General features: G+C 37.1%; 2 protein-coding genes across 3 annotated transcripts in view; one reads left to right on the forward strand and one right to left on the reverse strand.

Annotated features, from left to right (window-relative positions):
- The window catches only part of LOC121369222 (serine-aspartate repeat-containing protein I-like), a 6,548-nt gene extending 89 nt beyond the window's left edge, over positions 1-6,459 (forward strand). The window contains exon 1 of the mRNA XM_041494166.1: positions 1-6,459. This exon is cut by the window's left edge and continues 89 nt beyond it. Coding sequence (XP_041350100.1) covers positions 1-4,186 — 4,186 coding nt within the window. The 3' untranslated portion in view covers positions 4,187-6,459.
- Positions 6,460-9,920: 3,461 nt separating this feature from the next.
- Positions 9,921-60,741, reverse strand: LOC121369224. Of its 2 annotated transcripts, XM_041494168.1 has the most exons (33): positions 60,524-60,741; positions 59,543-59,712; positions 57,824-57,896; positions 57,111-57,178; positions 56,375-56,497; positions 54,573-54,726; positions 53,069-53,196; positions 49,232-49,402; positions 47,974-48,009; positions 45,461-45,723; positions 44,308-44,485; positions 43,440-43,645; positions 41,067-41,163; positions 40,480-40,606; positions 39,484-39,688; positions 36,911-36,974; positions 36,440-36,586; positions 32,646-32,779; positions 31,178-31,313; positions 29,982-30,136; positions 27,336-27,486; positions 26,823-26,957; positions 21,396-21,575; positions 20,121-20,228; positions 18,860-18,988; positions 17,465-17,653; positions 16,779-16,883; positions 15,298-15,405; positions 14,609-14,709; positions 14,096-14,162; positions 13,427-13,533; positions 12,683-13,053; positions 9,921-10,903 (listed from the first exon to the last, which is right to left on the reverse strand). In XM_041494168.1, the coding sequence occupies exons 1-33, from the start codon at positions 60,663-60,665 to the stop codon at positions 10,677-10,679; spliced, it is 4,755 nt and encodes a 1,584-aa protein (XP_041350102.1). In that variant the 5' UTR covers positions 60,666-60,741; the 3' UTR covers positions 9,921-10,676. The 2 variants fall into 2 exon arrangements, with proteins under 2 accessions (XP_041350102.1, XP_041350104.1); XM_041494170.1 differs by lacking the exon at positions 47,974-48,009.
- Between the last annotated feature and the right edge of the window lie 812 nt (positions 60,742-61,553).

Genomic DNA, 61,553 nt, shown 5'->3' on the forward strand with positions numbered 1-61,553 from the left:
TACACCTAAAACACAGCAAAAGGTTCAGCCAAAAATGCAACAGAAGACACAACCAAAGACACAACCAAAGACACAACCAAAGTCACAACCAAAGACACAACCAAAGGTTTTGTTAAAAGATCAGAAAATTAAACCAAAAATAGTTATAAAAACAGTGCCAAAACAACCCAAAATACAAAAGGTTCCCCCTCCACCAATAGACAAGACTAAAGATACCGACGGTGACGGCATTCCAGACTATCTTGACGATGACGACGATAATGATGGAATTCCTGACCACCTTGATGATGACAGTGATGGAGATGGAATTTCTGATGATAAGGAAAAAGATTCTGATGGTGACGGCATTCCTGATTATTTGGATGATGATGATGACAACAATGGTATTCCTGATCATCTAGAAAAGGATTCGGATGGCAACGGTATTCCAGACTATCAGGAGATTGACACGGATGGTGATGGGATACCAGACTATCTTGATGACGACGATGACAATGATGGAATACCTGATCATTTGGACAAAGACTCTGATGGTGATGGGATTCCAGATGATAAGGAGGTTGACACTGATGGAGATGGCATTCCTGACTACTTAGATGAAGATGCTGATGGAGATGGAATTCCTGATTACCAAGAGGTGGATTCAGATGGTGATGGGATACCCGACTACTTGGATGATGATGATGACAATGATGGAATCCCTGACCATTTAGACGAAGATGCAGATGGTGACGGGATTCCTGACTACCAGCAAATAGACACAGACGGTGATGGAATTCCAGACTATTTAGATGATGATGATGATAATGATGGAATTCCTGATCATTTAGATGACGACGATGATGGTGATGGTATTCCTGACAATCAGGAAAAAATATCAAATGTACACCCTAAAACCCCCAAACCAAAACCAGTGAAAAAGGTAAAAACTGTAGCAGTTGACAAAAAGAAAGATACCGATGGGGATGGTATTCCTGACTACTTAGATGATGATGCTGATGGTGATGGAATTCCAGACTATCAAGAAGTTGACACCGATGGAGATGGAATACCAGATTACTTGGATGATGATGATGATGGGGACGGCATACCTGATGACCTGGAGAAAATGTTAATGTTACGTGCAAAGTTTCATAAGATGGGTAGAGCAAAGATCGTGCCAATCGATAAGACAAAGGATACTGATGGAGATGGAATTCCTGACTATTTAGATGAAGATGATGATGGTGATGGCATTCCTGACAAGGAACAACTAGATACAGATGGTGACGGTATTCCAGACTATTTAGATGATGATGATGATGGTGATGGAATCCCAGATAATCTCGACAGTGACTCCATGGAAAAAGATTCTGATGGGGATGGAATTCCTGACTACCTTGAGATAGATACAGATGGTGATGGTATTCCGGACTATTTAGATGAAGACGCTGATGGAAATGGGATCCCTGATTTCCAAGAAATTGACACAGATGGTGATGGAATTCCTGACTACCTAGATGATGATGATGATAATGATGGGATACCGGATGATTTAGATGAAGACGCCGATGGTGATGGCATTCCTGATTACCTACAAATAGACACAGATGGTGATGGTATACCAGACAATTTAGATGACGATGATGATGGGGATGGGATCCCTGATCACCTCGATGATGATGATGATGGAGATGGAATTCCTGATGCTCAGCAAAAGAAAGGCAAAGCTAAAATAAAGAGGGGAATAAAAACTAAAATTGATAAGAAACTAGACACAGATGGAGATGGAATTCCTGACTATCTTGATGATGATGCTGATGGGGATGGAATTCCTGATGACAAAGAGAAAGACAGTGATGGGGATGGAATACCAGACTACCTTGATGATGACAATGATGAGGAGCAGGATGTTTCAGAAAAAATTAACAAAACTAAAGATTCTGATGGAGATGGAATTCCGGATTATTTAGATGATGATGATGACAATGATGGCATCCCTGACCACTTAGATGAAGATGCAAATGGTGATGGTGTTCCAGACTACCTCCAACTGGACACTGATGGTGATGGAATTCCCGATTATTTAGATGATGATGATGACAATGATGGAATCCCGGATTACTTGGATGACGATGATGATGGTGATGGTATTCCTGATTACCAACAAGTTGACACAGATGGTGATGGAATTCCAGATTACCTGGATGATGATGATGATAATGATGGTATTCCTGATAGTGAAGATGATGATGATGATGGTGATGGCATTCCAGACAGCCAAGAAGTTGACACCGATGGAGATGGGATTCCAGATTATTTAGATGATGATGATGACAATGATGGGATTCCAGATTACTTAGATGATGACGACAATGGTAATGGAATTCCTGACCACTTGGAATTAGACACAGATGGAGATGGAATTCCTGACTACTTAGATGATGATGACGATAATGACGGTATTCCTGACTACTTGGATGATGACGATGATGGAGATGGGATCCCAGATGATCAGGAACTTGACACCGATGGTGATGGAATCCCTGACTACCTTGATGATGATGATGATAATGATGGCATTCCTGACTTTTTGGATGATGATGCTAATGGTGATGGAATTCCAGACTATCAACAGATTGACACTGATGGAGATGGTATTCCGGATTACCTCGATGACGATGATGACAATGATGGAATACCAGACACAGAGGATGATGATAAGGATGGCGATGGGATCCCTGATGACATCGACATGCGAGACACAGACGGTGATGGAATTCCTGATTATTTAGATGATGACGATGACAATGATGGAATTCCAGACTACCTGGATAATGATGATGATGGTGATGGAATACCAGATGAAGAACAGATAGATACAGATGGTGATGGGATACCCGATTACCTTGATGATGATGATGACAATGATGGAATTCCAGATGATGAGGATGATGATGCTAATGGTAATGGTATCCCAGATGATCTTGAAGGTGACACAGATGGTGATGGAATACCAGATTACCTTGATGATGATGATGACAATGATGGAATTCCAGATCATCTTGACACTGATCGCGATGGAAATGGCATCCCAGACTTCATGGAGAAAGACACAGATGGAGACGGAATTCCTGACTATCTCGATGATGATGATGACAATGATGGAATCCCAGACTACCTGGATAATGATGATGATGGTGATGGTATTCCTGACGATAAGGAAGACATGGACGGCGATGGAATTCCTGACTATCTGGATGAAGATGCAGATGGTGATGGCATTCCTGATAAACTTCCTGACCGAGACGGAGATGGCATACCAGATCATCTGGACAATGATAACAACGGTGATGGAATACCCGATCATGAACAGGACACCGATGGTGACGGAATTCCAGATCATCTAGATGATGATGTTGACGGTGATGGCATCCCAGATAAACTTGTTGACACTGATGGTGATGGAATACCAGATTATCTTGATGACGACGATGACAATGATGGAATTCCAGACCACTTAGATGATGATGATGATGGTGATGGAATTCCTGATCACCTGCAAAGAAAACATTGTGAGAAAGATAAATGTAAAGGAAAGAAACTTCTTAAGATAAAAAAGACTGGAGGGAGAGGCAAAAAGGATGCAAGTATATTTAGTATGGTGAAAAATGCTTTGAAGAATGTTTGGTCAAGTAAAAAAGATCAAGGCCATGGAAAAGAGAAGTATCTGAAGCCAATCAAGCAGAAACCTCATGAAGAGTCAATAGACCTGTTTGACTTAATCGGCAGCAGACTGTTTGGAAACAAAAATGACGAGAAGAAGAAGAAGAAAACTGGCACAGATGAGAAAGGAGATGAAGAAATTCAGCAGAAAGCGAAAAGCAAAGCTCATGCACAAATAGAGAAGATGGCATATTTGAAGAAACTAATGAAAACATCAAAGCATGTCAAACCCAATGTAAAAGCTCCACCTCCACCGAAATCGGCACAGGGATCCCATTCAAGTAAGACGATACAGTCTCAGTATAAACAACAACAGGCCGCGCAGGACAGACTTAAGAAGCAAATGGATCAGAAATTTCCTAAAATGGGCAAGATTCCATCTAAAGTTCAGACTCCTATTCAAGGCAAACCAGTTCCACAAGGGGGCTCAACGAAAGACAAGCAACAGCCAGAAAAACAACAGAAGAGGAAGCCATCTTAATTCCATTAATTGGCTGAATTCTGAAGTATTTTTATTTTAGTTTCAAGGAACTGTAAAGCTTAAAATATGTTGTCCTTTTTTATCCACAATCATTACCATCTTTACCCACCATCAACTTGCTGCTTATTAATAACCAAATATGTTTATTTTGTTTTCTAAACAAGTACTAGTATATCAAATTGTTTTACTATTTTGAAGTTATTCACATTAATAAAATTGAATTTATTATGTTAATAAGAAAAAAATTAAATTAAGCACACATTGTAAAATCCAAAACAGATTTCAGAGGATTTTATCAACAAATAAATACCAATATCCTAGCAAGATATACAAACTAGATGATGAGCAAGTTATTTAGCTTTTTATAAATGAAACATTTTACTTCTAAGAACATTCAGGCTTTTAACCTAATGGACAATTTAATTTAAGACTGCATTACACCTAAACAATCTCTTGTTAAACTTGTTCTTGTAGACTGTAAACAACATATCACATTACCTTCTGTAAAATATTTAAATAAAATTACTTATATTTGTATTTAGAAAAATTAAAGAATATTAGAAAAATTGTAATATTTTCTTTGATAACAAGTTCCTTGCATCTAAAATTTTAATTTTTCAGAAAGGTGATATTTATAATGTGTGGGGCTTTTCAAACATTCCCTCATTATTATGAAAATTTTTAAGCATAACTAATAAGTAAATAAATAGAATATACAACACTGAATACTGTCCCTCTCCAGTAATGGACAGCCATGTGGCCAACAGACAGGACACTTTACAGGCTATGTTTATCACCATTGTTTAAGGGACTGATATGCTGCCCTGGTCAAGATAATGTGAAATAGATTTGAGCTGGAATACAACACCAAATTACACTGGCACACCCACAGAGACATATACTGGAAGATAAAATGATGAAGGACTTAGATGGATAGAGAAGGGCAAAGCAAAAATATTAGAAATGTTTTCATGTGAAGTTTGAAAAATATTGGTTGAAGCAGAAACTTCAAAAGTGTAATAAATTAATGACACCTGCTTTGCAAAACAGTAATTATGTTACTTAAATTTGTGTAGAAAGCAATGTGATTTGCAATTGAAATTTTGACAAGAACTGTGATAAAATGAATTACAAATTTTTAATAGCCATTTTACATTTTCTTTGGCTTTAACAGAGTTGAAAGTCCATAGAAATATATTTTAAAAAATTAGATGAACAGTGGAACTTTGTGAACTTTCCTCGGTGCAAAAGAAGAAATGACAAGAAACAGTATTACTTTGTTTGAGATTTAATTATTAAATGTTTGAGTTGGTTTGGTTAAGTTGAATTATGAAAACTTCCTAAAAGGTTAATCTGAAATGAATTCTTAGGCCTGATATCTCACTAATGATTCATCACTTCAGTTTGGTTTGAGAGGGTCAACTGAACTTTCATGTATGATTCAGTTTTGATCTCCACGCAAAATCTGTTTTCAAGAACTGAATGACTTTGCACATGAAATAATTTGACAGCTGTGTTGGCAGTACTCATGTGGAGCAGGATATGCTCCCCTTTCGCAAACACCTGATATCATCACCGTTTTGACAGTGATTCATGAATGCATGTCATCACAGAGTGTAGTTCAAGTTTTAAGCTTCTTCTATCTGATACAGTGATGAGAAACTAGGCCTATACCTCGACTGTCTAAACTGGACATGGCTAAAATGGCACATTTCAGAGAATTTGATCTGTACATTTTGATAGTGTTACTTTCTGTTCCGATTCCTTTGTAGTATTATACAGTATGACAGTGTCAGTGTTGTAAGTGTATTTTCAGACTGGCTTTTTGTTACGTTTTGTTTTTGTTTAATACATTCTTAGTTCTGAAACTAATATTATTAGATGCGAGAGGATTCTTTGTTCTAGGATTAGCATTTGGATGTATTCCAAGCTTTAAGGTGTTTTAGGCTTTAACAATCTGCTGTTTTATTTTTTGTTGTATTGATCTCCATGTATTTCCAGATACTGTACGTGTCATTCTTGTGTATAATACTCCTCATCAAGTCTTTCGTATTAATTATGCAAACTTACTCTTGTACATAATGTGTATCTAGCTGCAGGAATGTAGTACACAAATACAGTCAAACCTGTTTTAACCAGCCACCAGTGAGAGTAATTAATTCATTTCAACTTATTTTCTTGCTTATATCCCAATTAAGGTTCAAACACATGGCTTAGTGGGTTAATTGTTTGTTATTAGTGGTTAGTGAGAGAGAAGAGGGTGCAGTGATCTTACACCTACCCACTGAGTCATTAAAACTTGCTCTGGGTAGGATCCAGTAACAGGCTGTGAACCCAGTACCTACCAGCTTTGTATCCAATGGCTTAACCACGACACCACCGAGGCCAGTAATGAAACATCAGTTATTGGATATTGGAGGTGGGAAAGGGGTGGGTGGGTGAGATGTTCCACCATTTCCTATTCTCTTACTCCGCCACACTTTGTTGAAGATAAATCAAAGCAGATATAAAAATGTCCTAGAATGTACATAAAAGCATATTAAAGTATGGTAATTATGTGCATTATATTATTCTGAATGACAAATATGAAACAAGCATACTACTGTTTCTATTCTTACTAAAACAATAATCAGTATAAAACAGTTGCACATGTACAAACCATATACACATGATTACAAGTACTTATGGAATAATCTCCATAAATAACCAGAGACTAACCTGAGATACAATGTGTCACAGGATCCAGTTTTCCTCGGTAAACCAATCAGGATTGGTCTCATTTTCAGCAGTGCCCCTATTTATTTGTCAAAAAAGGTTTTGAACACAATTCAGTCACAGGCAACCACAAATGGCCGTCATGATGAATTTGATCTATAACATTGTAAAATTAACATTCAGTTAATGATTTGTGTATTTGTGTGCTACATTCCTGACAACTGATGCAAACAGATTGTGTGGGTTATGTGAATGTGTATCGTTTTGCCCTAATTCATATTCTTAAAACTTGTTAAATTTATTTCTATGAAAAAAATTAATACAATGAAAAGCTTTGACTAGCTGTTAATAAACAATATTTGTATTATATTTTCCCCTCTGGATATTTCAATAGTCATTTCAATATATATTCAATAAAGGTACAAACAGAATGGACACATATTTAATGAAGGTACAAGCAGATAATGGGAAAGAAATTGATGTAGTGGTCTTACATGTATATCTCTCCACTCTAGGTTAGGGCAGGTAATGGTAGACCTAACAATCTTAAAGCCCATAACCTGACATAAACACTGTGACTTCTTGCAATTCGAACAGGTTTATTTCAATCAAATCTGCATCAGAGTCTTAGTTCCTCAATCTATGATTCATTCTCCATCTGTTGAGCTCATTTCTGGCATAGTTAAAGCACTAGCAACCATAAATTGCTGTCATTAACTAATGGGATGCTGTTTAATATTAACAAAGGACAGAATTTGTTTTGTAAACTATGGTTTTATTTAGAACTAGTAAATGTTATTTCAACATTTGGTTTAGATATTGAGAGATCTTTGAAATACTGGCCAAGAGGCACTGGTTTGGCTGGGGAGCACATCATGTCCAATCAACCCCATGTCCTATCGTACACCAAGAAGCAAAAAATGAATATACTAGGAGGAACTGAATGGAAGGTTGCTGTATAGAAATAAAAAACACTTTTTCAAAATACATGGTGTAACACCACTATCTTGTAAAGTAAGTCTGTATATATGTAGGGTGAAATACAAGAAGCAAGATCAGGAATAAGGGCAAAACCGTCCAATAGTGTATTATGTTAATACCCTGTTGTAATATATTTGTATATTTTATATGTGAAATAAGTAAACGTGTTACAGTTGGATACTAGATTAGATTGGTTTTCACTATTTTTATTGGCTGTGCAAATTTGCTGTGTTACAATTAAATATATACTGGGTAAGTCAGCTTAAAGCGAATCGGTCACAGATGTGTGGTAAAAAATCCATCAACCTTTCTGTTAATCTAGTCAAGAAACCATCCCCCTCAAAAAAAGAGAGAAAAAGCCCACACAGAAACTCATGTAAAAAAAACCCCCACAAAAATGCCCCCCCCCCCTCCCCCCAAATAAATCCAGTAAGAAACAACCTTTCCGTCCAACTTCCAACACATTTTATTATACTCATGGAAAAAAACATAAGAGAACACATAAATAATAACAGCAAATATTGCTTGTCACCAGAATCCTTATCCGTTTTAACATGAAGTTAACTGTTATTAATGTTCAATCCCACAGTAGACATTCAATCCCACTTTACATTTCTGTATTGAATACAGGCATATCTTCTCTAATTGTGAATTAAATATGGTCTTAAATACCATGTGTCCCCACATTTATTTCCATCAGTATATTTAGACATCAACAAAATTAAGTTTGACTGCCATTTGTTATGAAAATATCACTGTGAATACCTCTATTTATATGACTTTGGAACTACCTTAGACATGTGTTGGAACCTACATTTATAAAGCACGGAATTGTGTACATGGAAAATATAATGTGTACTCTATCAATAAACTTGTACGGGGAAAGGTTCACAAAATTGTGTAAATGCAAAGGGCCTTACACTGAGGATAACTGACGCTGGTATAGTCATTTGTAGCTGAAGAATGTAATCATTACTGTAAGAAAATCCAGTTTGAGAAATACCTAATAAAGTAGTTCGGCTTTTCCACCTACTTAAAAACTTCATTCATTTCTAAACTCGTTTCCATAGCTTGCTTATAAGCTCGCACCATTTAAGTTCAGTTTATGTAAAGTATTACATTCTACAAGTAATGAACAATAAGTTAAAGGAGAGTTTGTCAGTTTGATATCTAATTGTATGTAGATAATTTGCTAGGACTGTATCTAATGAAGTGAAGTGTTTACATGTACTTCGAGTTGTATATTGTGTAAATATCTTATTTATTAATAAAACAAACTATATTCTAACCTTGTTTGTTGTTTTTCCATTAAGTTATTTAAGTTAAGTGTAAAATCAGTATAAAAGTGTAAAAGAGATTCAAGCGGACAGAACACAAAAGACAGTCAGATAAAATAAGACAATAATAATAATATGGAAAGTCTACCATTTTTGTTTTAACTTTTAACTCCATGCTGAGGCACTGGATGGAATAATAACCCCCCCCCCCCCCTCCCCCAAATATGCCCACTGCACCTCAGGCAAAAGTTTACCACTATGATTCAAGAGAGATATCTTGCTTAACCTTAGCTCTGTGCATTCTAAAGTCCAAAACCATAAGCATATGAGATGGGGACAACTCCTCAAATTCAGACAAAACAGATGGAGATATTTGAGCAAAATGAGCGGACCTGAAAACCTTTTCACCATGTTTCCATCATTCTACTAAACAATATTAGTTGTAATTTATGTAAAAATGTATAGTGATTCATTTGCAACTCTGTATGTATATACATTGTACATGAAGCTGTTTGACTGTAATGTCATCATAAATATTTTGGCATTTTCGATTAATTTGGGCAAAAATCAGCTGCCTCCCCTTCAACAAAAATGGAAGCCTGTATGCCTATGCCCAAAACGCACTGAACTGTATGTGAGAAAACACCACGTATGCTATCATGAACTACAGATCTTGCAATAAATGACATAGGAAATGTGCTATATTTTTATGGGCACCCATTTAGTATTCATTATATCATATACAAAAATAAATTCATAAAATCTTTCATATATTTATTAAATACATGTTTATAATTTTTTTCTTAGATACAAATATATATATTATAACAATGCAAATTATACAATATATGTATAAATATAAATATAAATATAGCAAAGCGATCATTATAACAGCTGTAATAAATATTGCACAGAAGAATATAATACAGAATCACATTTGTTGCTTTAAAAACTTTGCAGTCATGAAATATATGATTACTCTAATGATGTCGCTGCACCAACATCTAACCAATGAGAGCAAATGAAGGAATCTTACATTTAATTTTCCACATACAACACACTACCACAGGCTTTAATATAAATGCCATAGAGCTATGGTTGTAACACCACAATCATTATGTTAACAATCAAGAAAAAACACCGTACTTATCGGTCATGTCTGTAATTTCAGAGCTCGAACATCAGAATTTGTTGCCTACAGCACTTTTGAAATGTTTTTGCCATAGGCAAAATGCTCACTGATGGAAATTTTTAGTAAACCTTCATCAATTTTAAACCAGTAACCTTTGCAACAAATATAAAAACCAAAAATTACTGCTTCAACTGATGGCAATAATTTTTATCCAGTGACAAAAAACTGCTATCAGTAAAGTCCTTGACCTACAGCACTTTATATTGCAATTATGGCAATTGCTGTCAGTTCTGTCGTTAAGTTTGAGCCCTGTGATTTAATGTACAAAAATCTGTTTTATAATTTTAAGGCAACTGGTGCTGTGAAAAATGATTTAATACTGTCATCATGATAAAGTCGCCACTGCTTGTAGTACACACTTAGGACAGGCCAGGGGAAGCAACCCCTCCCTGGAGTAATACTGTTTGAGGAGCGATGCTGTGAAGGGCAGTTTATTGGGACTGTCCGTGAGTTCATTTTCCAGACTGACAAGCACTTCGTTCTTGAACGTCTGCTGGGTGAAGTGATGTCCGCAAGTAAACAACACGGCCAAAGACTTGTCACAAGTGTCCTCTGAAATGATAAGTTATCATTATATAAAATACATTTTGTAAATTACAATGCAATTTAGATATGGTCCATTGTTGTTTTGTTTAATGACACCACTAGAGCACATTGTGCATATAAAAGATCCTGTGCTAATGGAAAAGATTTAATGGTTTTCCTTTGAAGACATGTCAGAATTACAAATGTTTGACATCCAATAGCCGATGATTAATAAATCGATGTGTTCTAGTGGTGTCATTAAGAAAAAAAAACTTTTTGTTGCATGTGTTCACTGAGTTTCAGATCTGTGTGGATTTGAAACAGAAATACATCTCGCACATCAAAAACAAAGACAGCAAATAGTCGTACACAAATAGTCGTACACACATACATGTAAAACTGCGCACCACCATTCACTTTGGCATGTATTTCAATACAATGTCTTTGCATGTAATTCAATATAATTTCTGTGTCAGAATATATTCTGTGACAAATACAACAATATCAAGAGTCTGCTACTTTTACGAAGTACTCTCCCTTGCTAAATACCTTGCAAAACCATCAGCATACATTGACCATAAATGTGTTTAGTTAGCCACATTATGCCAGATGATACAGTAACTGTTGGCAGCATACCACTTGAACAGTTGTTACTTTGTTTTATCTTTTTTAAAATGAAGAATTAATGTTCTAAACTCGACTATATTAAGCTGTCTCAACAAATAACGATACATCAAATGGCAGTGTGGTACCATAATGTACCTTGTTTGAGCTGATCAATAGTCATTAAAAAAACATTTGCAAAAGGCATTTCAGAATTTTGTTTTATGTTTTTTTAATGAAGAATCTATTTTCTAAACCTGACTATATTAAGCTATTTCAACAAGTAACAACACAATAAATGTACTTTCTGTAATCATCAAAGAAACATTTGAAAAAGCATTTCAGTATTTTGTATTATTTTTTTTAATGAAGAACTATTTTCTAAACCGGACTATATTAAGCTGCTACACAAGTATTTCCTAAACCAGACAATATTAACTTACCTTAACAATTATTTTCCAAACTGGACTATATTAAGCTGCCTCAACAAGGTTTTCCTAAATCGGACTACATTAAGCTACCTCAACAAGGTTTTCCTAAACCAGACTACATTAACTTAAGCTGCCTCAACACGGTTTTCCTAAACCGGACTATATTACGCTGCCTCAACAAAGTTTTCCTAAACCGGACTACATTAAGCTACCTCAACAAGGTTTTCCTAAACCAGACTACATTAACTTAAGCTGCCTCAACAAGGTTTTCCTAAAGTGGACTACATTAAGCTGCTTCAACAAGGTTTTCCTAAACCGGATTACATTAAGCTGCCTCATAAAGGTTTTCCTAAACAGGATTACATTAAGCTGCCTCAACAAGGTTTTCCTAAACCGGATTACATTAAGCTGCCTCATAAAGGTTTTCCTAAACCGGATTACATTAAGCTGCCTCAACAAGGTTTTCCTAAACAGGATTACATTAAGCTGCCTCAACAAGGTTTTCCTAAACCGGACTACATTAAGCTGCCTCAACAAGGTTTTCCTAAACCGGACTACGTTAAGCTGCCTCAACAAGGTTTTCCTAAACCGGACTACGTTAAGCTGCCTCAACAAGGTTTTCCTAAACAGGACTATGTTAAGCTTCCTCAACAAGGTTTTCCTAAACCGGACTACATTAAGCTGCCTCAACAAGGTTTTCCTAAACCGGACTACGTTAAGCTGCCTCAACAAGTGACACCACAACAAATGGTGATGTGTCATCACAATGTACCTTCTTTGATCTGTTCTGCCTGTTCCTCTAGGTGGTCCATCTCGCTGCGTGTCAGTAAAATACATCTCTGAGCATCGGCGATCTTCTCCAGGTTGCGGACGATATCCCGCCACACCTGGTCATACGGAACGAGTTTCTCTCTACACTGAACCTCAACCCTCGACCTGCTGCCGCTATCCTGACTGGGCGGTGCAGACGACAGCTGCCAGGAATTCCACTCTTTGGTCAGTTTGCTGTCGTCTTTGCTGAAGTGCGAGAGAACCAAATGAAGAACTTTCAAACAGAACGATGTTGAAAACCGTTCTACGTACAGCTGGGTGGACGTTTCAGAATCTTCTTGGGACACATTCTTAGTAGATCGAGCACGGTCCCTGAAATATATTTTCAAAAATAAAGATCAGTAATAGATATAATATTATTTTTATAAATATTAAGGACTGTGTCAAAAAGTTTCAAAGGTAAAAAGAAGATGACAAAATAACATCATTTTGGTAAGCAATTACAATATGCACAGAGCTAAAACTGGAGAAGCCACATTATGTTATGATGTCGCTTCCCAAAATTACATTATTTGTTGGTCATGTAAAATCATTATATATGGTTATATTTCCCTGTATATCTTGAACTATGTGGATAATAAAAATGTGTATATCATTGTTCTGTTACTAAGTCTGCAGTCTAACAAACCTAAACAGGACGAGACCGATAGGGGTAAGCTAATGACTGCAGGTTGTTCTAACAAACCTAAACAAGACGAGACCGATGGGGTAAGCTAATGACTGCAGATTGTTTGTGAAGACCGTCTCCAGGTCAGTGAGTGGCAGTTCACACAGGTCCCAGTGTCTCAGCATCTGAAACAGTTCAACATCTCAGTAACAAACGTGTCCCAATAACCAACTAGTTGCAAACAACAAAATACGGCATTACTTCATATTCATACGCAGCTATAACAATATTAAAAATCTATTCATTCATAAATGTACACAGTACCCTTTATTAAAATTACTAAGCATATTTTTGAAGGTACTTTATTTTTTCCATTTCACATAAAATATGACTAGAAATACTCTGGATTTTATAACATTAATTATTTATGCATAAAGTTGTAAGAAATCAGACCATGTCAACATTGGACCATGGCATAAAAGAAGACTGGAGCTAACAACCCCCCCCCCCCCCCTCCCAAGAATCTGGCCACCAAAGCCCCAAGAGTTTCAAATTAGCAAATAAATAAAGACTTAAAACATAGACACCAAAATATGTACATCATATTCTATGTTCAATTTCACATTTGTTTGTTAAATTTTAAACAACATTCACTCTTTTATGTACATCATTATACATATGCATACAGGCTCCCATTTTTATAGGGGACAGGCTGATTGGTGCCTAAATTAAACAATAAATGTTCACCTCAAGCACCATAGTCTTCAGTTCCTCAGTCTGTTCTCTCTCAGTCTCAGTTTTCTTCACACACAGCCTGAAAACATACACAGTCTGAAATCACAGTCTGAAAACATACACAGTCTTAAATAACAGTCTGAAAACATGCTTTATGAAAACACATTCTGAAAATATGCAGTTTGAAACAAAACCCCACAGATTAAAAACAGTCTGAAAACATGCTTAGTCTGAACCAGTGCAGTCTGAAACAATGCATATTCTGAAAACAGTCTAAAAATACACTTAGTCTGTAAGCAATATTAAAGCATACACAGTCTAAAAACATGCAGTCTGAAAACATAGTCTAAAGGTACACATTCTTGAAACATACACAGTCTGAAAACACAGTATCAAGTAAATACAGATCTATAATATTGCTACAACCATGTGTAATTGTATGTACACAAACTAAATACACCCCAACTGTCTAACATTTTACGTTTCAACTATGTTTTAAATAAGTTACATCAGACAGTACAGTACCTGATGTGATGCTGTACAACTTGAATGGTCATGTGACGGAACATCTCTGTCTGCATGCTGGGTCTTCTTTCAGAGAGAGCATGTAAATGGTAACACAAAGCCTGCAATGAGAGATATCACAGATAAAACAACTCAAATATCTACTATCTGCTTTAACTAATCAGTAATGGCACTGCTGCAGTAAAGTCTGTGACACAAATATTTTGTTAAACCTAATGGAAGTGCATGTTGATTTTTTTCATAAATATCAATTCAAAGAGAACCAATCATTGGTGTCTGCCACCAAATTTATACAACAAACTATAAACATTTTTATGGTATAATAACAAAATGAGAAAGATGTTATTAAGTAACAATTTCAAAGTAACACAAAATTCCCCCTAACATTGAATAAACTGTTGTATTTTGTTTCTTTCCTGAAATCAGTTTATTAAATGAAAGCAGAAATATCATTGGATACTATTTTAAGAAGTAACCAATCAGTGTCAGCATGGTAGAGGCAACATGTGTGTTTGTGTTTCTGTCAGTCATTGAAGTAATTATGAGTTATTCTGGTCCAAAATGGCTGACAATACATGTGTTAAGAGGGTTAGCCTTTTGAATAATAAAACTTAATGCCACTGTTGTGAAAATAAACACAAAAACAAAAGAGAAATATATAGCTAATTATTATTCAAGACCTAAATTACCTGTGCATTGTTCTCCAAGAGGATGTTAATATCAGCAGCTGTTAACCAATCGCTGTGGTCGACACAAAGTCGCAGAATCTCCGTGCCACTACACAGGTGGGATAACACCTACAAGTACAAATGAATAACAAATGACATTATTGGTAGAATAGAACTGTAAAAACAACGGACGGAACTGATTAACTGCTCCTCTAACTTAGATTATGGGGAGCCATTTAACTCTTTGACCAAACTGAGCATTGATATTTAATCCTTTTATAGCATTTTTTGTTTATTTCATTTTGACTTATTTCCGTACTGATATCCAATTAAGGTTCAAGCACGCTGTCCTGGACACACACCTCAGCTATCTGGGCTGTCTGTCCAGGACAGTGGGTTAGTTCTTAGTTGGTTACTTGTTAGTGAGAGAGAAAAGGGTGTAATGACCTTACACCTACCCATTGACTCGTTAAAACTCGCTCTGGGTGGGAGCTGGTACCGGGCTGCGAACCCTGTACCTACCAGCCTTATGTCCAATGGCTTAACCAACTTTTTGTTTAAAATTCACAAGCTCTGGTGAGCTAAAAATTACTTGTCTTGAACTAGTTTCAGTTGAGTGATGGGGAACCTTTAATTGGTAAGGTCTGATATAACAACTGTTACAATGTTCTCCACATTTATGACTATAAACATTTATGTTTTTACCATACAAAAATAAAGAAGTAATGACAAGGGTCCATACAGTCCTGCCCATACAATACATTCCAGTACATTCCAGTAGGAGTTTCATATATGGCAGCATAGTCGATATCACAATAAATATTTGAAGGACAATAAATAGGTTAAAAACAAACAAAAATCATCTCAGAAAGAAAAGAAAGAAAAAGAAAGGAAAAAAAACCCCTAATAATAATTACATTAATATCGGGGCTTCTAGAATTTTTATAAAATCCACTAGCCATGGGATCAATGATTTAAAAAATTTACTAGCCACAATTAAAAATTGACTATCCCTACTTTAAGTAAATACAATTATACTAATAGTAATATTCGGATATGTTACTTAACGAGGGAGATAAAGCTTAAAAAACCTTAGATGGGGGGGGGGGGGGGGGGGGCAGGATATTCACATTTACAAAAAAGACTTAAATACAATGTTTGACAACTTTGTTTTCACTAGCCGTTGGGCATGGTGATAGTAGTTATTTACTAGCCCAACATTGAATATCACTAGCCATGGGAGTTGGGCTACCATAATCTAGAAGCCCTGTACTAGCCCAACATTGAATATCACTAGCCATGGGAGTTGGGCTACCATAATCTAGAAGCCCTGACTTTATTCTATCAAATACATAAAGATGCTTGTCCCAATGAGTCAGTAAAATACCCATGTTTGTATGAGGCAAGAAATACTGTTCTTGACTGAACATTTAACTAATCACCCAATATACACATAAGATTTTCTATCGTTTTGAACAGTGTTTAGTTCATGAACTAGTCACCTTTGTCACAACAGCGATAACTTTTCGACAATACTTTGTGTTTCCCACCGTCTCCAGGCTTGGTAACATATTCAGTTGACAGTCATCTTTAGAATCCTCCGATAACTGAAAATAGGCAATCAAACTAAAATGCAATTCTTAAAATATTCACTAAACACACAGTATGAAGAAACCAAAGGTTAGGTCCTTTTGGATAACATTATTTTCACACTTGCATTATAATTTTAAGCACATTTTTTGTTAAACATTTAAACTTTTTCAAAACCTTAAAAATGAAGATTACAAATTCCAATCTCTTCCAAATTTTCACACAATATATGAACACCAATATTTCTATCTGCTAAGGTGTGAAAACTAATAATATAAGCAATTAAAGATTTTTTATTGTCATCCAACTAACAACTATCTGCCTAATCCTGAGACAGTAAGTGTGCTTTGTCATTTATTCTATTTCTGCTGCTTCACAAAGATATTAACAACATTAAGCTATAAGAATATGATAAATGTGCAAACATTAATGATAATACAGTGTTCTGTAATGAAATCAAAGCCACAACCTTTGTCATTTAGATAGTAGTATCTGATAGTGCTGCCATCTATCACAACCCTGACATTACCAAACATTTTCTTGACTACATGTATTTAAGTTGAAATAGATCATTGGTTACAGATCTACATTTGCATACCCATAATTCTAAATCACCACTCTCAGAAGATGCCTGTTGCCATAGTGACTGCATGTTCGGGTCATTGACTGGTATTCCTCTGAGAACGACCGGTGTCAGAGCTTCCTGGGCTGGGTCTATTCTGTGTCTGCGGTGAGAATGTAGTTTCTGTCGGGACGATTCAGAATTTTCGGGTAGTTGCATTCCAAGCTGGAATGACAGTGAAATGATTAATTTAAAAGCTAGCATAAATTGTCAAACTTCAATAGTCTGGACTGACAATTATGTGGGTTTTTTTTTTTTACTAAGTTGAATGGACTGTGGGTTGCTATGGGTAGGCACGAGCCTATTATTTTGACAACAAACAATTCCCTTTTTAGCTTTAAACACAATAAACATAACATATTCAACAGTAATTATATTTGATGAATGGTATTTTTTCTACAAATAAAAATTTATTGTTTGAAGATTGTTAATGTTTGAAGAAAGTATTTTAATTGTAACAATTTTACCAAGCAGTTACCAATGTTAATTTATTATGACCAAAGCTGATAACGTGGTTGTCTGATGCATGACTGTTGAGATTCGCACTGCAATTGTAGAGATTGCTACACAATTCTAAAATGTTAAATAATAATTGTAAACTGATGGCAAGTGTGTTCTATATTGTGATTGGTTAATTACATTCTTTTTCCAGGATCAAATGAAAATAACATCCGGAGAGTTAATGGCGTCATTAAAAATGAGCAATTGGAACAGGCCAAGTTAACAGTTCAAGGGTCTACAGTTAGATTGTAGCCAGGTATTTTTTTCAAGATATACCAAATATACAGTTAAGTCCGTAGGAAAATTATTCAGTTTACAATGGACATATCCATATGGAGTTTTTAGATTTGCGGGTGTTATTGTCTACTTGATCCCACAAATGTCATTTTTGACTGAAGAACTGTCGATAATAAACATGTTAAAACAAAATGTTCCCTGGACTAATCTAGGATTGATCCCATTAGTGGGCCAACTGGGCTATTGTTTGTTCCAGCCAGTCCTCCACAACTGATGCAACAACAGCCGTGCTATGTACTATCCTGTCTATGGGATGGTGCATATAAAAGATCCCTTACTGCTTATCGAACAGTATTATCTGTGTGGTCCTGAATCATATGTCTGATGCCATATAACCGTAAATAAAAATGTGTTGAGTACATCATTAACTAAAACATTTCTTCCTTGCTTCCATTATGAGTAGACAAGTGGGTGTTGTAGTAGCAGGTTTCTACTCTTATCATCTAGACCAATAGTTCACATTTAGCAGCCACTGATTAAATAATGTGCTGGGGTGTCATTAAATTTCCCTTCCTTTCATCTAATCTCAACTCTCTGTACACGTGGTTCGAAAGCAAATGACGATGTACAAACCTGTCCCATGTCATTCTTGCCCCACACCAATATTTGGTTGTTTGTATCCATAGCAACATTAAACTCTCCTCCTGACTTCACCATCACAATATGGCGGTCGTTGATCTTTGTCAACATTTTGGGTTGTTTCTGAAATGAACGGACACCACAATGAGTCAAATCTACATGTGTCTGTCGATGTACACTTTCTGAGTACTAACACATTCAGAGATGACAACACGCCTCCTTCATAAGAAATTAACATTAGGCCACAATAAAATAAATCACACACTTTCATCCTTGTCTGAAATTCCCTTTCTTTTTATTGGCCCAAAATTATTTTTGCTCCATTTGTGGTATTTCCAAATAAAAAATATTTCACCCACTGCTCCCATTTTGAGTTTTTTAAAAATAAAAATCTAGTACTTCATTTATGACGGCCTTATAATTTGAGGTGAGGAGCTACTTAAAATTCCTAAATGCTTGAATATTAGCATTAATTATAAGTATCTGCACTTTAAAGGGACATTCCTGAGTTTGCTGCAATTTTTAAAATGTTATCGACTAACAGAGACTTTTTAACAAATGTAATTACATATCAAATATATTTTTTCTGCATAAAATATTAGTGGCTGTATATTAAACGTGTTTCTGATCGTTGTAGTATTTTTACTAGGTTAAATTTCATTTTATGTCCTAAAATATATTTTTTCGTATGTATAAAATTATTTGAAGACAAAATCTAGTTTGGACTTCTTACACATATTAAGATGACCAGAAACACATTGAATATACAGACACTGATATTCTAAACAAGAAAATATATTTAATATGTAAGTTTAATCGTAGAAATATTTTATTAGTCGGAAACATCTTACAATGCAGCGAACTCAGGAATGTCCCTTTAAGTAATCATTAACCATTAGCTAATCTGGCTACTGTTGTACCGGCGGTACAAGCCCGAGGTACACTTGCTACTAAGCCCGAGGTACACTTGCTACTAAGCCCGAGGTACACTTGCTACTAAGTCTTGTAGCTTAATCTTTATAACCGTATCTTTGTGCTTAGCAACAGGAAGCAATTCTAACATCTCAAATAATTTCACTGGTTCCAGATGTGATCACAGGGTTTCACGTGTGCACAAAGACCAGTTTAGCAAGCTTTTTTTTTTGCTTCATCTGCCTGAACTCATCTGAGTTTTATGAAATATTAAACTTCCTGCCACTTGATATATGAAAAATAATATAAATAATGATAATAAATGCATAACATGTCTACTGACTTCCTCCTGTTTGGTCCCAGTCCCAAGCTGTCCATCCATATTGTGGCCCCATGTGTAAACTTCACCTTCTGTTGTCAGAAGAATGCAGTGTAGACTTCCACTAGCGACCTAAAACCAAATCACAGAACTAAATAACAACTCAATTAACCTGATCAGACATAAATATTTGTGCTGGGGTGTCGTTAAACATTCATTCATTCATTCATTCATTGATCAGACATACATACTCAGCATCAACAGATGAGAATAGTCATAAATAACGTAAATGTTGCTTTTACAACACCCCAGCACATCATTTATCAAGCATACGGCATCAGTGTCATTAAAAACACAACTAACACAGAGACAGGATAGTACATACCATAATAATTGACATACCAGTTGTGGGGCACTGGTTGAGCAGTCGATCATGCATAAGGCCCAAAACACACCAAATCTGGGTTTGGGTCTAGCGAGTGTAGCAAAGACGCCATGTCTGATGTATTTTGATGTCTGGGTCTATAACTGTTATGTGTTATCAATATAATTGACTGCGTTCAAATCTTTGGATATATTTTCTTCTATAAACATCAACAATAATTACGATTATTCTACATTGCTTAATATATATCTTTCCTGTTGTCTGTTAAGAAAAATTAAAAAGTAAGACTTGAACATTGTACAGCTGCCAGTCTGGCAGGTTGAAAATATAGCACATGTTCTATGACGTCTGTTGCCAGATATGTAGTTTGTGTCAACACAGACGCAGCATGGTTTGTCACATTTGATTCAAAACATTTCATTCTGGTACGATACTCGCCAGACCATGTCCCAAACCCAGAAATATCTACAAAATAGCAATGCTATTCATTATTAAAGTTATCACATAAGACTTAATTACTTTCTAAATACAACATTCTTATAACATTTTAGTAAAAAAACCCAAAAAACTCAACAACAGAACTATATGGACATGTCCCATACTACAGCAAGTTTTATATTAGACCTACCTTAACATCTTGCCTGTACCCGAGTGATGTTTCCCTTAACGTAAATAGTATCAACAAGGGATGAAGCCAGGAAACTGTCTATGTACCTGAGTGATGTTTCCAATAATGTAAATAGTATCAACTAAAGTTGGAGCCAGGAAACTGTCTATGTACCTGAGTGATGTTTCCATTAACATAAATAGTATCAACAAGAGACAGAGCCAGGAAACTGTCTATATACCTGAGTGATGTTTCCACTAATGTATAGTATCAACAAGAGATGGAACCAGGAAACTGTCTATGATACCTGAGTGATGTTTCCATTAACATAAATAGTATCAACTAAAGTCGGAGCGAGGAAGCTGTCGATGGGATCACGGAGTGGCTGCCCGTGTTGACGTGATCGGCGAACAATCTGTGCCGAGTAGCGCAGACCGCACGGATGACAGCCCCAGGTGTACACGTGGTTACCAGCAGTGACTACAATCTTAAAAAACAACCCCATAAATCGTTATCATGGTTACTGACAGTGACATCAATCTTAAAAATATACACATGGTTACCAGCAGTGACAAAAAAATATACAAATAGTTACTATGGTTACTGGCAGAGAAGACAAGCTCACAAACATTAAAATATGATTTTTATTTTTCTTTTCTAATTTTGCACATGGATGGTAACTAACTAAATAAAAAATGAGTTTTTATAGAAATAAAAACAGATTAATTAATGTTAATCAAAATTAAATGTAAAAATAAATGGATACAAATTACAATGTGACAAGTTTTGAAAGAGCAAATTTTAGATGTCTTATAAATCCCTCAATTACCAAATTGAATATAGTATGGAGTGTTAAAAAACAGTAGTAATTATTACAAACTGACCAGTAGACATTAAAATTAATGCAACTTTGGAACATCATTTTCACAAGAGACAAAACAACAAAAACGTACTGATGTGAAATACTTTGCACAGATCACACAAGAAAATGGAGAAAACTTGGAGTGTTTTCTCTTTTATAGATACATTACCTGTCCTTAAACAAGGACACCTCCCCCCCACGCAAGTGGTCTGGTCCGAACATCCCAACAGCCAATGGGATGGCCTAAATTCTTCTACTGCATACTGCTCTCTAGTTCCGGTCACATGACTGTAACTTCCTTCTTTTTCCCTGAGCGCATCGCACGGAGAACAGGAAGCGGGGAGGCCCGGGCGGGATGAAATCTTGAGGACAGGTAATGTATCTATAAAAGAGAAAACACTCCAAGTTTTCTCCATTTCTTTAGACATTACCTGTCCTCAAACAAGGGCAGCATTCAACAGATGGTGATGGGTGCCGAGATCCGTAGATGCTTGTGATAACTCCCCAAACCGGAAAGAGGCTGACTAGTGGACGAATGAGGCCAACCCTGGTAAGCCCTCCTCCTAGGAATGCCCGTCACAGACCAATGCAGGTGATGTTAGTAACAACAACCAGAATGGTGGCATCCATCAGCAGTGGCAGGTACGGCTCCCAGAACAAAGGACCAGGAGGCGGCTGCCACATCTCATGCTGGTTCTGACAGGATGGGAAGTCGTAGCCACCAGGGATGCAGGTGTTAGGTAACCCTCACGTATTGAAGTGTTATTTTTGTAATAACAAGCGACAACCTAATGAGGTGCATCCGTCAGAACATTGAACAGAACAAGACCCCGAGTGTTTTCTGTCTAGTACACCAAAGAACTGTTAGTTCAATAACGACAACAAATAACCACATGCAGTGCAGGGTAAAGGTTATTGAGACAAAAGTTCCGGCACCAGTGCGTGAACTGTGCAAAAGAACAAAAGTCTAAGCAATCCTCAACTGTCGATTCGATGGACATCTCAGTATGCAGCCCAGAATCAGACAGACATCAACGGCGACGAGGACGGCTTGTATTCAACAGAGTCTGTGCAGCAACAACCAGACCCAGATGATGGAACCCCTCAACGTCTTCTGTGGAGATATCCCTCAGATAATAGTTGGCAAAGATGGAGTCCGTAGCCCAGAAACAACCAGTGATAATGTGCTGAATGGGTGTGTTGCAGTGCAGGGACATCGTGGCAGCCAAAGCACGGAGTTCATGCGGATTAGAAGCAGATGGAGCAGGTAAACCCTCTTTCTGATAGGCGGTCAGCATAGTAGACCGGATCCAGGTGGCCACCGTGTTCTTGGTAATATCCCTCAACCGACTCTGGTTACAGGAAAGGAAAAGTCTTTTGCGATGTTGTCGAAAAGATCTGGTCCTCTCGATGTACTGGTGCAGGGCTCTGACAGGGCACAACGCCAAGTCCTCAACGTCCGCTGGACCAACGATAGAGGAGAAGGCCAAGCACCTATGAACTGTAGAGACTGCATGGGAGCCAGTCGAGATTTCTCGATGTTGATAATCCAACCCAGATGTTTGAGGAAGTCCATGATGAAGGCAACATGTGCAGTAAGCCCTGTCTTGCTCTGACACTTCATCAGGCAATCGTCGAGGTACGGATAAAAGGATATACCTCTGCGATGCAGGAAGCGGGACATCGGAGTCGTGATTCTGGTGAACAGCCATGGCACTATGGATATCCCAAAGGGCAGGACTGTCCATTCATAATGCCGACCCTGTAGCACGAACTGGAGGTAGCGATGACAATCGGCATGCATCGGAACGTGAAGGTAGGCGTCCTTGAGATCTAGCGAGGCAAGCCAATCCCCCGGTTTGATCACGGCAAGGACATCTCGCAACGTTAACATCTTGAAGGACGGAGGAGGAAGCAGGTAGTGGTCGTTGAAAAACGCCAAGTTGTGGATCATTCGCAGCTCCGGAGAATCTTTCTTCGGTACGAGGAAGATGTCTGAGTAAAAGCCGAGTGTTAAGCGTGCTTCCGAAATGCTGCGAACGGCTCCCTTCTCCACCAGTTTGTTGACGGACTCCTGTAGGACCTTGACTTGTGATACGGAATGCCACGGTTCTCGAGGTGAAGTGGTCAGTGGAGGGATGGAAGACAATTGCAGACGATACCCTGTCTTCAAGATCGACGTGACAAACGGATCTTGGCAAAGTGTCTGCCAGTTTCGCCAATAACGGCGAAGTCGACTTCCGACCATGGATATTTCGACTGGTGTGTTGCACACCGGAAGCGTCAAAACCGAGTCGTTGTTCTGGTTCAAAATCAGGGGAGGGCGTAGATCGAGACAATCTGAGCAGTCCAAGATTTGTTGGCTGGCGTCAACGTCGACCAGGCTTCCCCTGGGTCCGAGCTGGAGGACTGGATGGTCGTATGTCTGGAAACCGTCGAGAAGGTTGACCTCAAAAGGAACCTCTCCAGCACTTAGATGGTAGTTGTGCAGTGAAAGTAGACTTTCGCTTCATGGATTCCAACGTCGAAATACGTTGTAAAGCTTTGACAGTTGCTGTCGACTGTTGGTCCATATCATTGGCCGTAACCACATCAGAAACCTTGCCTGCAAACAGCTTTGTTGCGGACCACGGTTGAGCTAACAGCTCCTTCTTATGCTGGAAATCCAAAGTTGACTTTTTCAGATAAGCCTGGCGACGGTACTGCATCAACATCGATGACATAGAGGTAACCGAAGACGTCAGGAAAGCCAGCATCTGCGCCGATTGTTGAAACAGCGCATAGCACCGTGCATCTTTTGCCTGGGTGTCCATCACAGCAAGGAAAACGTCCAAGTAAGACAACACAAACAAGCAATGTCTCTGGGCAGTATCCATGGCTTGGACCTGTTTGTCCGTCAAATCCACAGTTGACGACTTCCCAAGATGGTGAACATCTTGATCCACAGATGGAGCCCCATCTTTAAAGGGCATGTCAAACACCGGATACATACAGTGATTCCAAGACGGGAAGGCGACAAAGGACGCTGTGTCTTTAAAGGTGCGGTCTAAATCCGTCGCCACATTGGATATGAGTGTACCGGCTGCCAAGGAACGGATAACCACATCTTCCGGAGGGACATCAGTCGCTATCATCAGTGTCGGTCCCTTCTTGGACGGCGTTGGTGGATGTGGCAAGGACGGCAACATGTCATAGACGGCCGCCAAGCAATCCCTCATAGTCATATGGTCAGGAGAGTCAGGCTCATCAATGATAGAAACCGCTGTAGGCGCTGCATCTCCAAAGTCTCGGAGCACTCGAGCACAGGCTAATCGATCTGCCGAAATGGAAGCCGCCGATGAACCGGACCGTCCACGGTCCCGTCGAGAACCCTCGGAGGCCCTGGAAGTCACATCAATCGAAGGTCGGCGCTGACGATCCATGGAACCCGTAGGGAGCCGTGCAGGTCGTGGGGAACGGCTACGGTCCCGGCTCCGATGTGCCAAAGATGACTTCCCCGCCGAAGATCGGTGAGCCTTGGAGTCCGTGGAATGTCTAACTGCATGAGCCGGCTTGTCAGAGGGCTGCGTAGGAACCGCAGGCCTGTCATCCGAAGTCTTAGGTATCGGTAGAGCTGAAGAAGCCCCACCCCCTGAAGAGGGGACTTGCACCGGACCTGACCCCGAAACCGCCGGTTTGGGTAAGGTCGCCATTGACGCCATTGTTTTTTTCAGCATGGTTGGTAGAAATGAACGTAACACTTCCGCTACGGAGTCGGCAATTGAAAGCGAAGATTCCACTTTCTTGGTTCTCGCTGACACCACCTTCAGGTAAGCCGCGAACTCGACATCAGACAGCCCCGAACACAGGTCGCATCTCGAAGAGAGGCCACACGGAACACGACAACCCGGACATAAATCATGAGGGTCGCCGCCGGCAGTAAATTTTTTACAGCGTAAACACGCTCGTACAAGTCGCTGAACATTAACATCAGACATGATAATAATTTTCAATCTGTGAAAGAGAAAGAAAAAACCAACCATGACACAAACACAAAGCCGGTCAACAAAGACGCCATTTGCAAGCCATTTTGCAAATGGTGTCAGACACGACAACCGGCAATATAAGAAACATTTCATGTAAATAAACGCTTGGAAAGTCAAACGAAATACGTGAAAAGACATACGAAAGCTAACGAAAACGAAGGTGAAACACATTTCACCGAAACACGAATACAAAACCAAAGGTCTTATAAAAAAGTTGACTCCAAAAAAGAGCCAAGCAAAAGGACGTCCAGACCCTTTAGCGAAGAGAAAAAGAAGGAAGTTACAGTCATGTGACCGGAACTAGAGAGCAGTATGCAGTTAAAGAATTTAGGCCATCCCATTGGCTGTTGGGATGTTCGGACCAGACCACTTGCATGGGGTGGAGGTGCCCTTGTTTGAGGACAGGTAATGTCTAAAGAAAACGTACTGATGTGAAATACTTCACATAGATCACACAAGAAAAACATACTGATGTGAAATACTTATCACTGATCACACAAGAAAAACATACTGATGTGAAATACTTATTACTGATCACACAAGAAAAACATACTGATGTGAAATACTTATCACAGATCACACAAGAAAAACATACTGATGTGAAATACTTATCACTGATCACACAAGAAAAACATACTGATGTGAAATACTTATCACTGATCACACAAGAAAAACATACTGATGTGAAATACTTATCACAGATCACACAAGAAAAACTTACAGATGTGAAATACTTATCACTGATCACACAAGAAAAACACACTGATGTGAAATACTTATCACTGATCACACAAGAAAAACATACTGATGTGAAATACTTATCACAGATCACACAAGAAAAACGTACAGATGTGAAATACTTGGCACCAATGGCTGTGATTGGTTCATCGACGGTGTGTAATCTAACAGGGGTGGATTGTTTCAGGTTGTTTCCCAGACCAAGCTGGCCGAAATAGCCACAGCCAAACACGTACAGGTCACCCTGGATAACCAAACAACATATTATTAATAGTGAAGTCATTAAGGGTAGAAACATAACAACAATATTATACAAAATTGTTATCGCCAGCTAAGAAAGTTATTAAACAGAATCATGTTGATACTGAAGCCCACTGGCTTACCTTAAAAAATTAACAAGCTAATATTATCTTATAAGGAAAAAAATTAAAATGCATAAATCAAGGCTATCAACATAAACATTTTAAATCATATACAAATATCATGATACAGTCAGGAAGTATATATACACTGAAATTTTATAACTGCAGAATATTAATTAAATAGGCAATGAAAAAAACATCACCTACCACATATATATATCATTCATCGATCCATCGATCCAACCATCCATCCAATTTACCTGCTCTGTAAGAGCCAAACTGTGACAGTATCCAGCAGCTATCCTCACAATGTTTTTCCCACTCAGTGTTTTGATGAGAGTGGGCACAAGTCTGTCTTCAGGGTCACTGTGACCTAGCTGTCCATGCACACCCCAACCCCAGCTGTACAATCTAAATATAAACATACACACAGATCACTGACCTAGCTGTCCATGCACACCCCAACCCCAGCTGTACAATCTAAATATAAATCTTTCATTCATTACAATCATATTATGCAGAAGTTATTATTTCTGCAATATCAAAATTAGTGTACAGCTGCTTATAAAAACTATTAGAAACTGAAGATTTACATTAAAAAAGAAGAAGAAAAAGTTTAAATTAAGTCTTTTTAGGGTGTATACCACCAAATCAAATCCCATAGATGACCATAGTAACATACATGACTAAAACTCCTAACTGAAGTGTATTAATCAACATATACACCATGAATATAAATACTACCACCCCTCACCCTTAAAGTGAATTAAAAAAACTTGGGGATCAAGCTGCTCATTTAAAAGATAATGGGTAGTGTCTATGACTACCCTAGTTCAGCACAAAATTTAGTATAAATAAAATAATCTTTTTGCCGAGATGAAACTATTTTTTATGCAACCAACTCACTCACATTTACCTGTATATCCAATAACAGGACTTGTGGTATTAACTGCTCTATCAAAAGTTGGGTGCAACTCGAACTTTAACCCAGCCGGAAGTTATTTGGTTTAGTACTACCTTTACAAAACATTTAGCCCTATAGTATCATGCTTTCCCGACATAATATGATCAATTCTCCTTGTGAAATGAACTGGGTTTTTCCTTTCTAACCAGTATTCCATAACTTGGACACCAAAGACTGTTTTGGGGAAAGTGCTGCAGTGGGTTTCCTCTCTTAAATTATACTTAAACCAAGTTCTGAGGTGCCAAACAAACATTCGTTTCCTTATCTTGGTAACGACACATGTTAATTATATTTTGTTCATTGTTTTATCGCACATATACACAAAACAATCTCCAACTAGTAGAAACAAATTAACTAAAGAATAAAGAAATATGGAGTTTAGTAGGATAAATCGATAAAATATGATTTCAAACTTCATGAGCAGACAATATTCATGACTATTCATGGTCTTAGGCTTTAACATGCACATTCAGAGCAAGCTCTTGTAGCATACCCCTGTCATGGGCGCAGGTGTCAACTTCCGCCGGCTCCTCCGTCCAGAACAGGAAAGGGTTTGGGGGGTGGGAGAGGGGTCTTACAAGAGAGGCGAGGCTTGGTTTTGGTGCTATTGACTTTGAAAATGTCCCGTAGGATTAGGCCCAAAAAGAAAAAGGTTACATAATTTTGTTAGGTAAATTTGATGCATAATTTCATCGAAATTAAAATAGAGCTATTTGATTGATTTGACTTAGTTCATTGAAAGTTAGCTCCTTGGTCACCATGCTGTTTTGCTGTTTTGTTAATATACTGACCACTGTTTTTATAAATTGCACATAAAAATAGAACATTTCTGTGGTTTTCAAAACCTTTTTCCCTTTCTTTTTACATGAATCCAAACTGGAATGACTAACAAAAATGCTTAAAATATTTGCTGGTAAAGGTGTAAGAAACTTACTGATTGTCTGCCGTGAGAACTAGGGTGTGGTACTGGCCACAGGTAAAGGTGTGAGAAACTTACCGACTGTCTGCCGTGAGAACTAGGATGTGGTACTGGCCACAGGTAAAGGTGTAAGAAACTTACCGACTGTCTGCCGTGAGAACTAGGATGTGGTACTGGCCACAGGTAAATGTGTAAGAAACTTACCGACTGTCTGCCGTGAGAACTAGGATGTGGTACTGGCCACAGGTAAAGGTGTAAGAAACTTACCGACTGTCTGCTGTGAGAACTAGGATGTGGTACTGACCACAGGTAAAGGTGTGAGAAACTTACCGACTGTCTGCCGTGAGAACTAGGGTGTGGTACTGGCCACAGGTAAAGGTGTGAGAAACTTACCGACTGTCTGCCGTGAGAACTAGGGTGTGGTACTGGCCACAGGTAAAGGTGTGAGAAACTTACCGACTGTCAGCCGTGAGAACTAGGATGTGGTACTGGCCACAGGTAAAGGTGTCAGAAACTTACCGACTGTCTGCCGTGAGAACTAGGATGTGGTACTGGCCACAGGTAAATGTGTAAGAAACTTACCGACTGTCTGCCGTGAGAACTAGGATGTGGTACTGGCCACAGGTAAAGGTGTGAGAAACTTACCGACTGTCTGCCGTGAGAACTAGGATGTGGTACTGGCCACAGGTAAAGGTGTGAGAAACTTACCGACTGTCTGCCGTGAGAACTAGGGTGTGGTACTGGCCACAGGTAAAGGTGTTAGAAACTTACCGACTGTCTGCCGTGAGAACTAGGGTGTGGTACTGGCCACAGGTAAAGGTGTAAGAAACTTACTGACTGTCTGCCGTGAGAACTAGGGTGTGGTACTGGCCACAGGTAAAGGTGTGAGAAACTTACCGACTGTCTGCCGTGAGAACTAGGGTGTGGTACTGGCCACAGGTAAAGGTGTAAGAAACTTACTGACTGTCTGCTGTGAGATCTAGTGTGTGGTACTGGCCACAGGTAAAGGTGTAAGAAACTTACTGACTGTCTGCCGTGAGAACTAGGGTGTGGTACTGGCCGCAGTCCACACTTACACAGGTCTCACTCGCTAGAGTCTCTATTAACATGGGACGGCTGTAGGAATGTGTTGTACCCACACCCACCTGCCCGTAACGTGAACAACCCCAGCCATACACCTGAAAGAAAAATAAAATATATGGTCAGTTATCTACAAAAGAAAGAAAGAAAAAAATGCTATATTCCACGACGCACTCAACACATTTTATTTACGGTTATATGGCGTCAGACATATGGTTAAGGACCACACAAATTTTGAGAGGATCCGAACCCATTACCTACCAGCCTGTAGACCGATGGCCTAACCAAGATGCCACCAAGGCCGGTAGTTATCTACAAAGACAACTGTTACATGGTCATCAAATTCAGGTTTCTATGAAGACAATTTAGTTGGTTAGAAAAGAATTGTCTCTAAAAACTGATGTCTATAGCTGATATGAAGCTTTTTGTAAGGAGTATGGATATAATTCTTCAGTAATTCTTTTGCACAATTTAGTGTCCAAAATCATCAATCTAGGTCATTCCAGGCATATGTGTATGAATTTATTTTGTTTAAAGTAGACCATATCAGTCATTTGATGAGATTTCTGTTCTTTTTATTTTATTTCACATGCAAAAAGATATTCCAAATGAAATACTTTAAATCAAGACAGAAAGCAAACGTTGACACAATTCAGAATTGACATAGTCCAAAATAATCTAGTAACTGGTTTTCACCGTTTACATAATTTAGAAAATGTTAAATACTCCTTTGTCATGGTTTATTGTACATTCAGTTCCACAAACATAAATCAGATAGAGCCAATATTAATCTAACTGAATGACATGGCAAATTGTGTTATGAGATATTTGAGAAGACGTTTCCTACTTTGCGTCCCCAGACCTTCAACCTGATAGTACTGATGATCATTATTTAATAAATGTTTTACATAGCTGTATATTTGTGCATTTATGTATTTTTCATACGATTCAAAAATGAAAATAAATGGTTGATTGATTGATTCTGGTTAGCTGTACATTTGTTAGAGACAGTCAACTAAAAACTGATTAACGTCCACTATTTAACATTTTTGAATTGTGTAGCAATTAATGTCTGAAACTTGCATAGTGAAAATTCTACATGATGTTTAACAAAATGTTGCAGCTGTTTTTTAACATACCCCCTGATTTGTGATGACCACAGTGTGATTCCTCCCGCAGGCCACTGAGCGGACCTGAATCTGTAACATGTGAAGAGTCTCCACCCGACACGGCAAGCAGACGCTCTTTTCAGCTACAAGATCTCCATGTCCCAGTCTACACACATATATAACATGTACATACTTAATAAATGCTAAAATCTACAAAATATGAAGGTTTTGTACCATAATCCTATAATGAAGACCAAAAGCTAAACAAATGGTTAGTTTGTAATTAGAATAGATTTAGGTGATTACAAAAGCACTCATGAATTCTATGAATTGATTAATGGTATATCAACCTTTAAAGGCACATACCAGAGAAACTAAAGTCTGTGATGTTTAAATGGGGAAATATTGTTTAAAAATAACTAGAGCTTGTCTCAATAAATATTACTTTGTAGATGAACGTGCGTTTTTAAAAGTATGCAAAATGCATTTTCGGGTATTACAAACACTTGAATAACCAAAACCACTTCAGAAGTACCAAAATATGTTCTAAATAATAATATGAAAGTACCTTTAATTTAAATTATCAAAGACGGCTTTAATAGTAAAAAATATGTCATAGTATTTAAAAAAAAGGATCTGCCACTTTAATTCTCAGTGCATATTAATTTTCTTTTTAAAAAGCTAAAGCAAAAAATAATTTTCATGGCAGAAGTTTTTTTCCAGTATATACAATGTAACACAAGACATTGTATAATATTGTTTTAACAAACACTGAAGAAAACTTAAATGTTTACTCTTTTGATGAATTGTTTCTTTCGTAGGTATTAACTTGCTTATATTCCGAGGGTTCAAACACGCTTACTGTGGGCACAGTCTCTTATTATTAGGAATAGTCTGATGAATATTTAACCGGACTATAAATGGAAACATTAACATGACTGGAAACAGGCTACCCATAACACAACAGAAAATTTTAGCAAATGGTTGAGATGTAATAGAAAGAAATGCACTAAGGTTAATAGCTCCATTTATCATATTAAAAGAAAATAATATTAAAAAATTAATTTTATAATAATAGTAACAATAAGCAATGAGATGTAACACAACCTTAACTTTGCACTCTTTTATGTATGTGAAAGTGAGAAGTGATGTTTCTTTATGCACAGGGAGTGTCTGGATTATTGGGCCCCTAGTTTTCATGACGGAAATAATATAAATACATAATGGAGACCTCATTGTGAAATAACTATCCTGTCATTGCAAAATTAATACCTATAACATGATTTTAGGGTTATAAAAGAGAGAAAAAAATAGAAATGAAAAAACAGCCTTAGCTTTGACTAGAATTTGAACATCATACTCATATCTAGAATTTAAAGTTAAAGGATGCTTTGTTTAATAACACCACTAGAGCACACTGAATAATAACTGACAACTGGATATCAAATTAGAATTAAAAAAGAAAACTATTTATAAAGTTTAGTTTTTCAGATCGCACCTGCCATGTCTTGAGTTCCCCCAGGTGTACAAATCCCCGTCTCTGATCAGGGCTGCATGGCTACTCTGACAGCCAATCAGAGACGGCTGTAGAGCCAGCTTCCGTTTGGTCTCATCCATACTTTTCTTCCTGGCCTGAAAACAAAATGGCATTCCTCTTGTGTCACTAGCATAGGATATCTTTAACAAGTGAAATATAATAGAGAATGAAAGGGGTGTGGAGGGTCTATTAACAACATTAAAATTTAGAACTGTTACAGTATTTTAGAGATTAGCATTTAAAAAACTGATGATTGAAAAAATGTGTGAAAATTTGATCTTTTCATAAAATAATATTTAAAATATAAAATTTTATTTCCATTAACCAAAACATAAAATCATATACTATCAACACATTTCACATTATAAGATAATAAAGTATACATGTACCCAGCTTATAATGATGAAAGGTTTTTAAAAATGTATGAGCGTGTAATTTAACAACATTCAACAAAATTAATTAAGGGTCAATCAATATTTTGGTGGGTTTTATTTAATATGTACAGTGAAACCTCTCAAAATCAGACTTTGTAAATCGAAATTCCCCCCAAACCATGGTCCTTTTTTAAAAATAGTATAGAAATTAACCTCACTAAACCGGATATTTTACACTACATAATAAACCAGTCAGTGCCTTTAATAATGAAGATGATGACACCCACTCTGTGTTTGGCTAACTCTGTAATAAACTAGAGTCAGTGCCTTTAATAATGAAGATGATGACACTTACTCTGTGTTTGGCTAACTCTGTAATAAACTAGAGTCAGTGCCTTTAATAATGAAGATGATGACACCTACTCTGTGTTTGGCTAACTCTGTAATAAACTAGAGTCAGTGCCTTTAAAGACGAAGATGATGACACCCACTCTGTGTTTGGCTAACTCTGTAATAAACTAGAGTCAGTGCCTTTAATAATGAAGATGATGACACCTACTCTGTGTTTGGCTAACTCTGTAATACACTAGAGTCAGTGCCTTTAATAATGAAGATGATGACACCTACTCTGTGTTTGGCTAACTCTGTAATAAACTAGAGTCAGTGCCTTTAATAATGAAGATGATGACACCTACTCTGTGTTTGGCTAACTCTGTAATAAACTAGAGTCAGTGCCTTTAATAATGAAGATGATGACACCTACTCTGTGTTTGGCTAACTCTGTAATAAACTAGAGTCAGTGCCTTTAAAGACGAAGATGATGACACCTACTCTGTGTTTGGCTAACTCTGTAATAAACTAGTCAGTGCCTTTAATAATGAAGATGATGACACCTACTCTGTGTTTGGCTAACTCTGTAATAAACTAGAGTCAGTGCCTTTAAAGACGAAGATGATGACACCTACTCTGTGTTTGGCTAACTCTGTAATAAACTAGAGTCAGTGCCTTTAATAATGAAGATGATGACACCTACTCTGTGTTTGGCTAACTCTGTAATAAACTAGAGTCAGTGCCTTTAATAATGAAGATGATGACATCTACTCTGTGTTTGGCTAACTCTGTAATAAACCAGTCAGTGCCTTTAATAATGAAGATGATGACACCTATTCTGTGTTTGGCTAACTCTGTAATAAACCAGTCAGTGCCTTTAATAATGAAGATGATGACACCTACTCTGTGTTTGGCTAACTCTGTAATAAACCAGTCAGTGCCTTTAATAATGAAGATGATGACACCTACTCTGTGTTTGGCTAACTCTGTAATAAACTAGAGTCAGTGCCTTTAATAATGAAGATGATGACATCTACTCTGTGTTTGGCTAACTCTGTAATAAACCAGTCAGTGCCTTTAATAATGAAGATGATGACACCTATTCTGTGTTTGGCTAACTCTGTAATAAACCAGTCAGTGCCTTTAATAATGAAGATGATGACACCTACTCTGTGTTTGGCTAACTCTGTAATAAACTAGAGTCAGTGCCTTTAATAATGAAGATGATGACACCTACTCTGTGTTTGGCTAACTCTGTAATAAACTAGAGTCAGTGCCTTTAAAGATGAAGATGATGACACCTACTCTGTGTTTGGCTAACTCTGTAATAAATCAGTCAGTGCCTTTAAAGATGAAGATGACGACACCCACTCTGTGTTTGGCTAACTCTGTAATAAACTAGAGTCTGTGCCTTTAAAGACGAAGATGATGACACCCACTCTGTGTTTGGCTAACTCTGTAATAAACTAGAGTCAGTGCCTTTAAAGATGAAGATGATGACACCCACTCTGTGTTTGGCTAACTCTGTAATAAACTAGAGTCCGTGCCTTTAAAGACGAAGATGATGACACCCACTCTGTTTGGCTAACTCTGTAATAAACTAGAGTCAGTGCCTTTAAAGACGAAGATGATGACACCCACTCTGTGTTTGGCTAACTCTGTAATAAACTAGAGTCAGTGCCTTTAAAGACGAAGATGATGACACCCACTCTGTGTTTGGCTAACTCTGTAATAAACTAGAGTCCGTGCCTTTAAAGACGAAGATGATGACACCCACTCTGTGTTTGGCTAACTCTGTAATAAACTAGAGTCAGTGCCTTTAAAGATGAAGATGATGACACCCACTCTGTGTTTGGCTAACTCTGTAATAAATCAGTCAGTGCCTTTAATAATGAAGATGATGACACCTACTCTGTGTTTGGCTAACTCTGTAATAAACTAGAGTCCGTGCCTTTAAAGACGAAGATGATGACACCTACTCTGTGTTTGGCTAACTCTGTAATAAATCAGTCAGTGCCTTTAAAGATGAAGATGACGACACCCACTCTGTGTTTGGCTAACTCTGTAATAAACTAGAGTCTGTGCCTTTAAAGACGAAGATGATGACACCCACTCTGTGTTTGGCTAACTCTGTAATAAACTAGAGTCAGTGCCTTTAAAGATGAAGATGATGACACCCACTCTGTGTTTGGCTAACTCTGTAATAAACTAGAGTCCGTGCCTTTAAAGACGAAGATGATGACACCTACTCTGTGTTTGGCTAACTCTGTAATAAATCAGTCAGTGCCTTTAAAGATGAAGATGACGACACCCACTCTGTGTTTGGCTAACTCTGTAATAAACTAGAGTCTGTGCCTTTAAAGACGAAGATGATGACACCCACTCTGTGTTTGGCTAACTCTGTAATAAACTAGAGTCTGTGCCTTTAAAGACGAAGATGATGACACCCACTCTGTGTTTGGCTAACTCTGTAATAAACTAGAGTCAGTGCCTTTAAAGATGAAGATGATGACACCCACTCTGTGTTTGGCTAACTCTGTAATAAACTAGTCAGTGCCTTTAAAGACGAAGATGATGACACCTACTCTGTGTTTGGCTAACTCTGTAATAAACTAGTCAGTGCCTTTAAAGACTAAGATGATGACACCTACTCTGTGTTTGGCTAACTCTGTAATAAACTAGTCAGTGCCTTTAAAGACGAAGATGATGACACCTACTCTGTGTTTGGCTAACTCTGTAATAAACTAGAGTCAGTGCCTTTAATAATGAAGATGATGACATCTACTCTGTGTTTGGCTAACTCTGTAATAAACCAGTCAGTGCCTTTAATAATGAAGATGATGACACCTATTCTGTGTTTGGCTAACTCTGTAATAAACCAATCAGTGCCTTTAATAATGAAGATGATGACACCTACTCTGTGTTTGGCTAACTCTGTAATAAACTAGAGTCCGTGCCTTTAAAGACGAAGATGATGACACCTACTCTGTGTTTGGCTAACTCTGTAATAAACTAGTCAGTGCCTTTAAAGATGAAGATGATGACACCTACTCTGTGTTTGGCTAACTCTGTGTCAAGGTCACTCAGCATGTCGGTAACATTCAGTTTGTCACTACCCACATCTCTTTGTCTGTTCAGTAACAGAATTACATGCACAAAGAACGCCACAAGCTTTGACATCATCACTTCTGTGGGCATCTGAGGCAAAGAAAACAAAACTATTCAACAAGAATGTGAACTATAGGTTAATTAATAGAGTGCTAAGTAAAGTGATCGATAAGATGAAAAAGGTCAACTTCAAACATGATAAATATTTAATTTGATGTTTAATTTTTAGAATGTATTAATATTTAAAATTAATTTTATAAAGATTAACAAATTTAGGGTTTAGAGTTATGAACTGCTCAGTCAGTATTTAAAATACTGATGTTTTCATATAGGATTTCTGTTTAATTTTCTGTTTCTGCCGCTTGATAAATATATTAAATACAATACTTACACAGTTGTTAAAGGTTGGCTTACCAAACAAAAGTCAGCATCACTTGTGTATGATGTCAGGGAGTTAATACTGCTGATACTGGTTGTCCTGAAAAGACATATTATATTTTCTGTTATAGTCTAGAATGCACCTAATACAAACAAATGTATGCATAAACATCTCTTGACTTCGGCTATGACAATAATTAAAATGAAGAATGACATGTTTTCTGGAAATATATTGTGCCTTTCATTAGTGTCAATCAACCTGTCCTAGAGTATGTTTTAAAAAAGTGTCATTGTAAAACTTTAACATTCAACAAGCATGCTTTCATGCACATGCGTCCCAGAAGCCTCAGCCTGTCTGTTGAGAACAGAAGACATTAAAATGCTTTAAAAAAAAGAGAGAATTTTAATCAGAACTGATAATACAGCATTTGTTTTTCACACCATATGCATAATTATGCTTTGTCATACTACCTGTATTTAAACAACAATATATTTATATTAATTATCAGGAGAGACATCATAAAAAAAAGGGAAATAACAAATAAAAAAAAAAACAATTGAGGGTGGGGGGGTGGGGGTGGGGGTGGGAGAGATTGCTTTCATCTTATCTCACCTTTTTTTTCACTGCCAACTGAGTGAATGAGATTGCTACAGGCACACTTGGAACAAGCTGTTTACCAACACTAAGATGTATGGCTCATTTATATACATGTACACAAATTACAAGACTCAGTACAAGAACATTAGAAAGAAAATAAACAAATACATGTAAACATAATACAACGTTACAATATAAATAAATAAGATCAATCGATGCAAACTGAACCAGTAAACTACAGTTGAATACTGTTGGCCCAAATCTCGTCGGTGCCCGAAAAAGTGTTCGACCCACCGGGCAGTTCGACTGAACCATTTGGTTAACATCGTGTAAGCGTAACTTGGGACTTCATTTTTGGTTCAAGCGTTGCAGTGTATTCAATCCTTCTGAGTTTGACCCAATGAGATTCTACTGAATGTTAAAACTCTCATAGCCTGTTAGAGCTAGATACCTGTTCCGTGAGTTGTGACAAGCTATGTTAAAATTCTCACATCCTGTTAGAGCTAGGTACCTGTTACGTGAGTTGTGACAAGCTATGTTAAAAATCTCATAGCCTATTAGAGCTAGATACCTGTTCCGTGAGTTGTGACAAGCTATGTTAAAACTCTCACAGCCTGTTAGAGCTAGATACCTGTTACGTGAGTTGTGACAAGCTATGTTAAAAATCTTATAGCCTGTTAGAGCTAGATACCTGTTCCGTGAGTTGTGACAAGCTATGTTAAAATTCTCACAGCCTGTTAGAGCTAGGTACCTGTTCCGTGAGTTGTGACAAGCTGTGTTAAAACTGTCACATCCTGTTAGAGCTAGATACCTGTTCCGTGAGTTGTGACAAGCTATGTTAAAACTCTCACAGCCTGTTAGAGCTAGATACCTGTTCCGTGAGTTGTGACAAGCTATGTTAAAAATCTTATAGCCTGTTAGAGCTAGATACCTGTTCCGTGAGTTGTGACAAGCTATGTTAAAATTCTCACAGCCTGTTAGAGCTTGGTACCTGTTCCGTGAGTTGTGACAAGCTATGTTAAAACTGTCACATCCTGTTAGAGCTAGATACCTGTTCTGTGAGTTGTGACAAGCTATGTTAAAACTCTCATAGCCTGTTAGAGCTAGATACCTGTTACGCGAGTTGTGACAAGCTATGTTAAAACTCTCACAGCCTGTTAGAGCTAGATACCTGTTCCGTGAGTTGTGACAAGCTATGTTAAAACTCTCACAGCCTGTTAGAGCTAGATACCTGTTCCGTGAGTTGTGACAAGCTATGTTAAAACTCTCACAGCCTGTTAGAGCTAGATACCTGTTACGCGAGTTGTGACAAGCTATGTTAAAACTCTCACAGCCTGTTAGAGCTAGATACCTGTTCCGTGAGTTGTGACAAGCTATGTTAAAACTCTCACAGCCTGTTAGAGCTAGATACCTGTTACGCGAGTTGTGACAAGCTATGTTAAAACTCTCAGAGCCTGTTAGAGCTAGATACCTGTTACGCGAGTTGTGACAAGCTATGTTAAAACTCTCACAGCCTGTTAGAGCTAGATACCTGTTCCGTGAGTTGTGACAAGCTATGTTAAAACTCTCACAGCCTGTTAGAGCTAGATACCTGTTCCGTGAGTTGTGACAAGCTATGTTAAAACTCTCACAGCCTGTTAGAGCTAGATACCTGTTACGTGAGTTGTGACAAGCTATGTTAAAACTCTCACAGCCTGTTAGAGCTAGATACCTGTTCCGTGAGTTGTGACAAGCTATGTTAAAACTCTCACAGCCTGTTAGAGCTAGATACCTGTTCCGTGAGTTGTGACAAGCTATGTTAAAACTCTCACAGCCTGTTAGAGCTAGATACCTGTTACGTGAGTTGTGACAAGCTATGTTAAAACTCTCACAGCCTGTTAGAGCTAGATACCTGTTACGTGAGTTGTGACAAGCTATGTTAAAACTCTCACAGCCTGTTAGAGCTAGATACCTGTTCCGTGAGTTGTGACAAGCTATGTTAAAACTCTCACAGCCTGTTAGAGCTAGATACCTGTTCCGTGAGTTGTGACTCCTTGTGAGGAAGCTCTTCATCACAGGCTTGGACGGGTCGAAGATGTCCGCCAGCGCCAACAGACTGTCTTCACTGAGCTGGGTCAGCTGACTCTCAATGAGGTGCACGTTCTCGATCGCCATTCGCGGCTGGCACACGAGTAGGCTGACAAGATCGTCTGCTGGTAAACACTGAAGTAACAAGCCTGACAAAAAACACAGCTTCATTAATACTAAGTATGGGAATTTCAGGGTTTGAAGTATGCTGTTATGGGGGGCACTGCAATTATTACCTTAAATGGGCATGAGATCAGGAGCAATTTTGAGGACACACTAGGGGCACAACGGCAAATTAAGAAGATCTTTATGGGAAATGAAAGCAGAAAAAAAAGGAATAAAAATAAATAAATAGTAATTGCCATATTGCCAACATCTAATTGAATCCCTGGAATTTTTTAATTGTTATGTATAATTTATCATGGTATATATATATTATAATATATAAAACTACATTAAAAATACACTACCGATTTTTTTTTTTTTTTTTCCATTAGCAGGAAGTGATCTTTTATATGCAATTTCTCACAGACAGGACAGCACATGCCATGGTCTTTGATATACAAAGTGACTGGGCACTAGCTGGGATGGAAAAAACATAGGTGTTTGCCAAGGTGGTTTGATCCTACAACCTAAGCATCTCAGACAAGCATTCTACTGACAGGTAAATCCCACCCTGGTGTGTATCCAATGACGTTAGTCTTATTCCAAATGCTGTTATACCTTTGTTTGAAAACCTACAGCCAAATTGTCTGTATTTTACATACTTATTATACTGAATGCTGTTATGGTATATTCACCTTTTTCTGCTTTCAGCAAGTGGTTTGGTTCTATGACCTCAGGTTAGTGTTCTACTAACAGAGATAAATCTCACCCTGGAGTACATAATAGATAATATTTAGGTACATTAATCTTAATGTGATGCTATTAAGATATTCACCTTTTCCGGCTTTCAGCAAGTGTGCGCTGAATCCTCGGCAGGCAAGATCAGCAAGCTGTGACTTGGGAATATTAAACTGAGACTGTGAGATCAACAGGTCCAGTGTTTCCATCACCAGACCCCTTGCCTGAATGAAAATCAAACCAGGGTCCTGTTTTATGAACTAATCTTAGCGCTAAGATCACCATAAGTGCATAAGGTAGCTATATACACTTAACGTAATCTTACCGCAAAGATTGTTTAATAAAAAAGGGCCTGGAACAAGAAATCAATAAAAATACACAAATAAACTGATCAAATTGACTTTCAGGTTGAGGTAATATTTAAAAACTACTCGCTGTAACATTAATAGTGTACAGGTATATACTGTTAGGTAACATTACACCAAATAACATCCGGCTGGGTCAAAGTTCAAAATGACTCAAACATTTGATAGACCTGCAATTGGTGTTGAAAGCGACAGTTTTTGTGTTTGTTGTCAAATATTTTTTATTTTATCAAGGAGATAAATGTATTTTATTTGGTACTGTTGCATCAAGTACACTTGTGCTTGAAACATGTATGGGGTATATTGTTTTTTAACCAACCGTAGCAAATTCCAGCAAAAGCTCAATAAGACCATATTCAGCAAGAAGGTTTAAAGCTGTGTTTTCATCAAATGAGAAATTTCCCAGAAGAAAAGATCTGAAATATAATTAATTTGATGATTAACACAGATTTCACTGATTTAAAGCCTGGACATCATTCATCAAACTGTGTAAAAGTAAATCACCTTTAATGCCTGTGACAAAACTAGCATAATTTCAGAAAAATTATTGGTTTATGACTAAACAGCTATAGTCAGTCCCATCATTCTATAAAAATGTTTTTTGTAAATATTTCAGTTTGGTAGTAAAGAAGCAGTAAGAAGAAAAGTAAAAGTGTTTTGGAAGTACAATGTAACACAAAATACTATTTTTCTGTGCAGTTTACACATCAATCAGCTCAGAAAGTAAAAGTGTTTTGGAAGTACAATGTAACACAAAATACTATTTTTCTGTGCAGTTTACACATCAATCAGCTCAGAAAGTAAAAGTGTTTTGGAAGTACAATGTAACACAAAATACTATTTTTCTGTGCAGTTTACCCATCAATCAGCTCAGAAAGTAAAAGTATTTTGGAAGTACAATGTAACACAAAATACTATTTTTCTGTGCAGTTTACACATCAATCAGCTCAGAAATAAATAACTTGTAGAAATAAATAACTTGTAGTAAATTTCATAGTATAACAAAAGGTGTTCCCTGTGGGACAGACTATAGAGCATCATTCATAAAAAAAATTGAGGTTATTTAAAATAAATAATTACAAATAAAATAGTTTTAATTGTAATCATATGAATACATCAGGCTGTACTCATATGAGTACAAAATTTTAAGTAATTATTACATCAGATTTATTAGATATTTATTGCAACCAGAGAAAACCCCCATCAAATTCATTTAACACAACATAAGAACAATGTATCAGTTCTTGAAGTGCTTCATTTAAAAAAGCAATACAACCGGATGTCCCATGCACCGAGTCATACTATTCATTTGGTAATAGAAGAGAAAATATATTACATACCAAGTTAAGACACAGGTGCAGTGATTTAAAAGCAGACTTATATCGAGTTGGTCTTAGCACCGATTCCTCGTGCAGTTGTGGATATAATTTTGAAAACCATTATCATTTTTTCTGTGAATACATTTTATATGAAAGGCAAAGACGCACTCTCTGGAATTCATTGCAAAGATTTCAGCGAACAGATTTACAACTAGTTTTAAATGGTAAAAATACTCTAAATGAAGAAGACAAAAAAAGAAATATGTTATAATATACATACATGTAAGTAAAAAAATTAAACAAAACATTTCCCTTAATTAGTAAATAAAGTATGGATTTTTAAAATGATTACTATTTATTTATTTTATTGCTATTATTATTTGTGTAGCCATTACGTAATCACTGCGATGCTTTGTTTGTGTTTTGAATTTCCTTTAGCAAACCTACTGTCTAATTATAGAACACATAGAAAACTTTATTGCATCTTTGTTCTGTTTTCTTTCTTCTTTCTCTTTTTCAATAATATTTATTTATTTTCATATTTAAATTGCAAAAATATATTACTGTCGTAACATGTCGTATTATGGAGAAGGCCTAGTAAGTTGTGTAACTTGTGCCTGATCCATTTGTTCTTTAAAAAGCAATAAAATATGTTTCAATCAATCAGAAGTGCAGAGAAAAGATTTCAATTCAAACATATTGCCGTAAGTGCTTATCGTACTCAAAAGAGTACACATTTCAATTCTTGGCTCTGTTCAAATATAAGTTATGCCATTCAGGTAAATTGTACTCATTTTGAGGATATTGGGCATATATAGAACTTCTCAATACGTATTCATTAGAAATATATTTTGTTTGCAAATAGTGTTTGTACTTATGTATTGTGTTTGTACAGATGTGCTATCCTGGCTGTGGGATTATGCATGTAATAGATCCCTTGCTACTAATGGAAAAATGTAGCAGGCTTCCTCTATTACTATAACACATTTTAGAGTGAAAATTTAACTATTTCACTCTAAAATGTGTTATCGGCACTGTAGAAAGTGTTATTTTCACTGTTAGAATGCCGTAACTATTTTGCTGCTCATATTTTAAAAATAAAGGTAAATTGCCAAAAGTTATATAATAAATAGAAAATTTCATGTTTTTGTCAAATGAAGTGAAGTTTGTAATCATATCACACTCGTCACACATGCGCGACTCAGAAAATATGATTGCAAACTTCACTCAATGAGATCTAAATCATATTTGACAAAAAAACATGAAATATCCTCAATATAGTCTACCATTTCACTTTTTTTTCCTTGTTTTTCGATCCTACGACCCAGGCACGTCGGGTGAGGAATAATTCCCCTCAAAGGATGACGTGTTACCTGAAAGAATCACGAAGCCCAGCCGTGTTGCCCGAGTCGCATCCCAACTGATACACGAAGCAGTGTAAGGCCATGTCAGCCAGCTGTTTCCTCTCCACGGTGACCAGCTCCACCTGCGGGTTTCCCAGAACCTGGCGCAGCAGACTCAACACCTCCTGGACGTGTCCGTGATGAGCCAGATTGGAAACCCTCTTAACGTGCGAACACTGAAATACATATGGGAAAAAAACTAAACGTTTTTGAAAATACACACGCACAATATGCTGTCCTGTAAAAAAAAAAAATTCATCCTATCCACCAGTTTACCACTGGGTTGAATTTTTTCATTTACTTTTTTTTCATTGAAAATTATATTGAAATAAAATTAAATTTAAAATAAAAATGAAATAAAAATGTGAAAAAAAAGAAAAAGAAAAAAAAAAGGAGTTTTAGTTTGGAAAAGAATATTGTGTGATGATAAATAGGAGTTTTAGTTTGGAAAAGAATATTGTGTGATGATAAATAGAAGTTTTAGTTTGGAAAAGAATATTGTATATTGTGTGATGATAAATAGGAGTTTTAGTTTGGAAAAGAATATTGTGTGATGATAAATAGGAGTTTTAGTTAGGAAAAGAATATTGTGTGATGATAAATAGGAGTTTTAGTTAGGAAAAGAATACTGTGTGATGATAAATAGGAGTTTTAGTGAGGAAAAGAATATTGTGTGATGATAAATAGGAGTTTTAGTTAGGAAAAGAATATTGTGTGATGATAAATGGGAGTTTTAGAATGATTGTGTGATGATAAATAGGAGTTTTAGAATGATTGTGTGATGATTACTGTTCAGCGTACTTTAACACATGGCTATTTGGTGTTATTTTCACCGAACCTTTGAGAGATGGTAGAGTCGTATGGATCGGGAAACTTCTCCAGCTCGCAACAAATAGTCAGCGCCGAGTTCGAACAACGACGTCAGATCAAGGCCAATGCTGACACCAAGGGATTCCGCATACGCCGGGTCAAACTTCCCGACAGCCAGGTCAAGAAACAGGTGTTCGGGAGACACTCTGGTATAAAAATATTTCAGTATTCATGTTTTGCTATTAGATTAATATTTTAAATAATATTCACAAGTTGGTGTCGAAAGCTCAAGTCTAAAGATAAGACATTGGCCCCCTCTGTTGGAAGGCAAATTTAATAATTACATTAATTACTGGCTTCTCCCACTGGTGGAATCCTTCAATGGCTTTAAGTGTATAATCATTTTCATATATATATTTTCATCCCAACATTCATTATAAATTATGCTCACACTATGAAGCTTACATTGATGATCATGCTTATACTGAAAATGCTGATAATGTGCCCTGTTGATGCTCACATTTACAATGATCACTGTCTCTGCTCACACTTATAACTTTACTCAGTCAATGCACACATCTACTCTGGTCATTGTCAATGCTCACAGTTACTACTCACTCTTACAAATGTACTCACTGTCAATACTCTCATCTACTCTGGTCACTGACAATGCTCACTGTCGATGCTGACACTTACAAATTTACTCACGGTTAATGCTCACATCTACTCTGGTCAATGTCAATGCTCACACAATGCTTACTGTCGATGCTTGCACTTACACTGTTGATACTCACTGGAAATGCTCAATGATGATGATTACACTGACCATGCTCAATGGTGATACTCACACATAATGCTCACTGTCGATATTCATACTTCTAATGCTCAATGACAAGGATTTAACAATGATCATAATTGATGCTCACATCTACTATGCTTGATTCTGCAGTGAAACCTGTCTAAACCACATCATGCCATGGACATAACATTTATCTGATTTAGACAAAATCTGGTGTTTAGATAGTATGTTTTAAAATTTAGAAAAGTAGGACCTACAAACTTGGTCTACTTTGTCCAGTATAGACAGGTTTCACTCTATATTGAAAACTTATTGTCTACAAGAATACAAACCATAAAATCACAAATTAGGGTTTTACAACAAAAAGTCAAACTTCATTTACCTTGGCCGACACTCGTAAACTCCATGACTTGTCACAAAGACACATCCGTCGAGGACTGTGTGTGTTTTAACAGGTATACTCTTAACGTTATCGGTGATACTGCCAGTTAGGTCTTTTGAAGAACATTCCTGTCTCTGGCAGCCAAAAAGGTAATCATCTTTCTTTTCGTGCCAGTAAAAGGGGAAATTCTTCTTCTCAACACCTAGAATAGTTTCCTCTGATGGCAAATCAAACTGTTGAACAATAGCTTCTTTGTTGAAATCCTACAAATATTTATGTCTTATAAGGCTGATTCTTATAACACTTTTTGCTATGCAATTTAATTATGTGTAATTATAGTAATCAATTAATGTTAAAATTAGTAGTTTATTTGCTTAGCTTTTACACATTTATAATACTGGACATGTCAGTGCTGTATAAATTACTTTGTCTATGAGAATCTTCATTGCTAAATGTTGGAAATAAATAAGTTCAAATTGGTAATCATTTTACTGAAATAAATATATGTATAGAAGAAGAACCTCATACTAAATAAAAAATAATTTACCAGTAAGTATTTATTGTAACATATACATTTTACATATTCAAACCATTTTTAGACATATAAAATGTATGTCATTCACAAGCACCTGCATTTATTTAACTAGAGGTTTATAACAATGAAAAAAGTTAATTTTTATCTGTACAAAATGTTTGTCATTATAATTATCAGTCCAAATAACATTAAAAAGTACACACTGCCATTCAAACAGACTGACAATAATTCAACATGCTAAGCACACTAATGCATGCAGACTGCTAATAATAAAGTTGTGATATTGTGTAAAATTAGATGAATGAAAAAATACAGATCCGGAAAAACAAGACTGTTTGTCATAATTTTGATGAGAAGGTCTATTTAAAGTTAGTTTTGATAATAATTTTAGAAATACATCATGCAATACCTTACACGAACACTGGAGGCAAAGCTTTTTGAAAATATTATACAGTTTAAAGTGGCAGACCCTAGTTTCAGCATGTGAAAATGGACACTAAGTTTAGTTAATCTACGAACCTGCAACACACATTTGGTTACGGTTATAACAGAGAGAAGCTAAAGTCTGTGATGTTTAAACAGGGAAATAGCATCTAAAACTAACTAGAGCTTGTCTCGATAACTATTACTTCTCAGATGAATGCACATTTTTAGAATTATGAAAAATGCATTTTAGGGTATTACAATATCCTGGATGGCCAAAAACACTTCAGGTGTACGGAAATTAATATTCTAAATAATAAAATGTAAGTACATGTATTTCTAATTTAAATTATCAAAAATGGATTTAATAGTGAAAAATATGTTGTAGTATTTAAAAACTAGGGTCTGTCACTTTTAACAATATTTATTCTGTTATATATATCAGCATGCAGTGAGATTGTTATTACTAACCGTAATAAATCATAAATAATTATAATAAATCACAAATAATCATAATCAAACATCTTTTCAACAACAAAAATGACACACAAACAAACTAAGTAACAATAATACAAAACTGACTGTGTCAAAAGCAGTTTTTAGCAGAGACACAGGAAACCAAGCTCAAAGATAAAAACACAAAGATTAACAGAAGAAGAAGAAATAATGATAATATATTTTAAAATCAAAATGCTTGATGTCACTCAATCTGAAATCACTGTGTGTGAATATTAAAGGGACATTCCTGAGTTTGCTGCATTGTAAGATGTTTCCGACTAATAAAATAGTTCTACGATTAAACTTACATATTAAATATATTTTCTTGTTTAGAATATCAGTGTCTGTATATTCAATGTGTTTCTGGTCGTCTTAATATTTCTAAGAAGCCCAAACTAGATTTTATCTTCAAATATTTTTGTACGAAAATACAATAATTTAGGAAATAAGATGAAATTTAACCTAATACAAATATTAGAACAAACAGAAACATGTTTAATACACAGCCACTAATATTTTATGCAGAAAAATATATTTGGTATGTAATTATAATCGTTAAAAAGTCTCTTTTAGTCGATAACATCTTAAAAAGGGCAGCGAACTCAGGAATGTCCCTTTAAACAATTCTGTACATTTTTACTATGTTACCAAACGACTGTAATGTCAGAATGAAATGAACACAAATCTTACACAAGTGAACAAATTAAAGAATAGTCTTTCTCAGAATGACAGCTAGTTTAATCTAAAATATTTTATAGTCAGTAAAAAAAAAATGAGTAAGAACAATTTTCATACCGGTATGTCTTTTAATTTACGAAAAAGATAATTTTGCGTGAACCACAGTTGGGCTTATGAAAAGTAAAATTAAAAAAAATAAATACAAGAAACATACAAGACTTCATACAACATAGCACATTTTAAGCCAAGTTTGACTAACAGTGACAGTTGTCATGACTGTACATGCCATAATGAAACATGCAAGACGACAATTTAACAAGAAGTATAACAAAATGCACAATGAAAAGTAAACATAGCTTATACAACATTTATCACATACCATCTGTGATAGTATATCAGGCCATTCTGTGAATGTCTATAAGAAACAAAAAACAATTCACTCAAAATAATATTCCCCAGGATGTGATTATTTTAACACTGTTCATTTTCATTTTAAGATGAAATATATTTCCGTAACCATAGGCATGCCTATATAAATAGCAGTCATCAACAGGATAAAACAATTAAATGTAATCATTGATCAACTCATCTCAATATACAACTGACAGTGGTATAGAATATAACATTTTTAATATCTTTTGTTATATAGTGTTTTTTACTTTTTATAAGATGTTTTGTGTATACAAAGGCCCCATTTTTTACATTAACAAATTTGTATTTAGTCCAAGATTGAGGGATCCAACAACAATTATCTCATAATTATAATAATAATAATAATAATATATATATACAGTCAAACCTGTCTTAAGCGGTCAATCAAGGGAGTAGATAAAATTGGCCGCTTGAGACAGGTGGCCACTGATTACAGGTTGCCACATAGAGAGTCTTTAAAATGTGTTTTACCGTCTGTAGGCCTATTGCTAATTGACGGATGTGTGCTTCACAGTTGACTATAAATCAACTTTTGACATGTCGCCTCCTTCAGAATAAAAAAGAAACTGGAATGTATTAAATTAACCTTTCTCAACAACTTTGTTTTCTTTTTCCATTTAATTATTTAATTCCTACGTCATGCCGTGTATTGTCATAGTAGCCTAAGGGAATTTACATATGTCAAGCATAACCTGCCCAGTAGCAGTTAGATGTATTCCAAGTCAGACTTTCTTAATTGATACACAGTTGAGATGTCAGGACTGAAAGAGTACGAGTATTCCTGAATTATTTGTACACCTTATTGTTGTTGTTAAAATATCCCTTTTATATATCAGTAAACGTTTAATGTGGCCGCTTAATACAGGTTTTTAGCTATTTGGGATCCGATTTAGGTGGCCGCTGGCCGTGTTAGACAGGTGGCCGCTTATTACAATTGCATTTACATTATAAATCGTTTGGGAGGGAAAAAACTGACCACTTAAGGCAGGTGACCGCTGATTACAGGTGGCCGCTAGGACAGGTTTGACTGTATATATATATATATAAAATCATTATGACATTTCTAGAAGTATGTGGATCAATATTTGGCCAAGAGATAAGCAAGTGATACTAATTAATAAATATTCATGAGGTAATATGCGTGACCAATGATGTCATGTGATCAATGTCGTGTGACCAATGATGTCATGTGACCAACAACCAACCTGGTGATTTGCCAGTGAGATCTCTGCCCTCTGATTAGACAGCACCAGCAGTTTCTTTCCACTCAGTCTGGAGGTGCAGAATATGAGTCGATCGGTCAGAATGACGTTATACACGCCCACGGGAAGCTTGTACACGAACAGTGGGGAGTGTTCCAGATCACTGTCATACACCTGGGAACAAACACAATACAGTCAGAGCCACCATGTAAGGCCCAAAACACACCAGCACTGGGTCTAAGTCTGAATGAGTATGGTACCAGTCATAAAGAACTACAATGTAAAGCCCAACACACACCAGATCTGGGTCTAGGTCTGACGAGTATGGTACCAGTCATAAAGAGCTACCATGTAAGGCCCAAAACACACCAGATATGGGTCTAGGTCTGGCAAGTATGGTACCAGTCATAAAGAACTACAATGTAAAGCCCAACACACACCAGATCTGGGTCTAGGTCTGGCGAGTATGGTACCAGTCATAAAGAGCTACCATGTAAGGCCCAAAACACACCAGATATGGGTCTAGGTCTGGCAAGTATGGTACCAGTCATAATGAGCTACCATGTATGGTCCTAAACACACCAGATCTGGCTCTAGGTCTGGCAAGTATGGTACCAGTCACAAAAAACTACCATGTATGGTCCAAAACACACCAGATCTGGGTCTAGGTCTGATGAGTATGGTACCAGTCATAATGAGCTACCATGTAAGGCCCAAAATACACCAGCACTGGGACTAGGTCTGGTTAGTATGGTACCAGTCATAAAGGCTACCATGTAAGGCCCAAAATACACCAGCACTGGGACTAGGTCTGGTTAGTATGGTACCAGTCATAAAGGCTACCATGTAAGGCCCAAAATACACCAGCACTGGGACTAGGTCTGGTTAGTATGGTACCAGTCATAAAGGCTACCATGTAAGGCCCAAAATACACCAGCACTGGGACTAGGTCTGGTTAGTATGGTACCAGTCATAAAGGCTACCATGTAAGGCCCAAAATACACCAGCACTGGGACTAGGTCTGGTTAGTATGGTACCAGTCATAAAGGCTACCATGTAAGGCCCAAAATACACCAGCACTGGGACTAGGTCTGGTTAGTATGGTACCAGTCATAAAGGCTACCATGTAAGGCCCAAAATACACCAGCACTGGGACTAGGTCTGGTTAGTATGGTACCAGTCATAAAGGCTACCATGTAAGGCCCAAAATACACCAGCACTGGGACTAGGTCTGGTTAGTATGGTACCAGTCATAAAGGCTACCATGTAAGGCCCAAAATACACCAGCACTGGGACTAGGTCTGGTTAGTATGGTACCAGTCATAAAGGCTACCATGTAAGGCCCAAAATACACCAGCACTGGGACTAGGTCTGGTTAGTATGGTACCAGTCATAAAGGCTACCATGTAAGGCCCAAAATACACCAGCACTGGGACTAGGTCTGGTTAGTATGGTACCAGTCATAAAGGCTACCATGTAAGGCCCAAAATACACCAGCACTGGGACTAGGTCTGGTTAGTATGGTACCAGTCATAAAGGCTACCATGTAAGGCCCAAAACACACCAGCACTGGGACTAGGTCTGGTTAGTATGGTACCAGTCATAAAGGCTACCATGTAAGGCCCAAAACACACCAGCACTGGGACTAGGTCTGGTTAGTATGGTACCAGTCATAAAGGCTACCATGTAAGGCCCAAAACACACCAGCACTGGGACTAGATCTGGTTAGTATGGTACCAGTCATAAAGGCTACCATGTAAGGCCCAAAACACACCAGCACTGGGACTAGATCTGGTTAGTATGGTACCAGTCATAAAGGCTACCATGTAAGGCCCAAAACACACCAGCACTGGGACTAGATCTGGTTAGTATGGTACCAGTCATAAAGGCTACCATGTAAGGCCCAAAACACACCAGCACTGGGACTAGATCTGGTTAGTATGGTACCAGTCATAAAGGCTACCATGTAAGGCCCAAAATACACCAGCACTGGGACTAGATCTGGTGAGTATGGTACCAGTCATAAAGGCTACCATGTAAGGCCCAAAATACACCAGCACTGGGACTAGATCTGGTGAGTATGGTACCAGTCATAAAGGCTACCATGTAAGGCCCAAAATACACCAGCACTGGGACTAGGTCTGGTTAGTATGGTACCAGTCATAAAGGCTACCATGTAAGGCCCAAAATACACCAGCACTGGGACTAGGTCTGGTTAGTATGGTACCAGTCATAAAGGCTACCATGTAAGGCCCAAAATACACCAGCACTGGGTCTAGGTCTGATGAGTATGGTACCAGTCATAATGAGCTACCATGTAAGGCCCAAAATATACCAGCACTGGGTCTAGGTCTGGTTAGTATGGTACCAGTCATAAAGGCTACCATGTAAGGCCCAAAATACACCAGCACTGGGTCTAGGTCTGGTTAGTATGGTACCAGTCATAAAGGCTACCATGTAAGGCCCAAAATACACCAGCACTGGGACTAGGTCTGGTTAGTATGGTACCAGTCATAAAGGCTACCATGTAAGGCCCAAAACACACCAGCACTGGGACTAGGTCTGGTTAGTATGGTACCAGTCATAAAGGCTACCATGTAAGGCCCAAAACACACCAGCACTGGGACTAGGTCTGGTTAGTATGGTACCAGTCATAAAGGCTACCATGTAAGGCCCAAAACACACCAGCACTGGGACTAGGTCTGGTTAGTATGGTACCAGTCATAAAGGCTACCATGTAAGGCCCAAAACACACCAGCACTGGGACTAGGTCTGGTTAGTATGGTACCAGTCATAAAATGAGAAGCACTAAGTTGAATGTGACAAAACACACTGTGTCTGTGCTGTTGCAAACTATAGATCTGGCAGCAAATGATATAGAAAATGCTCTAAATTTTGAGTGCCAGATTCAGACCCAGGCTTAGGTGTGTTTTGGGCTGGATATAACTTTTTGTTTTTAACTCTCCTCCATATAATGTTTCATAACGCAGTCTCCTCATTCTCTTTGTTGACCAAGTTTGAAAATAACCGTATGTTAGACACAAATAAAAGTTGTTAATAAAAAGTGTGCCAAAGTGTTGTTAAATAAATTATTCCTTTAACTTAAAATATTTTTTTGTGCTGGAATGGACACTTGATGTGAACCACATTTTATCCAAGAGAAGCAAATCTGGAAATTCTGCTCCAGATAAAACAATTTCATATAACATAATTACAGTCCTTATGGTTTGACAAGAGAACTTTTGCGTGTGTAAAACAATTTCTGAAAGGGTAAAATCTGCTCACTTCATCACAGGCTGATATCGCTAATTTTACTCAAAATTACAGACTGAATGAATTTGACAACGACAGAAATTACTCTCCTACATAACATCAGGAGAGTAGCCAGTGCACCACGACTGGTATATCAAAGGCCATGGTATGTACTACCCTGTCTGTGGGATGGTGCATATGAAAGATCCCTTGCTGCTACTAAAACAAGAGTAGTCCATGAAGTGGCGACAGCGGGTTTCCTCTCTCAATATATGTGTGGTTCTTAACCATATGTCTGACACCATATAACAGTAAATAAAATGTGTTGAGTGTGTTGTTAAATAAAACATTTTTCTTTCATTCCAACCAGTGCACCACAACTGGTCAAAGGCTGTGGTATGTGCTGTCCTGTCTGTGATAAAGTGCATATAAAAGATCCCTTGCTGTATTAGAAAAAATGTAGCAGGTTTCCTCTGATGACTACGGGTAAAAATGACCAAATGTTAGACATCCAATAGCCGATTATTAATTAATCAATGTGCTCTACTGGTATCGTTAAACAAAACAAACAAACAAAAATTACCGCACCTGTAATGTTGAGGATTTGTCACAGTGAGCCGTCACGAAATGTCTGCTCTTGGCGTACTGAGCTGTGAGTGACACAGAGCGCTGAAACTGCTGGTAACGAGCAGGAACTAACATTTCCTTGTTTTCTTCTGAAACAATACAAAATAAATGTCATACAAGAAATTCCTCGCAATTAAATGTCTCAACTACCATAAATGTTTTCAATGTACTGTGATGCACATCCATGCGTGCAACTATAACAAAGTTTCATTGACCTATATGACTGATCTAAACGTGAAATGTTTAACGCAAAAGTTGACGCCATCACTGCAAATTTATTTACAGATCATAGGCCATTGGAAAGAAGGAAATGTTTTATTTAACGATGCACTCACACATTTTATTTAAGGTTACATGGCATCGGACATATGGTTAAGGACCACACAGATATTGAGAGGAAACCCACTGTCGCCACTTCATGGGCTATTCTTTTTCGATTAGCATCAAGGGATCTTTTATATGCACCATCCCACAGACAGGATAGTACATACCACAGCCTTTGTTACACCAGTTGTGGAGCACTGGCTGGAATGAGAAATAGCCCAATGGGTCCATCAATGGGGATCGATCCCAGACAAATCAAGCGAATGCTTTACCACTGGGCTATGTCCCACCCCCAGGCCATTGTATGTCAAATATCTAATCATTCTGACAGTTTCATACTTTAGTTTTTATACTTTATATTCCCTTTAGTAATCACTAACTGCTAATATTACATCTTGTCTTTCACACAGTTGATGAAATAAGCATAAGAGGGACTTCATCCATTCTCTTTCTGATGCCATATAACCGTAGTGTTGAGTGTGTTGTTAAATAAAACATTTCCTTCCTTCATCCATTCTCTAATTCTGTGAATTTAAAACTAAGATACAATTCGTTAAATCTGTGCAAACTTAATCATAATATACAATTTTGGTTAGAAAGTTATTGTTACTTAATATTAAAGCATGGGAAAAGTATTAACAAATTAGAGTTTTCTGCAATTTTTAAGAGACTTTTTAACGATTGTAATTACATATCAAATATATTTTTCTGCATTAAATATTAGTGGCTGTATATTAAATGTGTTTCTGATCGTTCTAATATTTGTATTAGGCTATATTTAATTTTATTTCCTAAAATAAAAATTTTCATACGTACGAAATTATTTGAAGATAAAATCCAGTGTGGTCTTCTCACAAATATTAAGATGACCAGAAACATATTGAATATACAGACACTGATATTCTAAACAAGAAAACATATTTAATATGTAAGTTTAATCGTAGAAATATTTTATTAGTCGAAAACATCTTACAATGCAACAAACTCAGGAATGTCCCTTTAAAGTGTGGGGAAAACTATTAAAAAAGGGAACAGAAATGTTTCTTCACTTGGACCTATAGTCCAGCTCACTCCCTCCCATCAAATATTGATTCCATTGCACTATGCTAGCTAAACACAGTCAAGTGGAAATACAACAGACCTGATGTAACAAGAATGTTCTTTACTGGTCGTCCCTGGATATCGAGATGTTCACTGGCCAGTTGTCCACTCGCCTGGTCATGTGACAGTTGGGTGACCATCTCTGTCTGACTCTCCAGGAACAGATTCCACTGATGACCATGAACAGCTGTAATCTAAACAAGATCTCCACACAATTAAAAGTCTTCGACATTTTATTCAGTTTCACGTTGTGGTTGACAATGCCATTTTTAAACTGATTACTGCAGTCACTGTAAGTAGCTTGGTGATCACAACTGAACCAAAATATAGGCTGACTTTACTATTGTTCATCTCATATAAAAACAAAAGAAGATGTAAATTAAATGTTTAATTAATTTTAGTATACTTCTAATTTTTGTTTAATTAATAAAAAAATTACTTTAATTTTAATAAAATTATGTTTTTAATGTGCACTGAAATGAACATCCATAAACCATGGATAATGTTATCCAAAGTTTGTTTTGTTTAACGACACCACTAAAGCACATTGATTTATTAATCATCAGTTATTGGATAATTTTATCCAGGCATTTTTCATTAAATATTTGCAAGCTTATGATTATTATGAAGCATAGTAACCTTATTAAGGTGCCTAAATAAACAGTGTTTAGGTTAAATGGGCTATTAAAATTTGTGCTGGTTATGTGCCTGAACTGGGATGTGAACCCAACATCTACCAGCCTTAAGGTCAATGGCTTAACCACTACACCACCCATGTTGGTAAAAATACATAATTTGCTGGGTGAGTAAAACATTTCACCAAATTATCTAAAAAACCCAAAAAACTCTTGACTATTTTCCAACAAATATCATTTCATTTCAAATCATTTCAACTTATTTTCATGCTTATATCAGGGCTCGCGCTGTCGGTAGCCAAATTAGCTATTGGCTAATTTTTACAAAAAATGGCTAATAAAATTTGCAAGTGGCTAAAATTTTGGCTAAGCCATTTTCTGTCTTCTGATGTGAACAAACGGTTACATAATCTATCCGACACCTCAAACATAATAATACTACCAAATATTCAATTAGCGTAATAGCGATCTCGCGACCGGTAACGAGAAACGGTGCCATGCAGAATACAGCGTAGGCCTGATAATGTATGCTTATTTTAATAATCACGGTTATTAATTTTAAAGGCATGCATCAACATGTATGACAGCAATGTCTGGAAGATCTGTAACTTGTTTATTTGTTTATAATATATCCAATTAAGGTTCAAGCACACTGTCCTGGGCACACATCTCAGCTATCTAGGCCATCTGTCCAGGATAGTGGGTTAGTGAGAGAGAGGAGGGTGTAGTGGCCTTACACCTACCCATTGAGTCGTTAAAGCTTGCTCTGAGTGGGAGCCGGTACCAGGCTGTGAAAGCCTTATGTCTGATGGATGGCTTAACCACGACACCATAGAGGCCGATGTCGTTAAACAAAAAATTTCTCCTCATTTAAAAAAAGAGGGGTCCATGTACACACGTATTGTGATAGAGGGAGATAACTTGCAACAATTTCAATATAGCCAAGAGTTACTGTCCAAGAGAAGAGGGTGTAGTGGCCTTACACCTACCCATTGAGCCCTGAAGAACTTGCTCTGGGTTGGAGCTGGTACTGGGCTGGAAGCCCTGTACCTATCAGCCTGTAGTCCGATAACTTAACCACTGTGCCACCGAGGCTGTCTATCAATTATTACATGAAATGTTTTGCCAAATTAAAATGAAATTTGCCAGTTGTTCCTAAAATTCAAATTTGATAGCAGAACTAGCCTTGAACGTTGATTGCACTTACAAGAAGGTAGGTGGTCATCTGCTGGTCATCCTGCACCAGTTCCAGTTTACAAATGGCCATATCTACTTTAGTGCTGGTCACAACTTTACGGTGAATCAAGTCTAGGAATACAAGCTCACCACTCTGTTTAGATAAAAAACAAAACAAAACAAAACAGGTTAATATTACTAAAGTTCAATATATTTAAAAGATATAGAAGTTTAGTCTAAGATTTAGCATGCATGTAGCATACAAATGTTAAATTTCTCTCATATCAGGTTTTGTTATCAGCCTATGGGAGAGGAAGGAAGGAAGGAAAAGTTTTATTTAACAATGCACTCAACACATTTTATTTACGGTTATATGGCGTCAGACATATGGTTAAGGACCACACAGATATTGAGAGAGGAAACCCGCTGTCGCCACTTCATGGGCTACTCTTTTCGATTAGCAGCAAGGGATCTTTTATATGCACAATCCCACAGACAGGATAGTACATACCATGGCCTTTGATATATATGCCAGTCGTGGTGCACTGGCTCCTATGGGAGAGAGTATAATATGTGACATACTAAATTTATTACACATGTCTAACATATTAATTTGCTGACATTTTCCAATGCCTATGAAATAATGTTTATTTTGTTGCCATGTTTGATCTAAACAAAATTTGTTAACAAATTGTTTTTTTTGACAAACTACTGCACATGACCAACATATATATATACTGTCAAATGTACAATCAATGAAATCTGACCTTCGACCCAATGACTGCAATTTGTTGATCATCCAGAGTGTGCCACCATTTTATAACAGTTACGTCACCTGAAAAATTAAAAACAGTAAACACTGATGTCCGTAATACAAGGATAAGGGTTGCGACACTTACAAAATGAGCTATTAAAATCAATCACTTTTAATATTTCACACTAGATTCTTTATCAACAAAACTGTGATGGGTATAATAGTATTATATAATATAATGACACCATTTATGGGGATACATTACATAATACAATACACTCACCTACCCACATAAAGAGTATGATACGGGAGCAACTGCTCCCTAGTGCTGGAGCAAAACATCAAATTAGGGCAAAAATGATATAGATATCTGGGCTAAATGTGCTAGCCTAAGACCTTTTTACCATGTACATGTATTTCCATTATTGTACTCTCAAAATTAGTTGTAATCCACGTAAAAATGCATAGTGATTTATTTGCAATCCTATATACATTGTAGCTCCTTAGTAGTAATGCTAATATGAATAAATGTTGTTATCCAGATCAGTCATTTTTGTTTAATTTGGGCCAAAGCCAACCTGACCCCGTACAAAAATGGGAACCTGTATGCTTATGCTTATCCACTGTAATGCCACATACCAATGGGACCTATACCCCCACATGCTAAAGCATTACGTAATATTTGATTGGCCTCATTCAGTAAATAAAAAGTAAAGATTTCCTTACCTTTCAATTTGTCCATCACTATCCGTGTTGCATCATCGGTCTTCCAGATCTGATTAACCATTGCTTTAGGTTCCTAAAGTACATTCAAGTGAATAAATTTTCCCTTTCCAAAAATGAATTTTTACAAGTAACAAAATACTAAAGTATTTGCTTAAAATGATAATAAACATACAGGGACAAATTTACAAAGTATCTTTGTTTGTGTGTGTATTGTGTGTGTGCTGTGTGTGTGTGCGTGACTGCATTGTGTGTGTGTGTATGCACGTGTGTGTGTGCATGTATGTGGGTACATGCATGTGTGTGTGTATGCACATGTGTGTGTGCGTATGTGGGTGTTCATGTGTGCATGCATGTGTGTGTGCGTGCGTGTGCCCATGTATGTGTGTGTTGTGTGTGTGTGTTGTGTGTGTGCATTTGTGTGCATGAGTTGTGTTGTGTGCATGTGCGTGCGTGTGCATGTGTGTGTGTTGTGTGTGCTGTATGTGTGTGTTGTATGTGTGTGTGTGTGTTTTTGCCCCAATGCGATGATTTGTGTATGCTGATATCAGCCAGTCAGGATTATATGTAGTAAGTCAAGAATAATAGCAGAAAGTTTGTATTGATATTAATATAACAGATCTGGGTAGAAATAAATAGATTCTACTATGTCAATACCCCAAAAATATCAGTGTTCGAGATTAACAGGTGATACCAGAATTTAATTTTGGATACCAGAATTCAAGAAGCCAGTATTCCACTGGGATACCAAATAATGTTTTTTTTTTAATCCTGTGTTTTTATTTTTCACTGAAACAATGAAAGCCGTCATTTACTGGTGAAGTTAAGCATTGGCATCAATCCGGCTTTAAAAGTGTGTGTGTGTGTGGAGGGGGATGTGTTAGTGTGTACATTGTGTGTGTGTGTACATTGTTTGTGTGTACATTGCGTGTGTGTGTGTGTCTGTGTGTACATTGTGTGTATATTGTGTGTGTGTCTGTGTGTACATTGTGTGTGTGTGTACATTGTGTGTGTGTGTGTGTCTGTGTGTGTGTGCTAAACAAAAAAGTGGGGTGGACATTTATATAGTTTGTCCCCTGGCATTGAAAAGTGAGGGGGACACGTCCCCCCTGTCAGAGTCCCCCACCGATTGATGCCCATGAAGTTAAGTAACAGTATTTTCGAGCTTGTACCCAGTCTAATGCTACACTGGAGCAATAGTGGTGTAGCAATAGACTGGGAACTGATAAGTTGCTATTGTTTTTGTTGGATGCTTCCTCCCTTCAAATTTTATTTGAGATATTGATTCCACATCTGCAGAAAATTGATACAGGAAGGTTTATCATTAGTAATGTCAGAAACACTTATAGATCAATTAATTTATGTCAGTATTACACAAAAATAGATGCAGCAAATCGTTTTGGCCGATTCTGTTTGATTGCAAATTTATTTAAGTGGGATACTAAATTCTCAGGTGGGATACCAGATTTTGAAATGTTAGTATCCAACTGGGATACTGACCAAAATGTTTAATCTCGAACACTGAATATGCATCTATTTTAACTGGTGGACATATAAACCTGGGAACATTTTGTTTTCAAAATCTCTATTTGTAATATTTATTTCTAGTCAATTAAAAATTGATTAGCAACTACTGCTTAATGTGTAGCAATCTCTGAAATTTGTGTAGCAAAGTGATACTGAACAAAATGTTCCTTGTAAACCACTAACAAAATAACTAACCATTAATGAGAAAGCTGGAATAATGAAGAGTTCTGGTTTTGAGGTCAGAATAAGAAGCCACGTGACAGTAGGATCAAAACACATGGAGACAATCACTCTTTCTGGTAGCCATGACAACTGTTTAATATGAGGTGGTTTCCCTGAGAGGCTATAGCGAAGCAGAATGCTATCTGTAAGAAAACAGAAAAACAAAATACACCATGGATGTATGTCATTGACATTTGATTAAAAAATAACTATTAGAGGCAGGGCTTTATAGATTGCACCAAACCACCCCCCACCCCCCAAAAAACAACAACCCAACAACAACCCAAAAACAAAAGAAAAACAACAAAAGAGAAGCCCAAATTATGTACAAACATGCTGATCTCAAAATATATTCACCTCAAATGCAATGGAATCTTAAGCTGTAATTAAATTAAAATAACTTCAAATGCATTTCTTAATATTTGCAAATATTTATGAGCTATTATTAACATTACTACACATAAAAAAAGGACCTCAGTATGCTCAAAAAGACTGTTGTGCACAAATTAGTGAGATCTAAAGTCTGAGTGAGTGTTGATATTTATTTCAATTAACTAAATAGGAGTGTAATGATATAAATGATGAATTAAAGTTCCAATGTTCTATGGCAGCCAAGCAAGTAGGCAAAAGTGGTTGTTATAGACAGGTGGTTTTCATGTACTAGACCGAGTATTCTAGAGTTATCTCTGACTGAGAGCGTGATTACAAACATCCAGATGTCTATCTAACTCTCCAACTGCAGAATTCTTGGGCTATTCATATAATATGATATATATACTACTACTAGTCTATTATCTCTAGACTATAGGGACTACAGGTCCACAAATTATCACTAAAAGCTAATCAATATATGCTTATCATGTGTCTTTTTAGTTGCACATTCTGTGCAGATAGGCCTAAAACAATAAGTATGTTGGAATATTTCGTAACAACACGACGATGTCAAAGTCTTACCATTTGAACACACTAGAGCCAGGAGGCTTATTTCTCCTTCCTCCTTCCACGCATACTTCGTGACACAAACTTGTTGTTTTTGTTTCAAACCCTGCTCCTTTCCAACCGACAACAGTCGAACAACTTCAAACAAGTTATACATTGTTTGTAAACTAACACTATGATGTTTTGTAAAGCCGACGATTTAAGTATAAAAGAGACAAGAGAAATACAGCAAAGATTTGTTTTTATTTATTTATCACGTGAAGAATACGGAAGTAGAATTTAACGCGAGAGTAATCGTGAAATAAGTTATGCATTACCTCCCTTGAGCCCCCCCCGTTTTATTTTAAAGCGACGATCTCGAAATATATATTTAAGTTGGTGTGTGTGTGTGTGTGTGTGTGTGTGTGTGTGTGTGTGTTTATGTGAGTGTGTATGTATGTGTGTACAAGATGTACCTTTTCAGTTTCCTCAACCATTTCTTTAGAAAGCATGAATGAATTATTTATTTATTTTGTCATGGGTGTTACCTGTCATTGGTGTTACCAGGTACTAAACAACACCAATAACAATATATTTTAGTAAGATGCCTTTTTCCTAGCTTAACATATTTTTAAAGATGATTTAGAAATTAAGGGACACGTGCAGCATTTTAGTCGAATAATGACACTTTGGGTAAATAAATGTTTTGTTGGAATGTAAACAGTATACCATTAATTTCATGCAGACAAACATTACTATCTTATACATTCATTTATTACTAAGAAAATAATGTTAAAGGAAAATCCATAAAATGTGATGTCACTCTTTGACGTGCACACTATAGGGTCTTCACGAGTACTCGGGCAAGGGCCGAGTCTAGCAAGACTCTAATCTGATGTCACTCTTTGACGTGCACACTATAGGGTCTTCACGAGTACTCGGGCAAGGGCCGAGTCTAGCAAGACTCTAATCTGATGTCACTCTTTGACGTGCACACTATAGGGTCTCCACGAGTACTCGGGCACGGGCCGGGTCTAGCAAGACTCTAATCTGATGTCACTCTTTG

Source organism: Gigantopelta aegis, chromosome 3, assembly GCF_016097555.1.
Source record: "Gigantopelta aegis isolate Gae_Host chromosome 3, Gae_host_genome, whole genome shotgun sequence".
Lineage (NCBI taxonomy): Eukaryota > Metazoa > Mollusca > Gastropoda > Neomphalida > Peltospiridae > Gigantopelta > Gigantopelta aegis.

Bases quoted from the DNA above. Each gene is read 5' to 3' on its own strand.
- LOC121369224 (XM_041494168.1), bottom strand. From the start codon at position 60,665: ATGTATAACTTGTTTGAAGTTGTTCGACTGTTGTCGGTTGGAAAGGAG. The intron at 17,654-18,859 runs GTTTGTACATCG...CTGTCATTCCAG, and splicing joins GCAAGAATGACATGGGACAG to CTTGGAATGCAACTACCCGA. The intron at 15,406-16,778 runs GTGACTAGTTCA...TTGTACTTGTAG, and splicing joins TTATCGCTGTTGTGACAAAG to GTGTTATCCCACCTGTGTAG.